At 40.9% G+C, this 72,089-nt stretch overlaps 1 protein-coding gene and 1 non-coding gene across 2 annotated transcripts; both read right to left on the reverse strand.

Moving 5' to 3' along the window:
• Nucleotides 1-5,311: 5,311 nt before the first annotated feature.
• Nucleotides 5,312-5,418, reverse strand: LOC141603690 (small nucleolar RNA R71). The gene has a single exon (XR_012525549.1). It is a non-coding gene; the product is annotated as a small nucleolar RNA R71 (small nucleolar RNA).
• A 47,458-nt stretch (nt 5,419-52,876) lies between these two features.
• On the reverse strand, nt 52,877-53,848 carry LOC141601187 (uncharacterized). Its single transcript, XM_074421453.1, has one exon. The coding sequence runs from the start codon at nt 53,846-53,848 to the stop codon at nt 52,877-52,879; it is 972 nt and encodes a 323-aa protein (XP_074277554.1).
• Between the last annotated feature and the right edge of the window lie 18,241 nt (nt 53,849-72,089).

Here is a 72,089-nt window from a genome sequence, read left to right on the forward strand (position 1 = left end):
GAATTGACGCATCCATATAGCTTCCTTTCTTTCACGCTACGAAGCGGCATAGTACTCGGATTGTAGTAGAATGCTACAACTTCTGTTTGGAACTTTTCCGGTGACCGCAAAGCACCATTAAGAGTAAAGACGAATCCAGTCGAGATTTTGAATCATCTCGATCCGTTTGGAAGCTAGCATCTGCGTAACCGATTGCACATAGCTTAGTATCTCCTCCATAAGTCAATGCCCAATCCTTAGTTCTCCGTAGGTACTTAAGGATGTTTTTAACAGCCATCCAGTGTGTTTCACCTGGATTTCTTTGGTACCGACTCGTCATACTTAATGCATATGCCACGTCTGGACGTGTGCATATCATGGCATACATGATTGATCCTATGGCTGATGCATAAGGAATGCGACTCATGCGTTCGACCCCTTCCGATGTCTTGGGTGACTGAGACTTGCTCAAATGCATCCCAGAAGTCATTGGAAGGTTCCCCTTCTTGAAGTTGGTCATGTTGAACCTTTCAAGAATCTTATCTAAATAAGACTTCTGACTCAGTGATAACATCCGTCGTGATCTATCTCGATAGATACGGATTCCCAATATGCATTGTGCCTCACCCAGATCTTTCATCTGGAAATGATTCTTCAACCATCCTTTTACCGAAGATAAGAGAGGAATGTCATTCCCAATCAAGAGTATGTCATCGACATACAATATCAAGAAAACAATCTTGCTCCCACTTGACTTGACATATAAGCATGGTTCCTCGACCGATCGAGTGAAACCATACTCTTTTATCACCTGGTCGAAGCGATGATTCCAACTCCGAGAAGCTTGCTTAAGTCCATAAATGGAACGTTTAAGCTTGCAAACTTTCTTAGGATTTTCAGGATCTATGAAACCTTCGGGTTGTACCATGTACAATTCCTCCTCCAAATAACCGTTTAAGAAGGCGGTTTTCACATCCATCTGCCAAATTTCATAGTCATGAAAAGCGACAATCGCTAAGATTATCCGAATGGAACGCATTATAACTACGGGTGCAAAGATTTCATCAGAATGCAATCCGTGCACTTGAGTGAAACCTTTTGCCACTAGTCGTGCCTTATAGGTATCTAGTTGCCCTTCTACAGAATGCTTTATTTTGTAAAACCATTTGCACTGAAGAGGTCGTACTTTGTTAGGTAAATCAACAAGATCCCATACGTCATTCTCATATATGGAGTCCATCTCGGATTGCATGGCTTCAAGCCATAGCTTAGAGTCGGAACAGGTCATGGCACCTTTATAGGTAGCGGGTTCATTACTCTCTAGGAGCAAAACGTCATTTTCCTCGACCATACCAATATATCTGTCTGGAGGATTAGAGACTCTACCCGACCTCCTAGGTTCCTGAGGAATATTAACCGTATCATAAGTTGAAGGAACATCTTCCTCCATCTGTTCCTCGGTTGTTGGTTCCTTAATCTCCGACAGCTCGAAGGTTCTATTACTCGACTTATTCTCGAGAAACTCTTTCTCTAAGAACTTTGCACAAGCCGCAACAAAAACTTGATGTTCGGTAGGCGAATAGAAGTAATGACCAAATACTCCTTTTGGATAACCAATAAAGTATGTCTTGACCGATCGCGGGCCGAGCTTATCCTCGTGTCTCCACTTGACATAAGCCTCGCAGCCCCAAACCCGAATAAAGGACAAGTTAGGGACCGTTCCCTTCCATATCTCATACGGAGTCTTGTCGACAGCTTTAGACGGACTTCGGTTAAGTATAAGAGCAGCTGACAAAAGAGCAAAACCCCATAATGAATCAGGCACTAACGTGTGACTCATCATGGATCGAACCATATCAAGTAGTGTTCGATTTCTCCGTTCGGACACACCATTTAATTGAGGTGTTCCAGGTGGAGTTAACTGTAAAACTATTCCACAGTCTTTAAGGTGTTGATCAAACTCATTTGAAAGATATTCGCCACCACGATCTGAACGGAGTGCTTTAACCTTTCTTCCCAGTTGGTTCTCAACCTTATTCTGGTATTCCTTGAATTTTTCAAAAGACTCACTTTTATGCTTCATTAAGTAGACATATCCGTATCTACTCAAATCATCCGTGAAAGTGATAAAATATTTATAGCCGTCTCTTGAGGTGATTGACATAGGTCCACATACATCCGTATGTATGAGTCCTAATAGGTCATTAGCGCGCATTCCAACACCTTTGAAGGAAATTCGAGTCATTTTGCCGATAAGACATGATTCACACGTGCCAAATGATGTGAAATCAAATGTGGAGATAGTCCCATTCTCAATGAGTTTCTTTACACGTTTTTCATTTATGTGTCCCATTCGACAATGCCATAGATAAGTTTGATATTTGTCACCAACCTTTAATTTCTTATTATTCACATGTAATATATCTGTGGTTTGATCTAAGATATAAATTCCATTCATGAAAACTGCTTTGCCATAAACCATTTCATTAAAAGAGAAAATACAACTATTGTCCTTTATTGAAAATGAAAAACCGTCTTTATCAAGTACGGAAAAAAAATAATATTCTTAGATAAATGGGTACATAGTAACAGATTATATAAATATAACTCAAAACCACTCGGGAGCTGGATTACGTATGTTGCCATTGAGACTGCAGCAACTCTTGCTCCATTCCCGACTCGTAGGTCCACATCACCCTTTGCGAGGGGTGTGATGTTTTTAGGCCCCGCAAATGATTACGAGATGAGAACCACAGCCAAGTATCAAGTACCCAAGTTCCGAAACTTGCATGGTTAATCTCAATCATATGAATATAAGATGACATACCAACAGGAGTGACGCGGCCTGATTTTATGTCCTCACGGTACACGGGACAGTTCCTCCTCCAATGCCCAGTCTTGTGACAATGGTTGCACTCAACGTTACCGCCCTTGCTCTTTGCCTTACCTTGTGAGACACTAGTCTCACCCGGCCCACTCTTACCGTTTCCTGACTTCTTAAACTTTGGCTTTCCTACAGTTCGGTCGCCGTGAGCTTTGCCCTTACCCTTATTCTTGTTGGAAATCATGAGAAAATATTGCTTCATGCTCCCACTCAATTTCAAATCTGATGCGTGTCTTTTATATGATGTTTTACATCCTATTTTCCACGCATTTCAGAGCTCATTTGGGTAGTTTAAGCTACCATTTCCCCTATTTCCGTCTACTTTCGTGTTTTTGTACATTATTGCAGAAATGTGAAGAATTCAACGGAAATTGAGCTAAATCCGTCCCCGAGTATCCTGCATTGCATTTTTACGTGGAGTATTCACTTAAGGAACGAGCTTGGTGCGCATTTCAAGGCCCGAAAGGTAAATCCACGAGATTATAGAAGTCAAGTGTCAGCTACCTCGGTCGATCGACCACTACCTTCAGTCGACCGACCAAATCACGGGCTCCATAAGCTACTGTACACTGCTAGTCAGTCGATCGACCACCATGCTCAGTCTATCGACCACATCGCTGCTTCAGACGAGAATTAAAAGATCGAGGAACTTGAAGCCCATTATGTTTAGGTTTTGGAAATAAAAGTTACGTTGGTTTGCTATATAACGTAACCTAGAACAGGAGATTATTCATCCAGTTTTTACTAGTTCTTTAGCCAGTTTCCCAACATTCAATAATTAGGGTTTTCAATACTATTTCGTACAATTACTCTCGCATTCGGTTTCTGGATCTCTTGCTACAATTCCAATCGGTATTCTTCTGCTAATAATTCAGTTTGCTTTATTATTGCTTGTAGGATAGAATTGCTAGTTAGTTTCCCAAAACCGATTCATCGTTTTATGTTAATTGTTTGTTCTACTATTTCAAGCATGAATTCTTCTGTCTATTTTATTAGTTTTATTGTTGTTATCGTCCTTAGTATGAGTAGCTAAATAGTTTGTGCTAGGATGTAGGAGAATTATAGTATAGGCGGCAATATAATGAACACGGCCTGATTCGCGTGTTGGTCGATAGACCGCCATGCCTGGTCGATCGACTGACCACGTGAGGTTTTATTTTCATTTTAATTGTTTTAATTCTTTATTTGACGAATCGAGTGCACACGACTAGTTGAATGTTTAGGATATGACTAACCCATTAGATCGAGAGATAGGGACAATTGTTAGATCACCAATTAAAATGACTAAACTATGCTGAGATCGAAAGATAGGTAAAGTTTAGACCGTAAATCACTTTTCAGGACGAAAGTTAGTATTAGTGATATTAGGGACCTATAGCGAGATCGAAAGATGCTATTTGTTAAGAGTGGACCGAGATGACCTCTTTATTTCCCGCCTCATGTGTTTGATTTAGACCTGTTTAGTATGCTGCCGCCGAAACTATAACGAACTGACCATCCTAGTACCCCTTCTCTATCTATTTTAACTGTTTATTTAGTTTATTGTCTTTATCTGCTATTAGTATAGACCAAATCAAATCAACCCCCATTATCGTTACCTTAGACTAAATTAGACAATTAGAAATTACATTCGCCTCCTTGTGGTTCGACCCTGTTACCACTAGCCTAGGTTAGTTTTAATAGGAAATTATAAATTTTATTTTTGGTGCTCACAACGACGGGTGTCAAATTTTGGCGCCGTTGCCGGGGAGGCAATTGTTCTAATTTTTAGTTGTTTTTATTTAGTCTTTCTTTAGTTTAAGGGACTTCCGTTCCTTAAACTTTTCTTATATTCTTTTTGTAGTTTCTTCTTATGCGCAGGTCACAGGGTGGTGAACTAGTACCATTCAATCCTGAGATCGAGAAATCCGTGCGCGAGTTGAGACGATCACAAAGGGTATTACCGACAGAGGAAGAGTTGAGTACTCTGTCAAGCTACTACGAGAACGCTCTGTTCGAAGAAGATCCACCTACATATCCTGCTTCAATATCTTCAGCTGAGACAGTCACTTCTCCAGAAATTCCAGTCATGGCTGAAGAAGCAACCATTGCCAGTCACTCAGAGTCGACAGCTGCGAATCTCTACAAAGGATTCGAACTACCTGGGGAGGCGAGGAAATTCGTGCCGAAGCCTTCCTATATTAACCTGGTTGAGAGAAACCAGTTAGGGGAGCTACAAATGAAGATACAGTTAAGCATATGGAGATTTTTATTGATTATTCTTTGTTCTATACCCCCGCCGGCCGGTGTGACCCAAGACCAGATCAAGGAGACCATGTTCATTTTCTCTCTTGATGCTTTGCAAGAGAGTGGTATAGAGATCCGGACCGAGCCGCTCATGGGATCACCGACTGGAATTCCTTAGCCCTGACATTCTACAAAAAGTACTTCTCTGCCTCGAAGACTAAGGCCATTAGAGCTCAGATCACGAGCTTTAAACAGAGGCCTGATGAGAACTTTCATGAAGCATGGGTCCGTTTCAAGAAACCGGTGCGAACCATACCGCACCATGGGTTCGAAAAATGGAGTCTTTGCAATCGTTCTATAATGGGTCGTATGACGATCGAGAGGGCTATTTTGGATCTGCAGCCCAATGGCCGATTTCTTTGAGAACATGGGAGAGACTAAGGAGTGGAAGATCATTGATGATTTGGCCACTCATAAGGCTGAATATGGGAATTCGAGAGGAAACCAGGAGGAGAGTGCTTTGAATCTTCTCTGTTGTTGCCGCACTAGAAGCTCTCACCGCAAGGTTTGACAAATATGAGTTGGGAGGAGCCTCTAAAGGAGGGATGTACCATGTTAACTTATTTGTTTGAGACGGTCCTTTCGTGTCGTAGAAGATGTGGAGCCGAGGGGCATGTCTCGAGTATTGTTCTATCCCCTTTGAGTCTTGTGCCGCCTTTCAACACTATAGGCAGACAAACACGTACTATGAGCCGAATGTCCACCCCAACTTGAGGTGGAGTAGCCAGAATGTCCCGAATCCGACTCAACCTCCACAACAAAGAAGAAAAAGCAAGCTTATGTGCCCCCTTCACAAACAACCATATCAAAAACCTCCCTAGCCGCAAAGCAACAATCCCAAAATTCCGAGTTCACCGAGTTGAAGAACTTATTACTGAAGGAGTCACAAGCTAGAGAGGCCGGGATGAAGATGCTAGAGAGCCAAATTGCTCAATTGTCTAGCAAGAGTACCACTCGAGCTCCGGGACACTTACCGACTCAAACCGACCGTAAAGAGACCCTAAATGCCATAACTTTGAGGAGTGGGTCTACCCTGGAGGGACCTGCTATGGTCGAGGATGCCACTGCAAAAGATGAGGCAAAACCGAGTCAAAACAAAGCTGGAACGAGCAAAGGAAAGAAAAAGGCGTCTACCAGGTATATCGGTCGATCGACCGACATACCTTGGCGATCGATCGATCGAAGTGCGAGTTCTGAAGCTTGGTCTGTTCGACTCAGTCGATCGACTGACATCAGTGGTTGATCGACTGAGATCGCTGCTGATAGCGAGATTTTTTGTCCTCCGATGCCCGACAACTTGAGGGATCATTTGTTTCGGGGCACGACAGTCCCGAAAATATTGGGAAAGACCCGAATCTTGCGACGGGTCGATCCCGGCTCAAGTACGACCCGATGTCGATCAATGGTACACATTTGAGACGGTCTGAAGAGGGTTCAAGCTTCAACAAGGAGAAAGTAGTGGACTTCCAGCCTAAGTCCACGGATACCGGCATGCGCGATTTAGAGGAGAGGGCTAACCTACTTCTTACAGCCCCATACCCGGAAAGACTAGTGCCGACGAAGGAACAGGTATCTTTCAATAAATTTGAAAAAGTTATTCGTAGCTTGAATGTACAACTGCCTTTCCTTGAGTTAGTTAATCAAGTGCCTGCCTATACTAAATTCATGAAACAACTCTGTCTAAGAAAAAGTCACTCGAAAATGTGCATCTTTGTCGCATTAACCAAAGAGTCATGCTCTTATTTGTCTCACACTGCACCTCACAAGCTAGAAGACCCGGGTAGTTTTTCTGTTCCTTGCAATATAGGTACCTTCTCTATTGAGAAGGCATTATGTGACTTAGGAGCTCGTATAAGTGTAATACCCTTGAGTCTTGCTAGGAAGATCAAATTGACTAGGTTCGCAGTGACAGACATGACAGTACAGATGGCTGACCGATCTGCGGTCCAGCCAGTAGGAGTCTTAGAGGACATCCCCGTGCAAATAGGGAAGTTCTTCTTCCCTGTTGACTTCGTCGTACTTGACATGCCCGAGGATGCCCATATTCCCATTATTTTGGGTAGGCCATTTTCGCACACCTTTGGTGCGTCATAGATGTTGGTTCGGGTACCTTGACTTTTAAAGTAGGGAAACATTCTATTGTCTTTGCCCAACCTGCTAAGAAAAAGGACCCCATGTGGCCTGTGACTTGTAATACGGTTTCTGACAAGAAATCGTACTTTGTGCTTCCTGATATGCCTATCTCTATTCCTGTTGTAACCCCTCCGCCCCAGATTGGGAGCAAATTGGAGGAAGATTTGCCTATTTCTGATATTGCAGGAGCTGGTTTGGGGAAGGAAGAGCCGCAAGTTACTCCAGCAGCAAAGAAGCCAATCATCTCACGATGCGGTCTTGGTTGCCTCAGCTATGGCACTGATGAGGAAGTTGATGACGAGCCGGTCAAGGCAAGGGAGTCCGACTTGGACTTTGATGAGAAAGAAGAGGTCATTGACTGGGGAGATGATGAAAGTGTTGATCCGTTGAGCCATACGGATGTGGAAGCTAAGAAGGGTGCAACTGATAAGATAAGCACAGTTGAGGCTACCTCTAGTAGCCAGAAGCCGACGAAGTGGGCCATACCGTGGCCGTTCTTGATCAACTACTAGTTGATCACATGTTTTACAAACATTTTATTTGCTTTTGTTAGACACTTTTTATTGCTTTTGTGTGCGCGAAACTTCGCTTTTTATTTTGCTTGTTTAGGACTTTATGCGCTTTAGACTTTACTTTGGGTTTTGCGCAATTTTGGGCGCGTATTATTGTGCATTTGCAGGTTTTTAGACCTCATCAGCTCAAGTAATTGAGCAAATACGAAGAAATAAGAAGTTACAGCAGTATCTTCAGTCGATCGACTGGCAACATTGGTCGATCGACTGCGTTGCAGTTTCCAGGAGCTACTGTTCCTTTCACCTCTGTCGATCGACTGAGTGATATGGTCGATCGACTGACCTGCACTGCTGTACCTATTTACGACCTCTCTCCTGCTATGTTTGGTCGATTTGCGGAATTAAGGGAGTTTTCTACTCCACTTTATCTTCCGTCACTATTTATTTCTTCTATTTTTCTCAATTTTGCACATAATACCGCTTCATCATTGCTTTCTCGGTTTTATGCGTGGTATTTGTTTGTCTTTTCAGGTATCTTTGGTAGCACTGCTGGCTACTGAAACCTCCTAGCTCACGCTGGTTTGGGGAGGTTTCCTTTGCTGCGCTTAAAGTCTTGTGAGTTCCCGATTTCCACTTCATGTTTTTATTTATTTATTTCATTTTACGCAAATTCCCGTTTCTCTTTTCTTCATTACATGATTTTGCACAATGGGGACATTGTGCGATTTGGTTTGGGGAAGGGTTTTGCGTCGCATATCATTTGCTTGTATTCACGTTTACATTCTGTTTTGCATTGTTTATTTCGTTTCATATATATACCAAAAATTCAAAAAAATTGAAAAATTTCAAAAAAAAATTTCAAATAAAATGCACGTTTATTTTAGCATATAGGTCGAGTCGGAATGGTAGTATTTCAATGATGACATAGCATTTGCAGCTGTTTTGCCTAAGCCTTGCCTAATTAACATGTTATTAGTAGAATCATATATGCATAGTCTACGAGTTTTCGTTAAATTTCTTGCTGGACTTGAGACTTGACTTTGAAAATTGGCAACCTACTTCATATTTCTGAGATTTAGAACCTATAACTGGTGACATTTATGACCAGTTTATCTAGGAATGCGAGTAGTACTCCTTATGAGACATGTTACATAAATTTGCATAAATATAAATTTAATCTGCTTAATACCTGTATGCATTCGGTTTGTGGTTTGTTGACACATGTGTTAGAGGTTTCCCTTTATTCATTTTACCCATGAGCTCCACATTGCCAAAAATATCCTTTTTGTCCCATTACTACATCCTACATTTAGCCTGTTCTTTGTCAAGCTAGTAGTCTATGTTCTTGGGATTGTTACTTCGTTTTTGGCAGCATTTGCTCTTATTTGAGATTTAGTTGGAAAGATGAAATGAAGGAGGAAAGAAGTTGAAAGGAAAGAAAAAGAAAAAAAAAGAAAAAAATGATTCGAAAAAAAGAAAAAAAAAAGAGAGTTCTGTACTGTTCATAGCAGTCGATCGACTGCCAGTTCTGGTCGATCGACTGGAGTTCGAAAGAAAGAAAAAAGAAGAAATCAATTCGCATAATTCAAGCCTTTATCTTATGGCAATTTTTGCTCCCATGTATTATTCATATCTTATGGGGAGTTAGTTGATCACTTTTTTACCTAGAGATTGTGAGATTTGTGCTTGCTATAGCACCGTTTCGTTGATTTTGAGCAAGAAGTTGGATGTTGCTATATGGTTCCGTTTTGGTACTAGCTTGATCACCTGTACCTCCACTTTTCCATAAAATGTTTTGCCTCTTCTTACCCATACCTCACATATCCCATATATACCTCGGCATGTGTCTTGGTCATTTGTTTGGTTGGAATGCATATGTACGGTCATAGAGATTACTTTCATATTATATTGCAGGCATGTTTTTATAAGTCGTAGTTAGGTGAGAGTCTGTACAAAATGAATTCTTTCTATCCTCTTATAAATTCACCTGTGCTTATGAGTGATTTGAGCGACCCGTGAGAGTCCGATTTGATAAGTCTCTATGGATGACGGTTCAGCAATTTTCTAACGACTTCATAACTCGTTTGCATGATTCATACGCTAATTGATTGTTAGTTATTGCATTAAATTGGTTTAGGCTTTACATGTTGTAATTCGCTCTGAGATTGAACTCGTTCCATTAGGTCATTAGATCGAGTCTAGTTCTTGCTTGGGGACAAGCAAGGGTTTGGTTTGGGGAAGTTTGATGCGTGTCTTTTATATGATGTTTTACATCCTATTTTCCACGCATTTCAGAGCTCATTTGTGTAGTTTAAGCTACCATTTCCCCTATTTCCGTCTACTTTCGTGTTTTTGTACATTATTGCAGAAATGTGAAGAATTCAACGGAAATTGAGCTAAATCCGTCCCCGAGTATCCTGCGTTGCATTTTGACGTGGAGTATTCACTTAAGGAACGAGCTTGGTGCGCATTTCAAGGCCCGAAAGGTAAATCCACGAGATTATAGAAGAAGTCAAGTGTCGCTACCTCGGTCGATCGACCACTACCTTGATCGATCGACCAAATCACGGGCTCGAAGCTATCAGACATCGCTAGTCGGTCGATCGACCACCATGCTCGGTCGATCGACCACATCGCTCGCTTCAGACGAGAATTAAAAGATCGAGGAACTTGAAGCCCATTATGTTTAGGTTTTGGAAATAAAAGTTACGTTGGTTTGCTATATAACGTAACCTAGAACAGGAGATTATTCATCCAGTTTTTACTAGTTCTTTAGCCAGTTTCCCAACATTCAATAATTAGGGTTTTCAATACTATTTCGTACAATTACTCTCGCATTCGGTTTTTGGATCTCTTGCTACAATTCCAATCGGTATTCTTCTGCTAATAATTCAGTTTGCTTTATTATTGCTTGTAGGATAGAATTGCTAGTTAGTTTCCCAAAACCGATTCATCGTTTTATGTTAATTGTTTGTTCTACTATTTCAAGCATGAATTCTTCTGTCTATTTTATTAGTTTTATTGTTGTTATCGTCTTTAGTATGAGTAGCTAAATAGTTTATGCTAGGATGTAGGGGAATTATAGTATAGGCGGTAATATAATGAACACGGCCTGATTCGCGTGTTGGTCGATAGACCGCCATGCCTGGTCGATCGACTGACCACGTGAGGTTTTATTTTCATTTTAATTGTTTTAATTCTTTATTCGACGAATCGAGTGCACACGACTAGTTGAATGTTTAGGATATGACTGACCCATTAGATCGAGAGATAGGGACAGTTGTTAGATCACCAATTAAAATGACTAAACTATGCTGAGATCGAAAGATGGGTAAAGTTTAGACCGTAAATCACTTTTCAGGATGAAAGTTAGTATTAGTGATATTAGGGACCTATAGCGAGATCGAAAGATGCTATTTGTTAAGAGTGGACCGAGAGGAACTCTTTATTTCCCGCCTCATGTGTTTGATTTAGACCTGTTTAGTATGTTGCTGCCAAAACTATAACGAACTGACCATCCTAGTACCCCTTCTCTATCTGTTTTAACTGTTTATTTAGTTTATTGTCTTTATCTGCTATTAGTATAGACCAAATCAAATCAACCCCCATTTTCGTTACCTTTGACTAAATTAGACAATTAGAAATTACACTCGCCTCCTTGTGGTTCGACCCTGTTACCACTAGCCTAGGTTAGTTTTAATAGGAAATTATAAATTTTGTTTTTGGTGCTCACAACGACGGGTATCAATATCCTTCTCGGTCTGTACGAGTAGTGAGTGTAGCTCATGAGGACTTTTCTTCATGTCATTCATGTAGTAATTTGCCCTGAAAAGGGCAAAACCATCATAAAGTGAATGAAGCATACGGTCAATGACTATGCTCTCACTGATTTTGCAATCAAGTGCCTCCAGTTTCTCGACATTCTCAATCATGTCAAGAATGTGTGGGCTAACCGGTTGGCCCTTCTGGAGTTTCGCCTCAAAGAAGCGACAGGTATGCTCATAAGTAACGATTCTCGGTGCTTTTGAGAACTCATTAGTGAGCGTGGTGAAAATATTGTTTGCACCTTGGGCAATGAAGCGTCTTTGCAAATTGGTTTCCATTGCAAAAATGAGTACGTTCTTTATCGCACCCGCTTCCATGACGAAGTCACTATAAGCAAGTGACTCGTTAGCTCTTGCATTGGGGCCTGGGTTTGGCGGTATTGGCTCAATCAAGTACTTGAGCTTACCGTCAGCAAAGGCAGCATTCCGTAATGATGCCTCCCTGTCCGCAAAGTTGGATCTGTCATTCTTCAGTCGTGTGGACTGATTCATGTGGTCCATGAAAGTTTTGAGCCAGGACTCGCGTGCAAGTGTGGCACTTGGCATAGGGATATCAGCATTTCCAGCCATTTGTTGTAAGCAGTATTATCAATATAAAACGAATTCTACACTGCGAAAAGAAGAAGAAAAACATAATAAGCATACTCATCGTTATGATTTAAGTCTAATGCAAAACTGTTATAATGCGAAGACTCAAGCATTTATACAACTGACCTCCCTCAAGAATTATATAAATGATCCCAAGACTCAATTATCTGTAAATTGATAAGCAAACCTCTTGCCTAATTCTACTTTTAGAATTCTTGGTTGATAAATTTCTGTAAATTTTATCTATAGTCCATCATAATCTCGAGAAACTCTTCGGATTATAATGTTGAGGTAAAATAAGTCAACACAAACTACTTACCCAACGTAGAAGGGGTTATATGGAGAGTAAGGTCCTATATACCTACCGACGAAGAAGGGATTCATAGTTGTTTGGCCTATAAAGACTAGTCTCAATTTTAGTTTTAGAGGAAGATCCCATCAACTTTATTTTAATACATTTTAAGTGAACTAATATCTAGCATGCGAGAATGAATAAACTAAGATGATGGCTTAAAATTGTGTGACATCTTTATATCCATGATAACTAACATCCAAACTATATGAGTCAATTTTCATGCATATAGGTAAGTGGTTTGGTTTAGGCGGAATATGATGCACTAACAATCATGCGAAGAAAAGCAACAAGTATGGAAAAACGTAAAACAAAAACAAAGTCCTAGGGTGGCCTATCTACCAAAATGAACATAAATACAACTTTGGAATCCTTCCTAGGACCCGAGAAGCTTGTCTTGATGTTCCATCTTGGTCCATGTAGCGGGAGTGAGCAATCCAATCTCCATCTTTAGTCTTCTCAAAATTACAATTAATAAATTACAAAATAAACCTATTTACATTCTAATTTCAAAAACATAATACTAAAGAAAACCAAAGGAGATTCGAGATCTCAAAATTACATCAAGATTATGTTTCCATCATTACAAAAACATAATCAACTAAGGCCACACTAGGTAATACCAAATTACAACCGATTGCAAAAAAATACGTAAATAAACCATTCAACAATTCATACAACTAAATAAAATGTATCAACAATAAATTAATCATTCAAGACATAATTCCTTAATTATGTAGAGTAATTTATCCAAACCACCTATTTTAAAATGATCCAAATTATGTGACAATTCCTCAATTACTCACAATAATTCCAATCTTAATACACATTAACTTGTAATATGAATTAATCTAACATCATTTTAAACCACTTTAAAATAATTGGGTATCTAAAATTTGTGAACTTTTTCACAACAAACAATCATACATTATAGATATAATGTATAATAATTATTGGCCAAAACAAAAAAAAAAACGAATTTTTTTTATAGGTCTCAGCATTCTGCCCTAAAAATTCGAAAAACAGTTTTTTTTTTTTTTTTTTTTTTTTTTTTTTTTTTGTCTCTCTCGAAAAGAACCACTTTTATGTGAACAAATTTGTTTAATGTTGCTACTATAACAAAATTGACATAATCATCAATGTTTAATTTAAACATAGATCCAAACTAGATGATTCAATTTAACCTCTTAAAATGAATATCTAAATTATGATTAAATCGATTATCTGAATATTTGATTCATCACAATTGATTTGAACATTATTAAATGAATGAATCGTGATTCTTAAACAACAATTTAACACCATGTATGCCAAAACTATATAGCAAAAACAAATGAACATCATTTATAAAAACAATTTCCATTTACATTTCAATTTAATTCTTATTAAATCAAAACATCTACAAATTTATCATATTATCATCTTAACATATTAAAACAACAATATCAATAAATCAAAATGGAAACAAGGCATCAAAAACAAAAACAAAAACATCTCGGCAAAAAATTGATGCGGCCGAATTTTTGTTTTTGTTTTGTTTTAATCCTTTTATGAAAATGATATAAAATAATTTCGTGGCCTATGCTCTGATACAACTTGTGGGAAACATCGGTATATTTCATCAAGAAAATTCGGATTATAACGAAATTATGAAATATGAAATTACGAGTCATAAACGAAATGCATAAACAAAAGAATAGAGATTAGAATTAACCTCCGGTCCTAGCAAATTGGCCTAAGATTAAATATCGAGATCGATAATCTCCTTATCGTTGCACCCAAAATGCTCCGAGAAATGCCTTTTTCTTGCTAGAAAGAGAACCCTAATTCCTAATAATTTTTAGGATTTTTGTTATGAGAGTATAGGAAAAAAAACCAAGAGGGAAAAATGATCCTCCCCTCTCTCCTATATAACCGTCCAAAAGGAGAAAAAGAGGGGAAGATATTTTTCTTATTTTTTTTCTCCCCTTTTTCGTGTAACAACCAAACAAAATAAGGAGAAAATCTTCTTATTTTAGGTTGTTATCATATTGTATAAAACGTGTATCATTATCAATTGTCATTTATGTCGTCACGTATTAATAAGTCCACACACAACAGTTTGTAGCCGATTTATTAATACCGGTCTGTGATCATTTATTATAACAATTTCGTATAATATATACATTAACTATAAATATCGCATATTTATAATTTGCTAATTAAATATAACCGTTTATGTTTAATTACGAATTAACATCTTAATTCGTTTAAGCTAACATTATATACATTAATTAAATATAACAGTTTATATTCAATTTACGAATTAACAATAAATCGTCTCAGCTGATATTATTTAATTGTATTAAATAATCGACTCATCATCACATTGACTAACTTTTTAGTCAAATACATGGACTAACCTTTTAGTCATATAAGGCATCAATGTGATTATATTTTCATATAATCACATCTCTCAAACACATCCTTTAGGTGTGACTTTTAGGGACCAGTTGATCACCGCCATCAGTATGATAATAACGTCAAACTACTAGCAAGCCAACCGTTATTAGTAAACGTTAATCAACTGATAAAATACTAAGTATACCCTGTGAACCTATAAGAGATTTGTACACGTTATCACACTAACTGTGGAGGACACTAGCTCCAACAGACGCAAATTATTCTCCCTCTATCAGTTCGAGTACAAGCTCGTGGCGATCAAAGAGGAAGGTCCGAGATGCTGAAAGGACCTCCTCCAGTCAGAAGCCCTCTTGTGGGCTATTGAAGTGTTTTGGACGATGAGCGGGGAATGCCCCGTTGTATTAATTTGTAATTTTGAATTTCCGTTAGACTTTTTAATTGCGTTTTAGATATTTAGACAGTAGCTTAGTTAGTTTTAGCGAAAACCGAATATAGACTGCCTTTTTTTGTGATTTGGTATTTGCGGGAAGTGTTTTTGCGTGTTTCTATGCAGGTTTGGGGAAGATATATCGCATTGGAACGTGTGCAATAGGAAAACACCTCGATAGAGTACTTTTTGTACTCGATCGAGAGGATGGCCCAGCAAAAGAACTTGATCAAGTTGTTTCAGCCACTCGATCGAAGTGTGAAAATAAAGGAGTTCTCGATCGAGGGAAAATGTGTTCGATCGAGTAGAATGGATGCCAGAGTCCTCGATCGAGTATTTTCAAATCACTTGATCGAGTGAATATGATTATAACACGCAGGAAGTCGTCCTTCCCTCTTCTATTTTCATTCTATTTTTCATTCTCTTTCTTTTATGCGATAAGTGCTTTAGAAAACCCCCAAATTCTTCCATTAATCTTCCTATTACCAAATCAATCACTCACTTTGCATTCCTTGTTTTAATATCAACATTTCCCCCATATTTTCACATTCAATCTCGTCTTTGATGCTTTCAATTTGGGAAATAAGGGTTTGCTCGGGTTTTATTCAAATCCGACTATTTTTCTTGCGATTTTTGTCTATTCTTTGCATATTGTTGTGGGCATTCAATCAAGTAAGTGATTTCTTCCCTTTTATTGTTGATTAATTGTTGTTTCGACCTAATTTGAGGCATTAGGGTTCGAATTTTTTCGAAAATTCGTGATGATTTAGGGGAATTCGTGTTTAATTGATTAGTTTTTGCCCTTACTTGATTGATTATGATGGATAGTAACACAATGCCGTCGACTAGTTCGACTGTTGCTCCATCCCTGACTGAGACGGTGGTCCCTGCTGCTGCCACCGTCGTTTCTGCTGTTTCTACTGCTGCTGCCACTACTGTTACTGCTGGTACCGTTCCCACTACGGTGACGACCCCTACTGCGTCGTGACTGGCGTTCACAGCTGCCTACAGGGCTGCCCTAGTACCCCGCCCAGTCACTACTGGACTGGCTTCTTCTTCGGGTACTGGAAGGCGTGGACGGGGTCAAGGACGAGGCACTCTTGCTGCTGGACGTGCTACGTTCCGTGCTGATAAGTCCTTGGACCCACATCCCGACTACCCAGAGGTACGTTTTGTTAACTCTATTCATCGTACCCGGTTTTTCGACTTAGAGAGCTGTGACTTTGCGTCTACTAAATTTTTGTGTCGGAAATCCGTTGAGAAGTTGGGTATTTACGAGCCTGTAGTCGAGATTTTAAACAGGGCGGGGATGACTGGATTGACCACTATGAGTGCCGTGACCTATAAGGAGCTGACCCTTGAGTTTTTCAGCTCCTTCACTTTTTCTGCTGCTGCCTACGCCACTGACCCAGACTGCTCATGTGTTTCTTTCCGGTTGTTTAACCAGACTACGACCTGGACCCTAGCTGAGTTTGGTAGTAGGCTAGGATTGTCTTCCCACGGTGAGTCGGACCCTCCTAGGAAGGTCCTACGTATACTTTGGAGGACCTTGGCACATACACCCTTTGAGGAGCGCAGACTCGCTCATGTCCACCTCCCTCTGGCCCGTTACTTTTTGCATCTCATTGGTGGGACGATTTTCGGCCGAAGAACCCAACAACATTAATAATATTAAGTTGTCGATTCTCGGGGGCTATCTAAACATTTATAGCGAGGGCCCCTTTGTTCTTAACATCGCCTATCTGACTGCTCAGTATTTTAACACTGTTGGGAAGAAGAAGTTGGGCACCATTGTCTGTGGTGGCATAGCCACCTACCTTGCCCGTTCTATCTTCCCTGTCTTCCCTTGTGACCTGGCACATGTAGATACTGATAGGTACCTAGATCTCTCTGCCATGTTGGCAATGTTTTGGCTAGCTTCTGACCAGCGGACTTGGAAGATTTGTGGTTCCTTGTCCGTGGTCCTACCTTCCACCGACCTACCCCGTCTTGTCCCTTTGACCACTGCTAGGAGTATATTGCCTCCACCTTTGACCTTCTACCACCTTCCACTACTTCTGCTGCTAAGAAGCGGAAGAGACCTGAGACTGGACAGGGATCCACACAGACCGAGGCTGGGCAGTCTTCCACGCCCACGCCTACACCGATCCCAATTCCCACTTCTTCTATTACACAGCTGGTCTACCCGGCTAATTTTATTCCTCCTCCACTCTTTTGAGGCGTCCGAGGTCATTGACGAAGGGCGTCGTGACAGTTTTCTTCTCGAGTTGCTTACCAGGCAGGCTCGTATGGAGCGGGACATTGCACTTACTTTGTTCCCTCTGTACGAGTATCACATGAGACGAGGACGCCCCGTTCCTGAGGGCTGTACACACCCTTGTTTCTACCGGTACCCGGCGGAGGGGTAGCCACAACTAGCCAGCGAGACGGACACAGCTGAGGAGGAAGAGAGAGTCCGAGCTGAGGAGGGGAGGAGGAGGGAGCAGGAGCGGGATCCCGACTGCACGGTGGTGGGAGAGGAGGAGGACACTACTGACGAGTAGCTACTGGTCTACTCACTTCCCCAGTTTTCTAGCTGGTTTGGGGAAGTTCGTCATTTTGTATGTATTTCTTGCTCTTTTCTTTATTTTTGTCTCCTTTTTATTTATTGTTTTACATTCATTTATTGATTGTATATATCCCTTTCCCATTATATATCTGCTGGTGTATGCTGGAGGATAACGAGGGCGTATTCCGTTTTGGTTTAGGGAGGGTATTGCATCTTTTGAGTCTGCATCTTGCATTTGTTTTTGCATTCACGTTTACTTTTCTGCTTGCATTTGTATTTATTTCAAAAAAATTCATCAAAAATCCAAAAAAATTAGAAAAATTCAAAAATTCAAAAAATATTCACGTTTCACTTTGCATATAGGTTGAGTCGGAACGGTATATTTCCATGATGAAATTGCACTTTAACTTGTCTTATCACTTAAGCCTTGCATCTAATTAGCAGTTATTAGTTTAGTCATGCGCATATCTACGAGTTAATGTTGAAAATATAGCTGACTGTGTAGACTTGACCTGATAAATTGGCAACCTACTTTACAATTTATGAGTTATTAGAGCCTTATAACTGGTGTCATTCATGACCAGTTCATGTAGGAATTGAGAGTAGTACTCCTTGCATAACATGTTCATCACTTTTGTACTTTTATGAAATTCAATTGCTTGTCGCTTGCATACATTCGGGTTTATGGTCGGTGTCACATGCAGGGAGGTGCTTACAATTTCCCCCTTTCTTTCATTTTCACCCATTTAGCTCCAGATTAGCAAAAAATAGCCTTTTGACCAATTAGCTACACCCAAATTAAACCTGCCTGTCAATCTAGTTTAGTGTAATTTTTGTGGTATATTTTTATTGCTGCTAGTTGGTTTGTTCTCATTTATATGGAGTTGGTAGAAAAGAAAGAAACGTGGGCAGGAAAATGAGAAAAAAATGGAAAAGGATGAAAAATACAAAAAAAAAATGAAGAAAAAAATGAAAAAAAACGTGAAAAGAGAAAAAAAGAAAAGAAAAAGAAAAAGAAAAAAAGAGAATTTGAAATAGAAATTAAACCGTATTAAAAAAGGGAATTTTGTGACGGTATACTCCTCCACTCTTATTTGTATCTTTTTGAGGAGATTGTGTATTGGATAGTGAGTTTTGTGCCAAAGAAGGGCACTTGTGTTTGATTTTTAGACAACTGAGAACTGGATAGTCGTAAATGGTCTTGTTTAGATGCTAGCTTGACGCTTTACATGCACATTTCCATAATCTGTTTTTCCTTTTCTTACATGTAACCTCTCTCCCATATCTTTTGTAAGCCCTCGGTTGTGACGGACATTGTTGGTTGGAATGTGTGTATGGTACTTGAATCGTCTATCATTTTTGTTGCATGCATGTTATATAGGTCGCAATTTAGGTGAGTGACTGTCTTCTCCTTCTCTCTTACAAATATACTTTCACCCTTTGCTTCATGAGAGAAGAGTGACCCGCGAGAGTCCGATTTTGATGGTCTTGGAAGGTCGATAGGTCAGCTTATTTATAGACATCATACAACTCGTTTGCGTATTGACTGCTGTAGCTGTAGCTGTTAATTTTTGATTGCATTAAATGGTTTAAGTGGACAAGTTATAGCTAGCTCTGAGTTTTCATATCCATTCCATTAGTTTGCATTTAGTTTACTCGAGGACGAGTAAAGGTTCGGTTTGGGGAGATTTGATACGTGTAATTTATGTTGACTTTTTAGCCTCTTACTGCACGCATTTCTATGCCATTTGTATCGCTTTGTATTGCAAAATGCCCCGAATTGGCTACTTTGGTTTGTTTTGTCTTAATTGCAGAAATGGACCTAAAAATAGTGGAATCGCATCTTATTCGTCCCATTTAGCATGCATTGTAAGGAGACGGAGACTTAGAGCGGAAGTCGTACCTCTGGATGCGTGAAGGAAGGTCATATGAAGCTGACATGATGAGTTTGGTGCTGATCTCAGTAGAAAGTACTCGATCGAGATGTTCTGGAGTTCGATCGAGTGGTTTGGCAGAAACTGAAGGTCGATCGAGTGATTGTTATGCTCGATCGAAATGTGCTTTTATGGGAATACTCGATCGAGAGCCTAAAGTGTTCGATCGAGAATTTTTGCTGAAGAAGTCCTCGATCGAGTGGTCTAAAAGTACTCGATCGAGTGATTAGCTAGATTACATGGGTTTTACTAATCCGTGATAGGTTTATTTATGTTAATTTCGACTCCCCTATATAAGGGAGTCGTAATTAGGTCATAAGGGACATCTTGGATACTCTTAATCACTTCTGAACTTTTCTTAATCACTGCTTAATCTCTTAGCTTCTCTTAATTACCGTGGATTGTTCTTTACGCCGGATTCTTTGGATTGTAAACTTTCCTCTCTCTTTAATCTTAATTCATTGTTTACTTTCATTAATTGTTCTCTTAATTTTAGTTTATGCTTATTCATCATTCCCTTACTATGTCTTTAATTAGTATGCTTTTTGTTATTATTGTTGATTGCATTAAGAACATGAGTAGCTAATCTTCTTATGTTAGGATTAGGGGATCCATGGTAGTGTTGAGACGATGTAGTAAATAAACTAGGTAATTTACATGTGAGAATATGTCATCATAGCAATATAACTGTAACATATTTAGTTGAGTGCACGCTTCTAAATAACATTAATTCGGTTAACTTTGTTCCTGGATCAGAAGATTGGAATAAACAGACCTGCTATGAACAGTAGACTACCCAAATGAAGACGAAACTTAAGTTAGTGGAAATCTAGGGTGGATAGCGGACCGGAAGGACCTTTCCCTTGCCCTTCTCACAGTATATTGTCTAGGCTATTTATAACTGAGTCGATAAATTACCATGGTGAACCAAAATCTTGACATACTCTCTTTTATCTGATCACTTATCGATCATTTTCTTGCCTTATTGCTCTTGCTTTAATTCTCTTGCCCCTTAACTTTTAGTAGTTTAGAAAACCAAATTTAAAACCCCCATTTGTGACTTAGATAGACGGACTTACAGATAGATACCTTGCCTCCCTGTGGAGATCGACCCTACTTATCACTAGCTCCTCTTAGTTATATCTAGGTATTATTTTTGGTACATAACGACCGTATCAACCTTTCCTTGGCATATGGGGGTGTTAAATATAATACACGGTTTTCTGGATTTCCGGGTGCCGGAACAAAAATGTCTATACATCATACGAACAGTTCGTCGTGACAGATAAAGCAGGTACACAAATATTGAAAAGCAACAGAGGACATTTGAAGGTGCCGAACGTGATGAAAATCAAGTACTCCTTAAAATAGATGAATACTTCTTATTTAGGGTTGAAAAGCATATACAGTAACTCATGAAGCGACCCCAGGCTCGTGGTAGAAAAACTGGTAGGAAAAGAAACATGACCTGATACGATCCCCTAAGCGGCTTATATTTAAGTGTATAAATTATAATACACATTTTTCGGGATTTTCTTGTCCTGGGACAAAAGCGTCCGTAAATCATCCGAACGGTTCCTCGGGTATGATAAAGCAGCCACACAAATTTTTAGAAGCAAGATAGGACATTTGAGGGTGCTCGTACGCGATAAACGAATTTCGGTCGAAAATCAGTTACTTCCATAAAAATAGATCAATATTTCTTATTCAGGGCTATAAATCAAATACGGTAACTCATGAAACGACCTCAGACACTTGGTCGGAAAACTGGTAGAAAATGAAACATAACCCGGTACGAACTCACGAAAAAGGGCTCAATTTTAGGTGTATATTAACACGATTTTCGAGATTGTAGGGTCCCGGAACAAAAACGTTAGTAAATTATACATACGGTTCATCGGGTCAAATAAAGCAGCCACACAAATTTTCAAAAGAAAGATAAGACATTTTAGTGTGCCGATACCTGATAAACGAGTCTCGGACGAAAATCGGTTACTCCTAAAACAAGATGAAAAATTGTTATTTAGGTCTGATACCGAGTACATTAACTCATGAATCGATTCCAAACTCATGGTAGAAAAACTGATAGGAAAAGACTCGGTACGACCTCTGAAACGGCTCAAATTTAAGTGTATAATACACAGATTTCGGGATTTCAGGGTCCCAAAACAAAAATGTATGTAAATCATATGAACGGTTCATCGGATCCGGTAAAGCAGCCACACAAATTTAAAGAAGAAATAGAGGACGTCTGAGTGTGTCGGTATGCGATAAACTAGTCTCGTACGAAATTCGGGTACTACCTAAAAATAGATGATAACTTGTTATTTAGGCTAAAAATCGATTACAGTAACTCATGAAATGACCCCAGACACGTGGTGGAAAATCTGAGAGGAGAAGAAAAAAGAACCAGTACGACCTCGCAAAAGGCTCAAATTTAAGTGTATATTACACGGTTTTTCAGGATTTCAGCATCCCGGAACAAAAATGTATGTAAAGCGTACGTACGGTTAATCGGATCAGCTAAAGCAGCCACACAAATTTAAAGAAGAAACAAAGGAAGTTTGATTGTGCCGGTATGCGATAAACTAGTCTTGGACGAAAATCGGGTACTCCTTAAAAATAGATGATAACTTGTTATTTAGTGCTGAAAATTGAATACAGTAACTTATGAAAAGACTCCAAACACGTGGTGGAAAAAATGGGAGGAGAATAAACATGACCCCGTACGAGCTCCCAAACGTCTCAAATTTAATTGTATAATACACGGTTTCCGGGTCCCGGAACAAAAATTTATATAAATTATTACGGACGATTCTTGGGGTCTGATAAAACAGTCACACAAATTTAAAGAAGAATCTGTAACACCCCATTCTTACCCGGCCAGGGTAATTGGGATATGTCACCTTCTTAGTTTCGGGAGGCAGTGAATCAGAACTACAACTAAGTAACATTTTAAATAAATATCATGTTTAGTGGATTGCAAAAGAATAAATGAATAATACAAGTGAGATATATACATGACTACTACTACCTCTACACCACCTACCATACGACTAAGCAACTCGACTCTAACTCCGTATCTCGGCCCGCTATCCCGCCAGCTATCAATTGCAAACCTGTACTCAAACTGCTCCTTATATGATCAGAAATATCATATGGATCAACACAAGCTACCCCAGAAATTGGTGATAATTTACAAACAACCAATACACGTTAGTTTCAATAATATAAATCTTTAAAACATGACACAAGTGTATAAACATGCGACAGAGCATGGTATGCACAAGACACGACTCCCCATTCATGACACCTCCGTAACCGCCTCACCGGTACTAGGGACACACTTACGGTACCAACAACCGGTGACGGCACCGCAGCACCGCCTACGAAATAGACAGACTGCAGTCAGTAAAAAAGGTACTCAGGACACACCCGTGGTACCGAGCCTGATGTATCACTTTTATATATACTTTTATAGCTCCCTTTATACCATTTTACATACCGTTTCGTGCCTATTATACCTTTTATATGCTTTATTTCAATGAATTGTCGATACTGCCGCTATTTTATGTTTTGATGCAGAAATGACTCGTTATGAGTATGATCAAGCTAAGATTAGCATGGCGGAGACGGCATAGTAGAATACACGAAGCATGGCACGGGAAACGAGGAAGCACGAAGACTAGAAGTGAAAGAAGAGAAGAAACCGTCTGTGAAGCAAGTTCCTCGATCGAGTCACCACTGGCTCGATCGAGCAGCTGTCCTCGATCGAGTCACCTCTGGCTCGATCGAGGATCCTCTCTGGTAGACTTATTTCCGGAATTTCCTAAAACGATTATCTTTTGTTATAAATTAGAAACTCGTGTTTTATTGTTGGACTGCGTTTTATTTTACTTGGATACTGCTGGAAAACTCTCTTAGAACCCTAATCTTTCCCTTGTATGGTACTAATCTTTCTTCACCAATTAATCATTGATCGTTTTATGTTCATTAATTATTGTTTTATGCTTTTAATCATACTTTCATTCTTAATCATCGTTGTTGTTATTATAATTATGAGTAGCTAATTCCCTCATCTAGGATGAAGGGGATCTAGGTTAATTAAAAGGGAAAATCGATTAATTGCTATTGATATCATCTAAGTTGTTGTTTTATTATTGTACTTCTTCTAGTTAATCAACTTGAGGCATGAGTTATTAATTAGTGTAGAAAATTGATCCTATCGCCGACCGGGTTAGAATTAATATAGGCTGCGATAATCAAATAGATTGTATCTAATTATAGCGACCGCATGTTAGAATCGATCTAAAGGGCATAATTGAGTCGACCGATCTTATGACCTTAAACAACTTGATAGATTTAGCAATTGATTGATAATCCCCGACTGATTGACCTAGTGAACCGTAAATCCTAGACTTTTAATAATATCGTTAAAACCTTCTTTTAATTACTTGCAATTAGTTTACTAGAATCAAAACAAACAAACCCCCCCAGAAATCGGTTACTTCTAGACAGCTTAAATACTTACAGACTTAGCTTTTACCGCCTCCCTGTGGATTCGATACCTGTCTTACTGCTAGCTAATCTTGTTAGTTCTGAGATAGATTTACTTTGGTTTCGTAATACGACTTTAGCCACATCAAATTTGGCGCGTTGTTTCCGGGAGGCAACAATTGTTTAGTCATTGTTTTTGTTTATTTTGTCTTTTTGTCTCGTGGAACCAGTTCCTTGAGACCGTTCTTACACTTTTCTTGTTAGTTCCGTTTATGCCTGTGTCTAATAAGTCGAGATTATTCCTTTTGATCCTGAACCGAGAAGACTTTTCGCTCTGCAGACGGAAATTTAATCAAGAAGTGGGTCAAGTAGAAGACTTCAGTATACTTGATGTCGAAACGGCGAGCTCCGCTGAGTCAGCCGATCGGTCCTACGAAGAAGAGGAGGACGAAATTCTTATTCCTGAAATTCCAGTTACTACTGATATTCCCAAAACTACCATCATGCCTACTTTAGCCAGTCACTCTGAGCCGACCTTAGCTTCTATCCCACAAGGATTCAAGCTGCCCACTACTACCAATGGAACATTCGAGATTCGGCCATCTTATATCAATTTGGTGGAACGAAATATGTTTGGAGGGACATTCTTTGAGGATCTTGCGACGCATATGGAGAAATTTGTCACCTCTGCTTTGTTCTATTCCATTAACATTTGGAGTGACACAAGATCAGTGAAGCGGGTGCTATTTCCTTTTCTCTCCGAAAGATGGAGTCGCTTGAGTGGTTGAGAGATATGGATATGGATACTGAGGGAGTTATAGACTGGAATTCCTTGGCCCTTGCTTTCTACAAGAGGTACTTCCCACCTCAAAAGACTAATGCTTTGAGGAATCAAATTACTAGTTTCAAGCAAGGACCATCAAGATTTGAACGAAGCTTGGACTCGCTTCAAGCGTTTGGTTCGATCGTTCCCATCATGGTTTCCCAAAGTGGTTCCTTTGAACCCAGTTTTACAACGGGTTGTTTGACGATCATCGTGCCCTTTTGGATTCATCTGCTAATGGGAGGTTTCAGGATAACACCAATGACGGTGACGCGTGGAAGTTGATTGATCAGATTGCTACCCATACCGCCAGGTATAGAAATCCTAGGGGAAGCAAGCGAGGTACTGGAGTTGATAGTGCTTTGGCGGCACAGCTGGAGACTATTTATGCCTATATTACTGAGATAAAGACTATGCAATCACTGGGTAGCAAAGAGAGAGTTCATGCTATGAGTCAGCAAGTAGAGGAGACTTGTGCTAGATGCGGTTTGGATGGTCACGGTGCAACTGATTGTATGAGCACATTGGAGCAGGTTAATGCCTTTCAGGCTTACAGACAAGGTGCACAAGGCACACCTTTCTCCAACTTTTACAATGAAAGAACGAAGGAACATCCGTTCCTTCAATGGTCCAGCCAGAATGTGCAAAATCCGCAGCAATCACAACCACAAAAGAATACTTATATCCCTCCCAACAATCATGGTAGTCAACCACAAGGGGGATATCAAAGACAAAATCAAGGAGGACAGCATTTTAACAATCAATATCAGCAGCCTCCTCAGCAAACTCCTCAACAAACTCCCCAACAAGCTCCGAATAATGATATGGGGAGAGTCGCAACCTTTGCACCAAACTTTGACGATGCAATGAAGCGAGACGGCTCAAATTTCTGAGCTAATTGCCCATAACAAGATGCTAGATACTCAAGTGGCTCAGATGGCACTTCAAAACCCATCAAAACAGGCCATAGGTCTTCCTCCTCAAGGTAAACAAGCTCATGAGCAAGCTAATGTTATCCAGCTGAGGAGCGGTACTTCTTACGTGAATCCCGACTTACAAAGCCTTGAGAAAGATGTGCCCATTATTGTTGATGAGGTCCCTTATATGCATCCCAAAGGATTGGGTAATTTGGAGCTTAGTGATGATGAGAAAGAACCTGACGAAGTTAAAAACGAGTGACGATAAAAGTAAAAAGACGAAGGAGCTGAACCGCAAAGGTTCTCGATCGAGTCGAGGCGACTCGATCGAGGATCCAGCCAGCTCGATCGAGTCACCCCTGGCTCGATCGAGGAACCAAAATCGGCGGTGACGGTGTTTCAAAAGTTGTTTCTAAGGACAAGCAAGCCGAGCCCATAACCATTTCACTACCTTTTCCTCATCGACAACAAAAATCCAAGTGGATAAGCGGTTTGGTAAGTTTATGGAGGTCGTGAAGAATCTACGAGGTAAGTGTCCCTTTTCTTGAATTAATTACTCAAGTGCCGCTTATGCGAAATTCATGAAGGAGATTTTGACAAGGAAGAGGTCCTTTGACGCGGTGGAAACTATTGCTTACACTCAGAAGTGCAGTGCCATGTTGCCAATTAACTCACCACCTAAATTAAAGGATCCAGGAAGTTTTTCTATCCCTTGTCATATCGGTTATCTTTCTATTAGTAAAGCTCTTTGTGATTTAGGAGCTAGCGTCGGCGTTATGCCTTATTCTATTTGTAAGAAATTAAATATGGGTCCGTTGTGATTACTAATATGACACTACAGATGGCCGATAAAACTGTTAAGCACCCATTGGGGGTGTTAGAGGATGTTCCCGTTCGTATTGGGAAGTTTTTCATCCCCGTTGATTTCGTTTTCATGGATATGGCTGAAGACAACCAAATCCCTATCATCTTGGGCAGACCGTTCTTACATACTTTGGGGGCGGTCATAGATGTTAGGCAAGGGAGATTGACCTTAGCTGTGGGGGATGATACGATTATTTTTAACTTAGAAAAAGCATTGAAAACCCCCATGATAGAAGAGACTTGTCATAGTATAGATGTTGTTGATTTTACTATTGATGAGTGTCTTCCTATGTGTTTGGACAGAGATCCTCTGGAGATTGCCTTTGTCACGGATCCAGCTGATCAGACGAGTTCATGGAGTCCAAAAGTTCATCAGATTGAGAGGCTTCTAACTAGAGAGGAATGCCCACATCAGAAGGTATACAGTTTGGGTGTCACACCTAAGGTAACTGAGGTAAAGAAACCTGAATTAGAACCTCTTCCCTCTCATCTCAAATATGAATTTCTTGATGAATGCAAAATGAACCCAGTGATCGTCAATGCTAGCCTAACTGAAGGTCAACTATCTGCTTTGTTGACTGTTTTGAGAACTCATAAAAAAGCAATTGGGTATAGCATTGATGATCTCAAAGGTATTAGTCCTGATTTTTGCGTGCACCGAATTCATTTGGAAGAAGGCCACAAGCCTAGTACATAAGGTCAGAGACGACTAAATCCTCCAATGCAGGGGGTGGTAAGAAAAGAGGTACAAAAATTACTTGATGCTGGTATAATTTTCTCTATTTCTGATTCTAAATGGGTCAGTCCTGTCCAAGTTGTACCTAAGAAGGGAGGTACTACAGTAGTAAAGAATGATAAGAATGATTTGATTGCCACTAGACTTGTTACAGGGTGGAGGATGTGCATTGACTATAGGAAGTTGAACACGACCACTAAAAAGGACAATTTCCCACTTCCTTACATTGACCAAATGTTAGAGGGATTAGCATGTCATAGTTATTTCTGTTACCTAGATGGCTACTCCGGTTTCTTTCAGATACCCATTCATCCTGAGGATCAGGAAAAGACCACTTTCACTTGTCCGTATGGTGTATTTGCTTATAGAGGATGCCCTTTGGTTTATGTAACGCTCCTGCTACCTTTCAGCGTTGTATGATGGCCATATTTTCTGATTACATAGAGTCTATTATGGAAGTCTTTATGGATGATTTCAGTGTATATGGTACTGATTTTTATATTTGCTTGAGAAACTTGACTAAGGTTTTGCAGCGTTGTGAGGAGAGTAATCTTGTTCTCAACTGGGAGAAGTGCCACTTCATGGTTACTGAAGGGGTGGTACTCGGTCATTTGGTGTCAAGTAAGGGTATTCAAGTGTACAAGGCTAAGGTTGAGGTAATTGAGCAACTCCCGTACCCGGTTAATGTTAAAAGTGTGCGTAGTTTTCTTGGTCATGCAGGGTTCTATTGCCGCTTTATTAAGGATTTTTCCAAAATTGCTCAACCTCTAGCTCAGCTTCTTCATAAAGATGCTCCTTTTGTGTTTACTGACAAGTGTATTCAAGCCTTTGACAGGATCAAACAAGCTCTTATCTCAGCTCCCATAATCCGATCGCCGGATTGGAGCCTTCCTTTTGAGATTATGTGCGATGCCAGTGACTATGCAGTTGGAGCTGTTTTAGGGCAGCGAAAGGACAAGGTGTTACATGCCATTTACTATGCAAGCAAGACTCTCGATGATGCCCAAATCAACTATGCTACTACAGAGAAGGAGCTTCTTGCAGTTGTCTATTCTTTAGACAAATTTAGAGCTTATCTTGTTGGTTCTAAAGTTATTGTTCACACTGACCATGCAGCTTTAAAGTATCTTTTAACCAAACAAGAAGCTAAACCTAGACTTATTAGATGGATTTTATTGTTACAATAATTTGATTTAGAAATCCGTGATAAGTCTGGTGCTGAAAATGTTGTTGCAGATCATTTGTTCAGATTGCGATTTTCAGGAAGAGAGAATTTGCCCATTGATGACTCTTTTCCAGATGACCAGCTGTTAGCTGTAGCTGCAAATACTCCATGGTTTGCAGATTATGCCAATTATTTGGTAGGAGGTATGCTTCCTCCTGATCTTTCTTATCGCGAGAAGAAGAGGTTTTTGCATGACGTGAAGCGATATTTCGGGGACGACCCATATCTGTTCGGGAGTGCGCAGACGGCGGTATCTACAGACGATGTATTCCGAGAGGGTGAGGTACGTGACATCCTTTCTCATTGTCACTCTTCTTCTTATGGAGGTCATCATGGTCCTTCTAGGACATTTGCTAAGGTAATGCAATCGGGTTTTTATTGGCCTACTATCTTGAAGGATGCTACTACTTTTGTCCGTTCTTGTGATGCATGTCAAAGGACGGACAATATCTCGCAAAGGCATGAGATGCCTCATACTGGAATCTCCGAAGTAGAGATTTTTGACGTTTGGGGCATTGATTACCAAGGGCCGTTCCCTACATCTTTTGGGAACCAATACATATTAGTAGCTGTAGATTATGTTTCTAAATGGGTGGAGGCAATTGTCACCCCCACTTGTAATGCTAAATCTGTTGTTAAGATGTTTCAGAAGGTTATCTTTCCACGGTTCGGAGTGCCTCGTGCAGTGATCAGTGATGGAGGCAAGCATTTCAATGAGCATCATCTTAATTCTCTCTTGAAGAAATATGGCGTTACACACCATATATAAAGAATTGTCGATACTGCCGCTATTTCAATATGCTTTATTTCAATGAATTGTCGATACTGCCGCTATTTTGTGTTTTGATGCAGAAATGACTCGTTATGAGTATGATCAAGCTAAGATTAGCATGGCGGAGACGTCATAGTAGAATACACGAAGCATGGCACGGGAAACGAGGAAGCACGAAGACTAGAAGTGAAAGAAGAGAAGAAACCGTCTGTGAAGCAAGTTCCTCGATCGAGTCACCACTGGCTCGATCGAGCAGCTGTCCTCGATCGAGTCACCTCTGGCTCGATCGAGGATCCTCTCTGGCATACTTATTTCCGGAATTTCCTAAAACGATTATCTTTTGTTATAAATTAGAAACTCGTGTTTTATTGTTGGACTGCGTTTTATTTTACTTGGATACTGCTGGAAAACTCTCTTAGAACCCTAATCTTTCCCTTGTATGGTACTAATCTTTCTTCATCAATTAATCATTGATCGTTTTATGTCCATTAATTATTGTTTTATGCTTTTAATCATGCTTTCATTCTTAATCATCGTTGTTGTTATTATAATTATGAGTAGCTAATTCCCTCATCTAGGATGAAGGGGATCTAGGTTAATTAAAAGGGAAAATCGATTAATTGCTATTGATATCATCTAAGTTGTTGTTTGATTATTGTACTTCTTCTAGTTAATCAACTTGAGGCCTGGGTTATTAATTAGTGTAGCAAATTGATCCTATCGCCGACCGGGTTAGAATTAATATAGGCTGCAATAATCAAATAGATTGTATCTAATTATAGCGACCGCATGTTAGAATCGATCTAAAGGGCATAATTGAGTCGACCGATCTTATGACCTTAAACAACTTGATAGATTTAGCAATTGATTGATAATCCCCGACTGATTGACCTAGTGAACCGTAAATCCTAGACTTTTAATAATATCGTTAAAACCTTCTTTTAATTACTTGCAATTAGTTTATAGAATCAAAACAAACAAACCCCTCAGAAATCGGTTACTTCTAGACAACTTAAATACTTACAGACTTAGCTTTTACCGCCTCCCTGTGGATTCGATACCTGTCTTACTGCTAGCTATTCTTGTTAGTTCTGAGATAGATTTACTTTGGTTTGGTAATACGACTTTAGCCACATCAGAGCCCGGGCACTAACCGGACTCCTGTCAGGCATCGTGACACCACACGAGCTCCTCCATAACTCAAGCAATTAACATGTACATCCCTCTTGTAGCGGGAAGCTTTAAGAGGTGACCCAAGCGTAAGACGGCCTCCCAACCGCCTTACGTCTCCTCAACAACAACCACATCTCAACCATATCCTCCAACATATACGATAAACACAATGAATGCAATGTGCAATATAATATGCCAATATACGATTCATCATGAGACACACTCCCATTATACCATGAATGCCAAATCCTCAAACATCCCGACCCTTTGAGTCGCCATAATCCGATATCATGCTAATATGCATATCCGGCAACAACATACGACTCAAAACGATCTCAATATCATAATATGATGCAAACCGACTTATACCATGAAGAGACGAATAAATAACACCCAAACAAGCATTCATATTACTAAACCGAGTAGGAAAATCCTTCCTCTTAGCATACTCCATAAGCAAACCATGACAAGCAAGATTCCGTCTCAAAAAATCATCTTATCCTACATAAATTACATAATAACTATCACAATATATCCTTAATACTCTTACTATGTAAAACCTATTGTTATTACTAACTAATTACTTATATTACTCATAATAATCACTAATTAGTGAACCCAACAAAACCCCCCAAAAGTCAGAGTTCAAAGTTAGATAAAGAGAAAAGTGAGATTCCAACTTACAAGGGTAGATCAGGAAATTGGTGGAGGTACCATCTTTATATCCAATCTCACATGCCATGGGAGAGGTTTAGGAAGAGTTTTAGAGAGAAGGGAGATGATTTGGAGTTGAAGAGAGAGAAAAGGAAATGAATTAGGGTTAGGTGAAATGGGATCCCGTCATAGGTTATATCGCCCTCTGACAAGCGGCAATCGTTCGAGTGGCGAGTCCATCTGGCCGAATGCCAGTACTCGATCGAGTTACACCTACTCGGTCCCCTGCATACTCACTAGGTCTAGAATAAGTTCTACTCGGTCAACTACTCAGCCATACCTCAGTCACGAGTAGCCTCTCGTCTAGTCTAAGGTCCTCTCACACATTCCAAAATTACTTTATAAGTCTCCAAATATACGGGTATTACAGAAAAAGAGGACGTTTGAGTATGCCGGTATGCGATAAACTAGTCTCGGACGAAAATCGGGTACTTCATAAATTTAGATAATAACTTGCTATTTATGATCCCGGTACAGAAATGTCCGTATGAATTACGGACGGTTCCTCAAGTCAGATAAAGCGGCCATAAATCTTTTGAGAAGTAACAGAGGACTTTTTAGGGTGTCGGTACGAGAGAAACGAGTCTCGGACGAAAATCGATTACTCCTTAAAAACAGATGAATACTTGTTATTTAGAGCTGATATCGAGTATAGTAACTCATGAATCGATTCAAGTAACGTGGTATCAAAACTGGTAGAAAAAGGAACATAACCCGGTACAACCTCCCAAACGGCTCAAATTTAATTTTATAATACACCGTTTTCGGGATTTTAGGGTCCCGGAACAAAAATGTCTATAAATAATACGGACGGTTCCTCGAGTATGGTAAAGCAGCCACAAAAATTTAAAGAAAAAATAGAGGACATTTGAGGGTGCTGATGCGTGTATTTTATATAAGGTTTTTACCTCATTTTTACACGCATTTCTATACTATTTACGTGGCATCTAGCTACAAATACCCCCGAATAGTCTACTTTGGTTCGTTTTATGTAAATTGCAGGAATAAACCAAAGAGGAGCTAAATCGAGCCTAAACTTGTAATACCCGCCCTTTTAGAGACCCTTTGACCAGCGTTGACTGACCTTGGGAGCGGTTATAGTCCTTAGATGTGCGTGCCAAGTTACTTTGGGTTGCGAGTTATGCGTGGTACTCGATAGAGTAGAGGCTACTCGATCGAGTAGCTCGGATGCTCGATCGAGTAGGAGACACTCGATCGAGTATGTGGGACACTCGATCGAGTAACGGGTTTTCAGCGAGGGTTTTTAATCGCATTTTGTTAAATCCGCAAACCATTTCCGCCTCATTTTTTCAATCTTTTAGTCGCCTCTTTCCCTTCCCTTCACCATAAAACCTCCATGGAAGCCTTTGAAGGTTCTTGTGCCTTAGGAGAGCGTAACTTGAGTCGGGTAGCGGTCTTTTGCCAGGTTTCTCCTGATAGGTATGTCGTCATCATCACCCGTATCCGTATCTTTCAGTTAGGGTTTGCTTGGTAGTGATAGTTGATTGTGTTATGGTTATAGGTGTTGCTTGATTGCTGGATATGTCGTATGTTGGCATGGAATGGTTGCAGTTGCTTAAAGGTAGGTTCGCCTACTCAGTTTCTGTGGATAGTCTAGTGTGTCGATTGTCGTATTCGTATTGTGACGGTTGTTGGTTGTGATTGCTGGTTAATGGTTGTGATTGTTTGTCTCTGGTTCTCGAGATGCATTCTCGGCTGAGTGAAGTCACTTGCGGGAGTGGCTTCACGCCCTAGTTTCGCCTTCTGTGGACCCGCCACAAGAGGGATGTGCACATTAATGGGACATGGTTATCGCTCGGTATGATGAGCGGGGATTTGGTGGGTACGGCTGCGGTCCCCCATTGGCAGGGCTGGTCCAGTGGACATTCGGTGACGGAGATTGATTGGAGTGGGTGTGATTGTGTGTGTGACTGATTGTGCTGGTTATGTTGATAGATATCGTGGGTTTTGTCATGTCTTATCACATTACTGACCTTATGTGGTTGTCTTGTTTATTTATGTGTCTGCCGTGATCCCTTATGGTGAGCAGTCTATCTTAGCAGGTGTTGATGTCGTTGATAGCTGGAGTCCGGGCAAGGATGAGTCTTCACGAGCTTTGATAGTAATAGAGTGTAGCCACTGAATTGTACCTTTGTTTTGTTAAGTTGGTTGTATCGCTTGTAATATAACTATAAATGTTCTTTTATCGACATTTGATCATTACTTACCTCGGGCAACCGAGATGGTAACACCCTTATATACTAAGGAAGGCCTAGTTAAGGCTCCTCTGAATATGGGGGTGTTACAAAGTGGTATCAGAGCGACGATTTTGGAACCTGTAACATATGAACTTAATGAACGCAGCGAGTCTAATAAAATGAACCTGGTGTATGTGTGATGGGAGCCCCAGCAGATGCTAGATTTTGGGTGAGTAGGCGCCCTCATTACAGTTTATTTTTGTCGTTTTAATGTAGTAATAGGACTGTAATACCCACTATCAACAGGCCGGGGGGCGTTGATTATCAAAATCCTTTTTGTAATAAAACATGTTAACAAATTAATTAAAGCTTTTCATATTACTTAACGTCCACCATTTTTATTAACATTTTTTCCTATTTAATTCATTTTTTTAAATAAATATGGTAATGAATTGATTAAAAATCTTCATAATACTTAACACCCACTAAATTAATTAAACGTTTTTCCTATTTAATTAATTTTTGTAATATAATATGTTAATAAATTAATTAAAACTCTTTATATTACTTAACACCCATAATTTCATTAACATTTTTCCCTATTAAATTCACCTCTTGAGTTTCTCGGAAATTATTTATCTAATTTAATAATACGGCAAAATGAGTTTAAAATAAATTAAAAGATGGGAATTAATGGTTGTGTGATGGCTATAAAACCTATAATACCTAGAATAGTTTCTATTCACTTTATTTATTTATAATCAATTCCCCATGAGTTTCTAAGTTGTGGATTATATTTTATGGTTTAATTTATTTATTTGATTATAATGAATATATTAAGTATTGTTGTTGTTGTTGTTGATCTTGGCCCCATGGCACTTAAGCCAGTCACAGGGTATGGGAATGTGGAGTCCGTGTGTATGAATGTAATGTGTATGTTGATTGTGTTGGAACTACCTGTTGTTGAGTCTTTGTTGGAGTTAGTAGGGGTGTGATAGTCGCATTTGGGTCGTGCAAGGTGAAGTTTGGGTAGAATTAGTGAGTAAATGTGGTGATAATGAGTAACGAAAAAGTTTTGTTTAATAGAAATGCGTGAAAGTGCGGAAGTATATGCTGTAATATGAAAGATGAACGTGTTGGTGCTTACTTTAAGTTGCTAGTAATAGCGAACTTATAAGAGTGTATGATTCCTACCGTAGCTATAATGATGATAGTTAAAGAAGTGTTGAGTTATAATATGAGAAATAGCATATAGTATTACGTATATGCATTGTTTAATGGTTGAAACTTTCCGCTGCGTGATGATCGATTTATGTAGAATAATTTGCTTATATTGGAATTGGAACATGACAGGCCTTAATTTGCTATGTAGACTATGCATTTATATGAAATATGAAAGAATGATTTATCGTTAATTATATGTTTCATGATGAGGTGAACATGAGTTTGGTAGTAATGTGGTAAGATAAGTTTAAGTATGGTATGATGACGTGATTATGCTTATGAATGACTCGGTAGCAGGTAAACCGAGTTGGGTAGATTTGTTGTAGCATAATGTGACATAAACCTTATTTGCTGAGAAGGTATGATGCGCTTGAGTAGTAATGGTAATACATGAATGAGTGTGATGACTAGTGACGAATTCCGAACATGGTTTGGAATCGACACGCAATGTTGTTTTTGCAGGAATCTTCAATTTAATTCGTATTTCTGACCGAGTACTCGACCTTATTTGACCAAGTGCAAGTGCTTACTAGACCGAGTAGACCTCACTCGATCTAGTTAGGAAGCTATGACGTCGGGATATGGAAATTCTCTGCAGATACTCGACGAAATAGCACCTACTCGATCGAGTAAAGGGCACTCGATGGAGTACCCCAGGCACTCGATCGAGTAGGCTACAGTACAGAGCCTCTTACGGGTTTCTTAAAACCCTTATTTCATCTTATTCTTTCTTTCTTCTTTATTTCGAACCCTAAGCTCTTATATCCCTCAAAAGCTCTCATAATCTTGTAGTGTGGTTATTGGATTGGGTTGTTTTCTTGGTTTAATTGCATTCTTTTACTTTCCTATTTAATCAAGGTTTGATTTTCTTCCCTATTTACATGTTTTATCACTTTGAACTTGTTAGAATGGTAGGATTAACTGAAAATTTCGATTCATATGTACGAATCAATGCTTTTAATTGCTTGTAATAGTTGTAATGTGGTTTATATGTTTCCCTTCCATGATTATTGATGATTAATTGCTCCAAAAATTGAATAGAAATTTCCAAATTGGGGCCGAAATTTTCTAGGGTTACAAAATCAAAAATTTATTTTGGTTGTTTTACATTGATTAGATGATGGAATTGAGTACTACATGTTGTATATACAATGTTGAAAGTTGAATTTTGGCGATTTTCACCCTAAAAGTTGCCTTAAAACTCCGTCTTAAAAGTGCCCCAAATTGAAATTCGTTTTCTATATTTTAAATTTATTGTTGGATATGAATGTATATGTCAGGATTAAACTTTGATAGGGTAATGGTGATGTTAATTGTTGATGAATATGTCAATTTGTTTCAGTTGTAGAGACCGTCTGACTAGTCTAGTTGAGTTAATTGCTTCTAATGTTGAAGGTTGATGATGATATGTTTTATATTACTTTTTATGAGCATGTACGAATATCTCACATGTCATTAAGTATGTATATAGAGTAGCATTTGAATCATGCTAGGATGTCAGAATTGGTTGAGTAAACCATGTTTACCATGCTAAGCTTTTCACAACTATAGAGATTGTCTGAGTTACTGAAATTATATATCAAATTGGGAACTTGTTGGTGAAAATGTGTACCTAGCTTCGTATTCAAAGTTCAATTGTATGAATTATGTGCTTTACATACCTATGCAAGTTTGTTTAAACCATATGCTGAAACAGATGCCAAGACTGAACTTAGGGACCCGTCAGAGTAAGCAGGGGAGGGTTACACAACCCGAGGTTGGGGAAGGGAGTGGACCCGTGGTACCCGCGGTACCGGAGTACTCTTCGGTAGTGTTTGTAGATTTTAAACAGAGAAAGCGTTTTGTGGTTTTGCAAAAACGCAAGATGAGGCCAACTCGGTGTATGGATACTACACTTTTGGAGGATTTGAGAATAGAGACGGATGTCCGTCACATATTTAAGACTTTGGGATTTACGGGGTTGTACCGGCTGAGGAAATATTCCTACCCTTTTCTTACCTTGGAATTTATGAGCTCCTTTAGTTATGACCCAGCTGCCCAAGCCGTTGAGTTTCGGTTGATGAACACAAGTTACTTGCTGACCATGGACCTTTTCGCTTCTCACCTTGTGTTGGCCAAGCCTCCCAAGGATTCCATCACTGATATTCCTTCTGAGTGCGGTGTGTGCCACCTAATGCCTTGTCTTACCGGAAAGCCAGCTCCCACCTCAAGCAACATGTTGATTAATGATGTTCAACATGTTACCTTGAGGATCTTTCTCCGTTCTTTGTCAAACCTCCTGTATGAGAAGCCGGATATGAGCAAGCTGAACAATCATAAGGTGTTGCTTCTGATGTCTTACTTGAACCCGGAGCGGGCCGAGAAGGTGGTCTTTAATGCTCCTGCCATGGTCTGCACTAGCCTTGCTCTGATGGCTACTGCCACTTCCCGGTACTTGAGCTGTGGTGCTATCGCCACTCGGATAGCTGAAAAGCTAGCCTCCTTTGAGGCTTCTTCGGAGTATGTGCCTCTGGCTACACCGGTGCCTACGATGGACCGTGACTACTATCTCGACCTGAAAAGGTTGAGGACTTTAGCTGACGGTAGCCTAGCCTGGAGAGTGTGGGGGATGAGTTGGATGGGGATCCCGGCTTCTGAGCACCTTCCACCGACCGAGCCGTTAGAGCCGGTGATGATAGTTGTTGACTCCGATGAGGAGGAGGAGGATGATGATGTACCCCCACAGTTGCAGACCTACCTCATTGATGACACGATCCTCCAGGTGATGCCCGAGCCGAAGAAGGGAGAGAGTGCAGCCGTAGCGGAGGAGAGACCCAGGTTGGGGAGAGGACCTCGCAGAGTGAGGGAGAGGATAGCTGAGACTAGACCACGGCCGGCAGCACCACCGCAGCAGCGCCCTTTTCCTTGCTACCCCTACCTCGATACCCCGGAGACGCGATCGAGCTACTTAGCAGAGAGAGTGTCATCTACCTTGACACTCCGGAACATGCATGAGATGACGTACACTCAGGGAATTGGGACCGAGGGACCACATCCGGTATGGTGGAGTGGAGTTGGGGACTATAGTGGGGTTTTCCAATCTTACGGGGTGGATCAGTCTGCTTGGGGGACACCGCAGTCCTTTGGCTTTGGCGGCTTGATCCCATGGTACGTGAGTCCTGGAGCTGGAGCGGGCGTTGATGCGGGTATTAGGTCATCGGGAGCGGGCACATCGGGAGGCGATGGTGGCGGAGATGAGGTGATGGAGGAGGAGCAGCAACAACAGCGGCAGGAGTGATACTCCTATTCTTTACCTTTGTGTTCGGTTGATGGTAGTCGTCGTTAGATTATGGTAGTCGTTGGTTGTTAGAACTTTTATCTTGGATTTGTATGGTTGGCCATAAGGCCGGATTTACTAGCTTGACTTTATTGCAGGATTTTGGAAGTCGGGAAGTCATCCCGACTCATGTTATGTGACGATTATATATATACATGTGGGTTATGACAGGTGTTTCCAAGGTATTTGACCTGTAGGTACTCGACAGAGTACCCCATACTCGGTTAAGTAGCTGCACGAGTGAAAGAAATGAAGCATTCTGATCTCAGGGCTACTCGATCGAGTAGCCAAGACACTCGATCGAGTAGCGGGCACTCGAATGAGTACCACTACATACTCGATTGAGTAGCACTGTTACAGGAACTTTTGAAAAATTAAAATTGTTTAATTGTTATATAATTGCATGTTTGATGTTTAACATGGTTATTAATGAGTAGTAACATGTTCGGACCGTACATTTCATATGTTGGAAGTCGTGCTTGGTTTTAAAGGCATATTTGCAGCAAATAGTGGAGTTGTAATTATTCTTATTGCATTCGGTTTACATCCGTTTTGTCTACAAGTTATATTTCACCGAATTCTATTTATACAAATTCAAATGATATGCTTATACATGCTTGACGGTGACTAGTTGTTCAAATATGGTAGTATATATCTTTATGTTTGACTGGTTGTACGAGTAATATGAGTAATGTCAACAATGAATACTATGGTTTTGATTTGTGTCACGACGCAAGTAATAGGTAACCTATGGAGTGATTTTGTGGTGAAATTCGGGGACGAAGTTCCTTTTAGAGGGGAAGAGTAATGTCGCAAAATAAAAAGGCTGATTCTGAAATTATGTTGTTGTTCGTTTATAATGTTTTATTGTTTGTTTACAAAGTTTTCTATTACTTTGGTCACATTGCTTGTATGAAGTTGTAATTGGTAACCTTAGTCCGTTGAGTAATTCATGAGTCGAAGTGAAATTTGATAGTCTTGGTGCCATGTGTTGTAATAGAATCGCGTTGTTGAGTAACATGGTGGTATAGTCATGCTGCATGTTGATATGAGACATGTTTCGTGTTGATGGTCATTACTAGTGAATAGGGTAATCTCATAATATGATGGGTAATCGTTGATTTTGCTGGTTCGTGTTGCGAGGTTGGTGTTTTACATGATAGCTTGTAAGGGTCGATCTGTGTGGCGTGTTAGACAATTGATGATGATGACAAGGGGGAGGGTATGTTCGGGGAGTAGCGATCTAGGTCGGAGGGATATCGTTTTTGCCTTGTTTCCGTGCCGTGTGTTGTGCGATAGGTGAGTTGAACTTCGGGGAAGAAGTTCTTTTAAGGGGGGAAGACTGTAATACCCGCCCTTTTAGAGACCCTTTGACCAGCGTTGACTGACCTTGGGAGCGGTTATAGTCCTTAGATGTGCGTGCCAAGTTACTTTGGGTTGTGAGTTATGCGTGGTACTCGATAGAGTAGAGGCTACTCGATCGAGTAGCTCGGATGCTCGATCGAGTAGGAGACACTCGATCGAGTATGTGGGACACTCGATCGAGTAACGGGTTTTCAGCGAGGGTTTTTAATCGCGTTTTATTAAATCCGCAAACCATTTCCGCCTCATTTTTTCAATCCTTTAGTCGCCTCTTTCCCTTCCCTTTACCATAAAACCTTCATGGAAGCCTTTGAAGGTTCTTGTGCCTTAGGAGAGCGTAACTTGAGTCGGGTAGCGGTCTTTTGCCAGGTTTCTCCTGATAGGTATGTCGTCATCATCACCCGTATTTGTATCTTTCAGTTAGGGTTTGCTTGGTAGTGATAGTTGATTGTGTTATGGTTATAGGTGTTGCTTAATTGCAGGATATGTCGTATGTTGGCATGGAATGGTTGCAGTTGCTTAAAGGTAGGTTCGCCTACTCAGTTTCTGTGGATAGTCTTGTGTGTCGATTGTCGTATTCGTATTATGACGGTTGTTGGTTGTGATTGATGGTTAATGGTTGTGATTGTTTGTCTCTGGTTCTCGAGATGCGTTCTCGGCTGAGTAGAGTCACTTGCGGGAGTGGCTTCACGCCCTAGTTTCGCCCTTCGTGGAACCCGCCACGGAAGGGGATGTGCACATTAATGGGACAGGGTTATCGCTCGGTATGATGAGCGGGGATTTGGTGGGTAGGACTGCGGTCCCCCACTGGCAGGGCTGGTGCAGTGGACAGTCGGTGACGGAGATTGATTGGAGTGGGTGTGATTGTGAGTGTGACTGATTGTGCTGGTTATGTTGATAGATATCGTGGGTTTTGTCATGTCTTATCTCAGTACTGACCTTGTGTGGTTGTCTTGTTTGTTTATGTGTCTGCCGTGATCCCTTATGGTGAGCAGTCTGTCTTAGCAGGTGTTGATGTCGTTGATAGCTGGAGTCCGGGCAAGGATGAGTCTTCACGAGCTTTGATAGTAATAGAGTGTAGCCATTGAGTTGTACCTTTGTTTTGTTAAGTTGGTTGTATCGCTTGTAATATAACTATAAATGTTCTTTTATCGACATTTGATCATTACTTACCTCGGGCAACCGAGATGGTAACGCCCTTATATACTAAGGAAGGCCTAGTTCAGGCTCCTCTGAATATGGGGGTGTTACAAAACTCATCCCATTTGCATGCATTTATGGAGAATAAGGACCGGAGCTTGGAATCTATCACTTTGAAGACGCGTGAGCTGGTTTCGGAAGGTGTCTTAATGCCTAATCATGCTGAAATAGCTCGATCGACTACTTTTCTAGTCAATCGAATGCTTTATTTACTGAAGGTTACTCGATCGAGCAGTCCCAGTATCCAATCGAGAAGGCATACAAGGAGTTACTCGATCGAGTGGTTTATTTCTACTCGATCGAAGGGTTTGTCGCTTATTTGCTCGATCGAGTGGTTTATTTCCATTCGATCGAGTGGTTTGTCCTGGAATTGAGTTTTTCCGCCTAATTTCGTATGGGCTTTTGTAATTAAACTATGGATTAGGTTTAAGGGGGGAATTTCGTATGCTACTAAATACAGTAGACTGCGTAACTCTTCCCTATCAACTTTTACTCTATCATTTCCGACGGTTTCTTCTTTCTACTCTTCATTTTTACCCTATTCCACTCAGATTCTCAATTTGTAATCGGTATTATTTCTCCTTTTGTTTCTTAATTGCAATTATCATTTTGTTTCTATCTTTCTCTCATTGCTTTTATTACTGTTTATTCGATCCTTCATTTTCATTATCATTATGTTTAATTCTTATTATCTATATATTATTATTGTTGATTCGGTAGTAATGTGTAGCTAATTCCCTTTTGCTAAGGCTATGGGGTCCATGATTATGAAGGATTAGTAATTGCCATATTAGGTTAATGCTTGTGTAATCTTTGTTGTTAATCGCTACAGTTAATTATTTCTGTCTACTTGAGTCGACGCAATTAGACATTTTTATTGTAGTAAACCTTGACCTGGACCGGAAGGTTGGAAAGGGTGAGACTAGTAGCGAACATTAGGGCACTGTAGTGAGGGCGGAAGCTAAGCTATTTGTGCTTTAGGGCAAATTGAGACCGGAAGGTGATATTCACTGCTCCTTAGACCATACTTGTATTGACCTGAGACCTAGATTGCTAGACTGAATGATCATAGTGAACCGACTGTCTTAGCTGCTTTCTTTATCTGCTTAATCCTTTTTCTCTCACTTTTTCTTCTTTTTCCTTCTCATTAGTTTATAACAACCCAATTAAAACCCCCCAATTTGGTTACCGTGACGAACTTAGACAAAGCTGACATTTTCTCATCTCCCTGTAGAGATCGACCCGACTTCCCTAGCTATATTAGTTAGAGCCAGTTGGTTATTTTTGATAGGTATACGACTGCCCTGTCAAATTTTGGCGCCGTTGCCGGGGAGGTGACGCAATTTTGTTGCTTTATTTGAGTTTGTCTATCGTCTCAAGGAATTTATTCCTTGAGGCTGATCTTATTTTTGCAAAGTTTTAATTAGTTTTGCAGGTATTCTATTCTATAAGAGAACATCGTCACACCTGCTCTGCTTTGTAAACTCTATCTGCCAGAATGCCGAATATAACCAGCCATTCAGAGCCTAATGTGGATTCCCTTCCAAAAGGTTTCTTGCTACCCACTACTGAGTCGGGAACCTTTGGAATCCACCCATCCTACATACAGCTGGTCGAGAGAAACCTTTTAGGGGGTACCGAAGAAGATCCATGCGGGTATATAGAGTTTCTGAGTATTGCTCTACCATTCCTCTTCTTCTTTGGGGTAACACAGGACAAAGTGAATGGAGTTGTCTTTCCCTTTTCTTTAGCTGATAATGCCCGGGAATGGGTGAGGGATTTAGATAGGGAAGCAGCCGGTGTAACCGACTGGAGTTCTCTTGCTTTGGCCTTTTACAGGCGATATTTCCCACCTCAGCGCACCAATTCTTTGAGAGCTCAGATTACTTCCTTTGAACAATTGCCCACTGAAGACTTGGATGGGGCGTGGGCGAGGTTTAAGAAGCTCGTCCGTTCTGTGCCTCACCATGGTTTCAAGCGTTGGTTCCTTTGTATTCAGTTCCACAACGGATTATATCGAAACCATAGAGCTATTCTTGATAGTGTAGCTAAGGGGAGATTCACTAAAAATGTGGAAGATGATCAAGGGTGGCGTCTTATTGAGGAGATAGCCATCCATGTTGCCGAATATGGAAATCCCCGAGGAAGTGGAAAAGTTAATGAGTTGGTAGCAGCTGCAGTGGAAAGTCCTAGCAAAAGTCTAGGTAATGTGGAGATTACGGAAGCTATAGGTGAGAGTGCACAGGTTTGTTCAATTACTGAGCATGTGGAGATATACGGTAGATGCGGCATGGAGGGGCATGACCCTATTGATTGTCTGGCGAGCATAGAGCACGTCCTTGCTTATCAGAAATACAAGAAAGGAGTTCCCTTTTCTCAATTATATGAAGAAATGAAGAATGTTTCTACTCCTTCTACGCCAGCGCCGCAGCCGGTCTCTCCTTCTGCAAATGAGGAAATTGCCGAACTGAAATCCTTGATGTTGAACTTAACACAACAGTTTGGGGAGAAATGTAGCAAGGATGAAACTATCATTGTGGAATTAAGAGAACAAATCGCACAATTGACACTCGCGAAAGACCAAGCCAACCATCTACCGACATCCGACTCAGTTAATGCAACGAATCTCCAAGGTGGCCTTGCTCATGTGGGGACAAAAATACCAGAAGACGGGGTTGTGACAGCTGATAATACCCCGGATGATGATTTGGATGAGTTTCTGGATGAAATCCTTGCTGCGTGCTGTCCAGATACTCGATCGAGTGAAATAATCCATCCTATCACTCGATCGAATGATAATTGTGGTCGATCGAGTAGTGCCCAATTCATAGATGCTCGATCTATTGATATTCTTACTCGATCGAGTGAAAAATTTGAAGGAATCACTCGATCGAGTGAACAAAGTGGTCGATCGAGTAAGCCTGAAAAACAAATCACTCGATCGAGTGAAGAAGATAGTCGATCGAATAAAAGCCAAGATAAAACCACTCGATCGAGTGAGGAAAGTACTCGATCGAGTGCCAGAATCAGCGGAGACTCTACTTTAATATCTAATTCCGCTACCGTGTCATCTTCCCCTGCTGTGGAGACGTCACGCACTGATAAAGGTAAAGAGAAAGTCGCGGGCCCACTCATTGCTACCAGGGTACCCTTTCTAAGTCGTCTGAAGGACGCGAAGGTCGAGCGACAGTACGGTAAGTTCGTGGACATTGTGAAGAACCTCCAGGTAACTGTCCCTTTTACTGAACTTGTCAGCCAGGTACCTACTTACGCTAAATTCATGAAAGATATTGTGACGCGTAAGAGAGAGATAAGTGAATTTGAGACCGTTTCATTTATGGAAGAGTCTAGCAATTTACTTTTAAATAAGGCTCCACCTAAAATGAAAGATCCGGGTAGCTTCTCTATTACCTGTGTTATAGGCAATGTGGTTATTGATAAGGCTCTTTGTGATTTAGGAGCCAGTGTCAGTGTCATGCCCCTGTCTATTTGCAAGAAATTGAATATGGGTCATCTTAAATTGACTAATGTTACCCTACAGATGGCTGATAGATCTGTTAGGAGACCCTTGGGTGTCTTAGAGGACGTGCCTGTGAAAATAGGCAAGTTCTTTATACTAGTAGACTTCATTGTTTTAGATATAGCTGAGGACACCCGGACCCCAATTATATTAGGAAGACCTTTCCTTTGTACAGCTGGGGCCATTATTGATGTCAAACAAGGGCGTTTGACTCTTGCAGTAGGGGATGACGCGATCACTTTCAGTCTGCCTAGCACTTTGGCTCGACCAATGATAGAGGATACATGTTACTTTGTTGATATTGTTGACGAGTCTATTTATGACTTCTGGTCGGGTTCTTTTATGAAGGACCCACTAGAAGCTCTTATGCTTTTGGATGAGTGTGCAGATAACCCAGATGACGATGATGCTATGTTGGATTTGCTTATAGATGATTTAGATGAGCGTGAACTCACCGACGCTGAGGGAGAGCAAGTGGAACAGATGATTAGTACCCTTTGCTCCATTGAGGTAAAGGTACCTGAGCGTAACCCTCTTCCCTCTCATCTAAAATATGTTTTCTTAGATGATACTGAGCGATATCCAGTCATCGTCAGTGCTAAACTTGATAATGATCAGCTGACTTCTTTGTTAGCTGTCCTTAAGAAAAACAGGAAAGCTTTGGGTTATTCTTTGGACGATATCAAGGGGATTAGTCCTGATATTTGTATGCACAAGATAGAGTTGGAGGAAGATCACAAACCTTGCAGACAGGTCGTCTTGCAATTTGAACGAGAAGATGCAAGATGTTGTGATGGTGAGGTAATGAAGTGCTAGATGCGGGTATTATCTATTCTGTTGGTCATTCTAAATGGGTGAGTCAGTGCGGGTGGTCCCTAAGAAAGGAGGGACTACCGTGGTTAGGAATGACAAGAATGAGTTAATACCCACTCGAGTAGTGATTGGTTGGCGGATGTGTATAGATTATAGACAATTGAATGAATCGCCACCAAGAAAGATCACTTTCCCCTTCCTTTTATTAATCAAATGGTAGAAAGGTTAGCTTCTCATAAGTTTTTCCGCTATTTAGACGGGTATTCCGGGTTCTTTCAGATCCCTATTCACCCGCACGATCAAGCTAAGACTACATTTACTTGTCCTCAGGGCGTGTTTACTTATCGCAGGATGCCTTTTGGTTTATGTAACGCCCCTGCCACCTTTCAAAGGCGCATGATGGGGATATTTTCAGAGTATATCGAGTCTATTATGGAAGTTTTCATGGACGATTTCAGCGTTTATGGAAGTGATTTTTCTAACTGTCTGTCTAACCTTGATAAAGTGTTGCAGCGCTGCATCGAGGTTAATCTCGTGCTCAACTGGAAGAAGTGCCATTTCATGGTCAACGAGGGAGTTGTGTTAGGGCACTTAGTTTCTGATAGGGGAATAGAAGTCGATAAAGCAAAAGTGGAAGTGATTCAGCAATTACCTCCTCCGGTTTATCAAGGATTTCTCAAAAATTGCTAAACCACTTACACAGCTGCTACTTAAGGATGCCCCTTTTGTATTTACTGATGAGTGTCTTTCTGCTTTTAACAAAGTTAAAGCAGGCTTTGGTCTCTGCGCCGATCATATAGCCTCCCGACTGGGACTTGCCGTGAGATAATGTGTGATGCCAGTGACTATACAGTAGGAGCAGTGCTAGGCCAACGGAAAGACAAAGCCTTAAATGCAATCTACTATGCGAGCCGAACTCTGGATGAGGCTCAAGTGTAGTACACTACCACTGAAAAAGAGCTGCTAGCTGTAGTTTATGCCTTAGAGAAATTTTGTTCTTATTTGGTTGGGTAAGAAGTTACTGTTTTTACTGACCATGTAGCTTTGAGGCATCTCCTTGCTAAGAAGGAGGTTAAACCACGGCTATTGAGATGGATACTCCTTCTTCAAGAGTTTGATTTGCAGATTAAGGAGAAGAAGGGAGCCGAGAACGTTGAGAAACTGTTCGATCGACCACTATTCCTCTCGATCGAACTGTTTTTGATGCCCACTCTACTCGATCGACCACTATTTCTCTTGATCGAGTGGTTTTGACTTGGATTCACTTCCTGTGACGATATTCGGGCTATTTAGCGACCTCCCACGTTGCCGGTTTGGTTTGGGGAGGTCCCTTATTCGCGCAATCTTGTGAGCTTTCCGTATTTACTCTCTTTCTCTTTCAGTTTGCATTTCCTTTCCATGTTTTTGTACAATGAGGGCATTGTATGGTTTGGTTTGGGGAGGTTATGCATCCATATTTGTGTCTGCATCTTGTTTTTATTTGCATTTCTGTTATCACGTTTAATTTCCGTATGCATTGTTGTTTATTTTTCATATAAAATTTAAAATTCCATAAAAATTTAAAAAATTGAAGATGAGCGGGGCTTAGGTGGGAAAGGCTGCAGTCCCCCACTGGTAGTGTGGACTACCTGTTGCGATGGATATTCTGGCAGGACTTTACCTTCGGGTAGTCAGATGAGTGATGGGGGGATTGGAAGTGGTGTTGGGTTTGTGTATGTTGTACCTTATGTTTTGTGTTGTTCTTCAGTTACTGACCTTGTGTGGTGTTGTCTGTGTTTCTTTATTGTGTTGTGTCTGCCGTGATCCATTATGGTGAGCAGTCAGCCTTAGCAGGTGTTGATATGTGGAGCTTAGCTGGGTGCTTTAGAGGGACGAGTCTATCACGAGTCATGGGATGGATAGTATCACTATAGTTGATAGTCATTGTCACCAGTTGTACCTTTTCTTTTTGAGTTTAATTTGTAATAACCATAACTTTTAAATTTCACGTTTATTTTTGCATATAGGTTGAGTCGGAACGGTATATTTCCGTGATGAAATTGCACTTTAACTTGTCTTTTTACTTGAGCCTTGCACTTTATTGACAGTTATTAGCTGAGTCTTGCGCATATCTACAAGTTTCTGTTCAAATATAGCTGACTGTTTAGACTTGACCTGATAAATTGGCAAACTACTTGATAAATTCTGAGTTTTAGAGCCCATAACTGGTGACATTCATGACTAGTTTGCATAGGAATTGAGAGTAGTACTCCTTGCATAACATGTTCATCATTATTGCACATTCATGAAATTCGATTACTTGTCAAATGCATACATACGGGTTTGTGGTCGGTGTCACATGCAGGGAAGCGCTTGCGATTTTCCCCTTTTCTTATATTTTTCACCCATTTAGCTCTACTTAAGCCAAATCTTGCCTTTTTTACCCACTAGTTACATCCCAAACTGAGCCTGCCTAGTCAAGCTAGTTTAGCATGTCTTTTGTGGTATATTTTTCCGTCTGTAGTTTGGCCCGTGTGTATATGATTGGAGTTGGTGAAAATTGAAGGAAAGGAGAATGAGAATGAAAAAAAAAGGAACTGAAAAAATGAGAAAAACGTGAATGAAAAAAAAAGAAAAAAAATTTGAAAAAAGTTGAAGTTCACGTGAAACAGAAAGAAGAAAAGAAAGAAAAAAGAAAAAAAATTGGATTGAGTTGTATGAATAAAAGAGACCGACTGTGTTTATCTCTATCTTGTGACGGTCTTACTCCTCTGTTTTATCTATATCATTTTGAGGATATTGTGTATTGGGTAGTGAGTTTTGTGCCAAAGAAGGGCACTTGTGTTTATTTTACAGTCAGTTGAGATTCGGATGGTCTTATATGGCCTTGTTTATGAACTAGCTTGACGCTTTACCTTCACATTTCCATAATTTGTTTTGCCTTTTCTCACCTGAACCTCACTTTCCCATATCATTTGTAAGCCCTCAGCTACGACGGACATTGTTGGCTGGAATGTATGTGTAGTACTTGAATCACCTATCATTTTTGTTGCATGCATGTTATGTAGGTCGCAGTCTAGGTGAGTGACTATTTTCTCTTTCTCTGTTATACATATATTTTCACCCTTTGCTTCATGAGAGAAGAGTGACCACGTGAGAGTCCAATTTTGTTGGTCTTGCAGGGTTGATAGGGCAGCTTAATTTATGGACATCTTATAATTCGTTTGCGTAATAACCATTGTAGCTGTAACTGTTGATTTTAGCTTGCAATAAATTGGTTTAAGTGGGCATTTGTAGCTACCTCTGAGTTATCTTTTCCATTCCATTAGTTTGCATTTAGTTTACTCGAGGACGAGTAAAGGTTTGGTTTGGGGAGATTTGATACGTGCATTTTATATAGTCTTTTTAGGCCTTTTCATGCACGTATTTCCATAATTTTATCGTAGTTTATGCTACGAAATGCCCCGAATATGCTACTTTAGTTTGTTTTGTCTTATTTGCAGAAATGAACCAGAAAGTAGTGAAATCAAGCCTTTTACCGTCCGTTTAGCATGCATTTGGAGGAAGAGTGAATTTCACATAGGTAACAGCAAGGACTACTAGTCATGAGTGACGACGATAACTACTTCGATAGCGTGATGACTCGATTCCCTTCCATGTCCCGCAAACAATCAAGACTAGTTGTACCTGCTAAACCATATGCTCACCATCCCCGAATGGAACACCACAGTTTTAAAAACACAACACGGGGTCAGTTCACTGAATAATAAAGATAAGCAGAGGATAAAATGATAAAAGCAACAGATCCACAATCATCTCCATCTCACCATTACATCTCATAACTAACCACACACTTAAGTGTGTAGTCCAGCCAGATTAATGCCGCAACAGATAATCCTCACCGCCAGTGGGGGACCGCAGCCTTGCCCACATAAGCCCCACTCATCACACGAGCGACAACCATGTTCATAAATGTGTACATTATGGACAACACCCACGGGATCTACGTCCGCGGGATCCACATGGGAATTATCGACTCGAGGTTCCTTCGAATCGAATTAAGACAAATTAGAGTCGCCACCAAGTTTTATGGGAACTTGGAACCATTCAAGTCAACTTTACACCTTTCATCGAAAAGCATAAAGCCAATCGACTACGAGTGATTAAAGATAAAGACTTGTACCCTATATCACTCTATTTGAATGACTCTCGTAATCCAATGGTATTTAGACGGATCCACAAACCATAGATCTTGAGTAAGGGGTGAGGGTACGTGTTAGGAAGCCCATAAGGACACCTAACCCCGCCCGTCGATGGCGGCCTCGACTAAGTCGAGTATTAAATTTCAAACAAGGTCATAGATACTACGATATATGATATGCAAACATCGTTTTAAAACCCTAACATGTGACAACAATTTCTATGTCGTTTAATGCATGAATTAAACTAACTTTGTCAAAGTTGTTTTAGCATATGAAGTTCATTTAGCTATTCTAGCAAGAAAACAAACAAAGAGAGAAAGGAAAGAGATATTCTTACTCTTTAGCATAAGAAAGATTAACAAACATTAGTAGTTATATTACAAACAATTGCAACAAAACCAAACAAACAACAAACGACATGCACGACCAAAAACACGACAAAGGCCGAAACAACATCAACATGGCACGCAATTCAAGATGCCATACACGGCAGGTCACGGTCCCAAGTGGGTCATACAAGGCCTAATCTAGGTCAAGTCGGGTTTCATTCAAGTGATATGCAATAATCTAAAGCACATGATGTGGAACAAAGCAAACAACTTAATTGATTATTTCATAAACAATGGGCATATGATTAGAACAAACAAAGAGACTAAATCTTATACTAAAACAGCCCTTATAAGTCATGATTCTCATATCATTCATGGCACAAATCGAGTCATCAAATAAGCACGACGATACTTGATTAAACATGTTAATAGTTTTTTTTTTTTGAAACCCAAAAAGGGTAAAAATATCATTAACCAGTCAACCCATCACCAACTTCCAGCAAGTCACCGATCCATACAATTTTCCCTACTTCTGAAATGGCATGCGCTAAAACATGTGCTGCCTTATTAAACTTACGACTAATATGAGACCATCTAATTGCTCTAGACGAAGAACAAATGTCTAAAATATCATCTATTACAATAGAAAATGAACTACGACCCGTCTTCTTCTGCTGCAACGCTTCAATAACCTCCAAGCAATCGCTCTCCACTATGACCGACTCATGGCCTGCAACAACAGCCTCTTCAAGACCATCCAAAATCGCCACCGCCTCCGCCATCCGAGGTTCCCAAACTTCCTTTCCACAGATCGACAGTCCCCAAAGAACCTCCCCTTCCTCGTTCCTGCACACCCCCACAACTCCCACGCCTATCCCTTCTTTAACACCAGCATCGACGTTTAGTTTCACCCAACCCGGCTCCGGTGTTTGCCAGCCGCTTATCCCCACGTTCTCCCTTCTTTTATCCTGTCTTTCCTCCTCTGTTGACCCCTGCATTCTTCCACCCTCTGTTTCCTCCATGACACTTACCACACGCCTTACAATATTCCTCCCCGCCGCTTCCTCCCCTTCAAAAATCACACGGTTGCGCGCCTCCCAAACAGCCCAGCATCCCACCATCATCAACTCCCTCCCACGCCCATCCAACTCCCTCCATCGCCCCTCCACCCAATCCCTAATACCCATGTGTTCATCGTCCTCCATCGGTCCCACCTGCAAAGACTCCCATACCTCCCCAGCAACCCGACAGTCCTTGAATAAGTGAAGGCATGACTCCGCATGACTTCGACACAAAGGGCACATAATATCCTTACTACCACCCCTAGCCGAGAGATTCACCTTGGTAGCTATCGCATCATTACACATTTGCCAGAAAAATAACTTGATTCGGGGTCAAACTTGAGCTTGCCAAAGTTTATTCCACAACCACTTCTCCTTTATCCATGTCGATGTCTCCTCCAAGCTAAAATCACTACCTTCCAACAATCTATATGCCGACTTCACGGTGTAATCTCCATTCTTCTCCACACACCAGAACCACGAGTCCTCCCGTTGCCTCCTCCCCAACCTAATATTCCTAATTCGTTCCCTCTCAAACGGCAAAAACAACTCAGCCATCTTTGCCTCATCCCACCCCTCACCATCTTCACACATCAACTCCGCCACTTTCATGGTTTCAGCACCTATCCTGCACGGAGACACTACCCTTCCTGTTTGTGTCGTGGGAATCCACGCATCTCGCCAGACAAGCGTACTCATACCATCGCCTATCCTCTTTCGAATACCCATCGCAACAACTTACCTTGCCCCCACAATACTCCTCCATGTATAGCTCGGGTTATGCCCCATTCCCGCTTCCAAAAAGGACCCTTCCGGATAATACTTACTCTTCATTAAACGGGCCCATAAGCAATCCGGCGAAGTAATGAGCCTCCATGCTTGCTTGCGTAAAAGTGCTTGGTTTGATTTGTAGAAGTCTTTAAACCCCATACCCCCAAGACCCTTCGGTCGACATAGCTTTTTCCATGCCACCCATGTTATCATCCTCTTACCCTCCTCTTTCCCCCACCATAACCGCGACACAAGCTTCCTCAAATCGTCACAAAACGAGGCCGGAAGTTTAAAAATACTCATAACATAAGTAGGGAGTGCATTGGGAACTGCGTTTATAAGAACCTCCCTACCCGCCCTTGACAAGTACTTCCCACGCCACCCTTGTAACCTTTTTTGAAGCTTATCTCGTATAATCTCCGTAATGGGCCGCTTATACCTACCCACAACAGTTGGTAGACCCAAATAACGAGCTTGTACATCAACCACCTGCACTCCTAAACAACTCGCCACCCTCCCCTTCCTCTCCTCCGTCACCCCCTTGCTAAAAGAGACCGTTGTTTTGTCGAGGTTCACAAGTTGTCCTGATGCATTTTCATAAGCACGGAGAATAATGGATACCTGCTCTGCTTCGGCCTCTGAGGCTCTCAAGAAAAATATACTGTCATCTGTGAAAAGAAGGTGAGATATCATCGGTGCTTGACTCGAAATTTTGATGCCACGAAGGGTGGAATTTACAATCGCCCTCCGCATCATATTTGACAAAACTTCAGCACATAAAATAAATAGATACGGAGATAGGGGATCCCCTTGACGCAACCCCCTCTTCGGTTGAAACACTTCCGTCTGCTTTCCATTAATCAGAACCGAAGAAGAAACCGTGGTCACACAGTTCATGACCCGGTTCACCCAAGCATCCTCAAACCCCATACATCGCATAACAGCTTCCAAGAAATCCCATTCCACTCGGTCATAGGCTTTCACCATATCTAACTTCATAGCCATGTGTCCCTCTACACTCCTCGTCGTCTTCATGTAGTGAAAGAGCTCGAAGGCTATAAGGACGTTATCCGTGATCAGGCGTCCCGGTGTAAATGCACTTTGATTTTCCGAGACGATATCTCCCAGGAACTGCTTCAACCTGTTAGCTAGAATTTTCGATATGAGCTTATAAACAACATTACACAAACTAATAGGTCGAAAATATCGAATTTTGTCCGGAGCCTTTTTCTTCGGGATTAGAACGATATGAGTGTGATTCAGTCCATCTGGCATAGGCTGCCCCGCGAGAAAACCAAGCATTGTGCTCGTCACCACAACGGACCCACAACATGCCAATAGGTATGATAAAATAGTCCATTCATTCCATCCGGTCCGGAGGCCTTCAAAGGGTGTATTTGATTCAAAGCCTCCAACACCTCCTCTTCTCTATACGCCCTCCGTAACATGGTGTTCATGTCGTCTGTCACTCTACCCTCCATGCCCATCAACACCTCCCTAAACTCCCTAGCTGGTGAAGCTTGGAACAGGTCAACAAAATATGCCGTGGCCACCTGTGAGACCACCTCATTCCCCACTCGTACAGTTCCCTCATCATCCACCAATTTGGCAATATGATTTTTCGCTTTACGCTGCCCTGCTTGTCGATGGAAATAACTAGTATTACGGTCCCCCTCTTTAAGCCACTGTGCTCTAGATCTCTGTCTCCAAAACTGCTCCTCTTGACGACACAAATCAGCTACTTCTCGTACAAGTTTCCGCCTCTTATGAACTTCCTCCACCGTCCTCCCCCCCGAGTTCAACCGAGCAATTTGCCTTCTTTTATTATCAATAGCCTTCATAATTTTCCGAATGCTAATTTTCTTCCAAGATTGTAATTCCGTCGCACAAGCATCCAGCACATCCATAATGTCCTCCCCTCCTCGATTGACCCCTCTAATAACCGCAGCTTCGCATCCCTCCTTCCCTATCCAAACTTGCTCAAACCTAAATTTTTGTGATGCCTGCCCCCCTCCCCCTGTCCTACGATCCAAATAGAGCTTGAGTGGTGCATGATCAGACCACTCACGCTCTAGTTGTTTCAATCTGGCATACAAAAATCGTTCTCGCCACTCTTCCGTACACATAGCACGGTCAATTCTGCTCTGCCTATTTGCTTCTCCCGCTTGTCCATTATGCCATGTAAACTCATACCCCTCGAAAGGGAAATCAAATAGATTACAATCCTCGACTGCCTCTCTAAAGTTGTTCATCTGCCACTGTGCCTTAGTACCTCCCTTCATCTCATTTGCAAACAGAATCTCATTAAAGTCCCCAATGCACACTCAAGGCCGTGTCGATTGTCGCCCCAAGATGCGTAACAAGTCCCAAGAAAGGTGCATATCCATCACTGAAGGCCATCCGTAAAACCCCGTCACTCTCCAATCCCCAGCCTCCTCCTTAACAACGAAGTCTATATAATGTACAGAAGCCGACACAAACTCGCAATCTATCTCCTTTTTCCACCAAAATGCAAGACCTCCGGACCTGCCCACACTATCAACCTCCATGCCCGTATACCCTTCGAATTTTGCGCGGACAGTCCTCATTTCACGACCACTTAGTTTCGTCTCGCAAAGAAACACCATGGCCGGGGCCTCCCGCCTAATCAAATGGCGGAGTGCACCAACTGCATCGGGGTGGCCCAATCCCCGGCTGTTTAAACTCAAAAGACTCATTGAGCCCGGCGGGGTTGAGCTCCCTCAACCTCCGCCTCAGGTATCATGACGCCCCCGTCAGTGTAGCATTTTGTTTTCTTCGCACTCGCGCCCTCCCCGTCCCTACTTCTAACTCTCTTCTCCCCCACCTTCAACGGCTCCCCTGATGCTCCTCCCTCCACACCGTGTCTCTCCATACGCACCCATTTCTTTGTCTTTCCCACACCTCCACCCTTCCCGCAATCCCTCTTTTGCACAGGCATCTCACTACATAAGAGTTGCTCTCCCTCCCTCACACCTCCCCCATCAGTCTCCATAGGCGCCTCCTCCCATCCCCCATAGCTGATTTGAACACCCCCCCCACTGCTGCATCCTTTTGACTTTCCCCTTTCCCCGCTTTTCCTCTTCCCTTCTGCTCCTTTCCTCCTCCCTCCCTTCCAATTGAACAGCCTTCACACTCTGCTCGTGCCTCCCCCTTTCACCCTGCATCTGTACCTCCACATCCCTAGTCTCACTCTCCCCATAGTGCTCCATCTCGCCATCTTTTGCCCCACTCCCCTGCACCCCTTTCTTCTTTGCCCTAAAAACAACTGCAATATTCTGTAGCTTCTCAATCATTTTAGTTATAGCTTCATCATTCTCCCGTCTCCCTTCATTTTCAAACACAGAACTCAGTGGCCGCATTGCCTTTCCCACCTCCACTCTGGCTGTCTTTGTAATCTTCCATGGTGATGCTCTAAGCCATTCCCCAAACCGTAATTCGTCCTCTTCATATGGGCCATCGTCACAATCTTTTTCCCCATGCCCCAAAACCCCACACCCATAGCAATATGTGGGTAGTCTTTCATACTTTACCTCGAAATGCACCACCACCCCCGACTGCATTTTGATTGGGATGTTTGCCTTCAGCGGACTGCGCACATCATGCAGAATTCTTATCCTCACTACCCTATCCATTTCTGGATTTGGTCCTACTTCCATCCCAACATAAGTTCCCAGTAGCGCCCCCATCTTCTTAGCATTCATTTCACTCCGTCTTCCCGATATTGGTAAGTCATAAACCCTTGCCCATGACGGAACATGATAAAAAGGAGTATCAGTGATCTTACCCGACATGTTAGGCTCATTGAAACACCATATGAATTTGTCGAAATGCTAAGGTTGGTTCTCGAGCACCTTCTCCTTATCACGCGTCGTTCCAAATCGAAATACGAACGTCTTTTCTTTCGCATCGACAATGTTTCCAATGATAGGTTTGTTAGGGTTCCATAAATTGATCATTGTATCTACAGCCGCTCTCACATTGATAGATTTTTGAGCCCAAATCTTCCCTACCAGCATTAGCTCCCCTTTCGCTGCCTCTTCTTCAGACCCCTCATCCCATTCAAATGCAAGAGAATCCCCACTTCTCTGCACTTCCTTCCCATTTCTCGACGTCGACGCCATCCCCAAGCAGCCTCCCTTCTATCCACAGACCGAAAAAACAGAGAAAAACAAGAAGAAAAAGCCTAATCTCACGTATGGGAACGTGAGATAAGCCTCGAAACGGAGGAGAATCACCAAGAAAAACCCTAGACAGAGCCCTAGGAGAAACCCCTTTTTAGCTACCTAATTTGTCTCTTTCCCCGTTTGACAGTTCTAATAACATGTTAATAGTTTTAATTATATCATAATCAAAACAAACAAATCTAAACATGCAAATCTAACATGTGAATCATATCAATCGTACATAAAATTAGACTAATTCTAGCCTGGGGAAAACGTGATACACGAGCCAAGCACACGACATTCATATATAAACGAATCAACACAAACAATTCTAATTCATGTGATTTAAAACAAATCCAATTAATTAAATCTAATCAATTAAATTAACATGTGAACAAATCATATGAATCAAAATTAAAGCAACCATTCTAGTCATAAATCTCGACACATGTGATTATCACGAACAAACTTCTAATTTTGATATAATTATTTCATAATTACTAACAAACATGTTAATGATCAACAAATATCATGCTCACAAACAAATTAACATGCTTAAATAATCAAAGACATAAACTTGAACAAATTAAGACAAGTGTAGTTCATAAATTCAATCATCATGCTCAAATCAATCTAATTTAAACAAGATTAAATCAATTAAATCAATTAAACATTTTAAATTCGTCAAGCGATAAACATAGAATAATTCTTATCCTAACAGAAGACAAATCCAACACACAAAGGCCATCCATCGGCACATCCACAATACTAATCCCGTTCTCCTTCATTCAACAACAACAAGATACAATAAACTTCGTTTATTAACACAAATCAATTGATTTAGTTATGTCCGAATCCGAATACGAGGATATGTAAATGAGAGGGGGAAACGACCGACCAATCTAGCGGCTTTCTTTCCCCAACTAAAGTCAACGCGGGTATTCAAATTGGCACTTTAACTCATACTCGTATCTATACTAATTATTTCATAATTAACAATTTATACGATAATAATACGATGTAATAAACATAATTAAAAGACGGAATTAAAAGGGAGAAAGTAGAGATTTTTATGCACCCTCAACCTAAATGTATCTTTGACACCGTCTTGGGTCCTAATCGATCGTAGATTTTATCTCGAGGTGCCGTCGTCGACGAAGCAACAAGTAACAATACGTTTTTTTATAAACCTGGACAACAACTTTCAAACTGCAATTTCTCACTCGTTTCTCGATGAAAATTAGATTTGAAAAATGTTTTGAAAACTAGAATTATATTAGAACTTAGATATTAAAACAAACCACGCTCTTTATGAGGTATTGGGCATGAAAAACGAGCACAAACAGAACTGAACAGACAAGAAAAGCCGCGAAAACAGAGTGTATGACACTCTGTTTTTCGAGGGGATTCGTGTGCTCTCAAAGTCAATTTGGCTCGTGAATATTTGTCTAAGATGTATATGGATTTTATATGGTTAATTAGGAGCAAGAAACTCGAGTTTTAATGGAGATTTGAAGGGAGAACAAATGGTATTTCAAGAGTTCTAAGAGACACAAACTGTTTCTCAGTTTGGTTGTCTCGGTTTTGTCGAGAGTTTTGAGAGGCAACTGGGGTTTCTTTGGCTCGTGTGTTGTGATGGAATGTTAGTAGGATATGTGAAGAGCTTATAGGAATGGATATAAAGTAGAGGGAAGGTATTTATAGTGAGTTAAAGTAGGGTTTAAGAGAGGAGAGGCAGACGGGTCTCCGTTTGCATAGCTGCTGTCCAGCAGCTATTTCATGGGGTTTTAGGGTTTGTATGAGGGATTTACTTGGTGTTTAAGCTAGGATAATATGGGTAGGATACTAGGATAAGAGTTAGGGTTAATAGGCACGGGTTTAGGTGGTGTTTGGAGCGGGTTTTGGACTCAGGTTTGAGCACGCAAAACAGGGGGGGTGAACTCGTGTTATTTGCGGGCTGTTTGTGAATTGTTTGGGGTGGTTTTGTGGAAGGGTTTCGTGGTGGGCTAGGTGCTGGGTTGTTGTGGGTAATGTGGAGCATGGGTTGGTGGTGATGGGTTGCAGGTTTGGACCAAGTTTGAGTCGATTTAGAAGGGCTTTCGATAGGCTATGCAAACACGGGTAAGGGAAGGAGTTGGGCTGTGTTGGGGGCTGTTTGGGACGAGATTTGGACGTGGGTATGGGGGGTTCGAACTAGGGTTGGATGAGTAAAAGCCTAGGTTGGTTGGTATACTCGAGATTCGTGCCAATTCGTAAAGAAAACGGGCTCAAAAACCGAGCTACAATCGAGCTCCAAAACGTGTGATTAAAACGAGTTTTCAACTTTCGAAATCGATTTTTCAAATCAAATAACACATTAAAATAAATGATTTTTCAAATCAAATACACTCATAAAATGATTTTTCAAATCAAATATTTATTCTATTTTCAATAAAATAAACTTGAGAAAATAAATTCAAAATTAATGAATTAAAACTTTTAATTTAAACATCATTTAAATTAAAAAAGAATTAAAACGTTTAAATTAAATATCATTAATAAAACGCTTCATCGATGATGCCCATTCTACATCGTAAAACGAACCCAAATAATGACAATACCATCTAGTGAATACATGTCGTCCTATCATCATCGGGTGTTTGTCGGATTTTCTATAAATTCCAATATCGACGGATACGGGTATCTACACACATCCCCTCTTCTGGCGGGTTCCACAAAAGGGCGAATCAAGGGCGTGAAGCCACTCCCGCAAGTGACTCCACTTAGCCGAGGACGCACCTCGCAAACATCATCAATCCATCACCACTCCCATACTCCATAACCCAATCAACCAACAATATTAAGCATATTAATTAAATCACAACAACGCATCTTAAGTCAATTATACAATCAACTGAGTAGGGAAACCCTACCTTTTCCGCTATTCCATGAAAGTGCATCTAACAACTAGTCAGGCAAGACTCCGAGGTGTATCCTACACATAGTAACCATATCCTATTACTAGACTACCCAAAAACCTACTGAAAGAAGACGACGAAACACAAACTCACTTTAGGACGCGGACCGAAGTCGACAACGATGACATCCCGACTCGATGACTCCAAGCATGAACCATCCCCCTTCTTGGGTTAATGTCTAGGCTAAGTGAGAGAGTAGAAAGATGGGTGACAGGTGGGAGAGAAAGAGAGAGAGATTAGGGTTAGAAAGAGAAAGGAACCGTCAAAGATGAAATAAGGTTTACGATCTCGCGTTTTATATTAACGCGTTAACATACGTGATACTCGGTCGAGTATAGACATACTCGGCCGAGTAAGCCCTACTCGGTCGAGTATTCTCACTACTCGGCCGAGTAACCCTTATTAGGTCGAGTAACCAGTAATGTAGGTCTCCTAACCTCTCTCATATCCCTTGTTACGGGTCTCCTCTGGTCAAACGGTCGGTCAACGGGTCCTTAAACAGGGCGGGTATTATAGTCTTCCCCCCTTAAAAAGGAACTTCGTCCCCGAAGTTCGTCCCACACCTCCCAACATGACAAGACAACGCACCTAAGGAAAGACCTATCACTCCCACGACGACGAACACCAAAAGTTTAATACGTATGTGACACTAGGTTATAAACATCTTTTGGCATAGTTTTGTTAACCACAGAATCACTATACTATTATTGTATACAACCACTAAGTTAACTACGTAACAAAGTTGATATTGTAATCCCATTGAGAGAATTGGTGGGGCTTTAGTTACAAATGCTGATATTCAACCAATGTTACAAAATGTTCAGGGGTGTGACCTATATGAATTGAAGGGATGTGGTTCTTATTACACTTGGAACAATAAACATGAAGTAGATGGAAAAGTGTACAGCAAAATTGATAGGGTGTTTCATAATGAGGAATGGCTAGCTACTTTCCCAACTAGTTATGCCAATTTCTTACCTGAGGGGTTATTTGACCATTGACCTTGTCTTATGCAATTTGAGGAGACTAGGGAGGTAAAGCTCCTTTTAAATACTTTAACATGTGGTCCATGTCTGAAGAATTTATGGATACTGACATATTATAACAAGGGGTTGGGAAAAGAATGTCCAGGGGACACCTATGTTTCAGGTTGTCTCTAAGCTCAAGGGCATGAAGAAAGAACTGGGGTGTCTGAATGTTGACCAATTCAATGATATTGAAAACCTAACCAAAATTACTGAGTTGTCCTTACAACATTTCCAGACTAAACTAAAAGATGAGCCTCTAAATGAGGATCTTTGCCATGCTGAGAAAGCTTGCTCTAAGGAGCTTGAGTTTTTATTAAAAGCTAGAATTGAGTTTCTGAAGCAAAAATCTAAGGAAGCTTGGTTAAAAGAGGGGGATGACAATACCTCCTTCTTTCATGCTAGTATTAAAAAGAGAAGAGCTCATAACAAGGTGTATCAAGTGAGGGACTTGAGGGGTAAGCTGTGCACCCAGTATGATGACATTAAAGCAGTCTTTGAGGAGTATTACTTGTCACTTTTGGGTACCTCAAAGCCAGTTGTTCATGTTAAGGTAAATGTGGTGAGGCAAAGCAATTGTTTGAATGAATCCCATTCTGAGAGATTAATGGCTCCTGTTACTGCTGCTGAAATCAAGGATGCAATGTTTGCTATGCCTGGTACTAAAGCACCTGGCCCTGATGGTTTCAGCAGTCAATTTTTCAAAGAAAGTTGGACCATTGTGGGCCAGGAGGTGACTGAGGCCATCCAGTCTGTCTTCAAGAGTGGTAAACTGCTGAAGCAGTGCAATAAAACTATTATAACTTTGGTACCCAAGACTGCTCTACCTGACAATGTGTTGCAGTTCAGGCCAATTGCCTGCTACAACACTATCTACAAGTGTATATCAAAAGTTATTTGCAATAGACTGAGTGCCATTCTACCTGATGTAATTAGCCCTTCCCAAAGTGCTTTCATCAAAGGTAGAGATATAGTTGGGAATCTTTTGATCTGCCAAGACCTGATCAGATTATACAAAAGAAAATCATGCTCCCCCAGAATGTTGATGAAATTGGATATGCAAAAAGCATACGATTCCATTGAATGGTCATTTGTGGAAGAAATGCTGAGAGCTATGGGTTTTCCAGAAAAGATGGTGCTTCTAATTATGCAATGTGTAAGCACACCTTCTTACTTAATTGCTCTAAATGGTGAGGTGTTTGGATTTTTTAAGGGGCAAAGGGGCCTTAGACAGGGGTACCCCCTCTCCCCTCTCCTCTTTACCCTTTGCTTGTTCAGAAACATGAAAAGTTCAGGCTTCACCCATTATGCAAAAGGATTGGGATTTCTCATTTGTGTTTTGCAGATGACTTGATCCTGTTCTGTAAAGGTGATAGAGCATCAATTGAATTACTGGTGAATGCCTTTAACTTTTTCTCCAAAGCTTCAGGCCTTCAGCTGAATAGAGGCAAATCAAACATCTATTATAATGGTGTAGATGAAGGGTTGGTGAAGGAAGTTAAGGGAGCTACTGGCATGTGTAGGGGTACTGTTCCATTTAGATATCTTGGAGTTAGTGTTTCTCCCAAGAGACTCTTAGTAATGGACTGCAACTATTTAGTGGACAAAGTTGTTGATAGGATACGGGGTTTGGGTTCCAAACAACTTTCATATGCTGGGAGGGTGGTCATTGGGTTCGTATTTTTATCCCCCAAAAAACGGTGATCAAGCATATTGAAGCCATTTGTAGGGATTACCTTTGGCATGGCAGGGAAGCTGGTAGCAGACCTGCCATGGTGGCTTGGGATAAGATTTGCAGAGCTAAGAAAAAAGGGGGTTTAGGCATAAAGAATCTTCATTTATGGAATTGTGCTACCATAGCTAAATACGTTTGGTGGATTAAGCAGAAGGAAGATCACCTATGGGTGAAGTGGGTCCATGCCATCTATATAAAAGGTGAAGTTTGGAAAGATTATGAACCCCCCTCAAGTACTAGCTGGGCATGGCGCAAAGTATGTCAAATTAAGAACTTAATGAAGGATTGCATTTGGTCTCAGAATGTCACATACTCCATCAGTCTTGGGTACAATTGGCTGCTTCCTGAAACTGACAATGTGGCTTGGCATTCATGGCATCTTAACAGATGGGTGTTGCCAAAACACAGATTCACTGGCTGATTAATTGCTCAACAGAGGCTCCTCACGCAAGACAGATTGATGAACATGGGTATCACGCAACAAAACAAGTGCTACTTGTGTGGACTTCTGCCAGAAGACCACGAGCACCTTTTCTTCATATGTGTCTACTGATGCCTGTCGTTGTGTGCACCAAAAATAATATTTATAATACCTATTAAAACTAACAGAAGTTAGTGGTAACAGGGTCGAACCACAGAGAGGTGAGGGAGTTTATAATTGCTTTCAATTTTAGTCAAAGGGTAACAATGAGGGGGATTCTGATATGATTAATAGCTAAACTAAATGCGAATAAAAATAAATAGGACAATAAAAATAAGCAATAAAATAAAATAAAAAATGTGAACAAATAATGAAAAGGAGCTAGGATGGTCGGGTCACTACAGCTACGATGTCACATAAGTCTAGGTAAATCTCGAAATACAGTCGTCGGGTGATGGGTATGACAAGTCCTCTCGGTCCAAGTCAACTAATAGCCCCTCTCGGTCTATGCTATTAGTCCCTAGGTGTCACTAATGCTAACTTTCGTTCTTGATTAGTAATCCTAATGCCTAAATCACTTACCTTTCAGTGTAGCAATTTAGCCGTCTTAAGTCGTTAATTTAAGTCCTTCCCTATCTTTCGATCTACAGGTTGGTCAAAACTAAGCATCTAACAAGTCTCCGCTAGGTCTCATTGATAAATATTGCACTTAACGATTCAAACGAAGCAAATCAGACACGAAGATGGTCGATCGACTAGCTACCACAGTCGACCGACCACCCGACTCAGTCGACCGACCAGCTACCCCAGTCGGTCAACCAAGCCCTAATCCGAGGGTCACCTATTCGTATGCCATCTTCGCTAAGTTCGCCTACATCCTAGCAATGGTGATTTGGCTACACATACTAACAACGATATCAACAATATAATTTGCGATTAAAGGAATAGATTCATAATTAAACTAGAAGAACAATTAAATTGCATAAAACGTTAAAGACGGTTTCGGGACGTCTACACTAGCAATTCTAAACTAAAAGGCAAATAAAGTGAACTGTAAATTAAAAGGAATAATACCGAAATACCAAAGCAGAAGAAGATCCGAAGCACAGCTCTATTGAAAAATAAAGAATGAAGAACAATCTAATGTATTGAATTATTATTTGTAAGCTAATGATAACCTAATGGAAAACTGAATGAATCAATACAGAAGAGGAGTATTACGTTATATAGCAAAGTCACGTAATACTCTTCCAAAACCTAATTACATATGGGCTTGAATCACGTCTTTTAATTTCCGTCAATCAGCTCAAGTGGTCTACCGACCATTATCCATGGTCGATCGACCAAAGGTCGGGATTATAGAGGCTTCTGACTTGATTACAAAACTCGTGCTGCAGCGTTCTTGGTCGACCGACCATAGTTCCCAGTCGATCGACCAAAGGTCAGGGTGCAGCAATGCATTCTGACGAATTCTGCAGCGCACGCCGATCTTAAAACAGCTGCCATTTCTTTGTTACTTATCGGAATAAAGCGATTCTTGCGGCGTTGGAAAGCTAATAGGATAAGCTTTCACCTCCAATTATAATCACTTGATTATCAGATCTAAAGCTCGAGATATAGCCATTTTAAACAGGCTGTAATATCGTGAAGTGCTTCTTTGCTTGTTAAACTCGTACGCACCCATGCTTTTGCTATCTTTAGGCCTTGAGACGCGCACCAAGCTCATTCCTCAAGCTTTCCCTTCATGTCGAATGCTATGCTAAACACTTAGCGACGGATTTGGCTCATTTTCCGCTGAAATCTTCACATTCCTACAAAATCACACGAAAAGGAAGAAATACACGAAACAAGGGAAATAGTAGCATAAACTACTCAATTGAGCTCTGAAATGCGTGTGAAATGAGGTGCAAAACATCATATATTAGACACGCATCAAACTTCCCCAAACCAAACCCTTGCTTGTCGCCAAGCAAGAACTAGACTCGATCTTAGGACCTAATGGAACGAGTTAAATCTCAGAGCGAAATGTAACAAGTAAAGCCTAAACCAATTTAATGCTACAAATCAACAATCAATTAGTAATATGAATCATGCAAACGAGTTATGTAGTCGTTAAAAACTGATGAACCGTCAACTATAGAGACTTATCAATTCGGACTCTCACGGGTCGCTCATAACACTTAATGAAACACGGGTGAGTATATGTAAAAGATAGAAAGAAGTAAATATGTAATTAATCTCTCCTAACTACGACCTATGAAAACATGCCTGCAGTCTAATATGAAAGTAATCTCTACAACCGTACATACGCATTCCAACCAAACAAATGACCATGACACATGCCGAGGTAAATATGGATATGTGAGGTAAAGGATAAGAAGGGGCTAAAATGAATTTGGATATGAGGAGTAATAAGCCAAGCTAGTACTACAATCCAAACTATAAACGAATCCCAACTTCAAACTCAATGTAAATGATACAATATGGTGCCAATTTGAAGCACAAAACTCACAACCTCCATAAAATTCAACTCCCCAAAGAATATAAATGATAACATGGGAGTGAAGATCACCAAATCATAATAATTGAAACATGTGATTTTTTTTTCGAACTGCAATAACGTGGTCGACCGACCATAGGGGACGATCGGTCGACCGAATGTCGGGTCTGAAATAATTTTTCGTCTCTTTTTTTTTGGGTTTTTCTCATTTGTACCCTTGTATTTATTCGTTTTCTCATTTATACCCCTACCTTTTTGTTATTCCCAGCCGTACCCCTGTACTATCCTACCCACTCCCAGACGTAACCCTAATAATTTTTCTGTTAACTTTGTCCGTTTACATGACTATCATCTCTTCCTTGATCCATACCAAGTTATCAACATACATTTAAATACAAAATCTACCATCTCCAACTCCCACTGTCAAAATCACCATATTCACCATGAACCTCCATACCCCAAACTCATCAACCACCAAGCACTCCCATAGAAACACCATATATTCATCATCATCGAGCACACACTCAAACCACCGTCACCCTCGCACCTCACCCACCTTTAACCACCGTCACCCACTTTTTTCAACATTTCGACGAAACCGCTGTGACAGACAGGCAGCGGCTTCTGCTGGTTGTTTGAACATGCACCTCGGTGCAAGCTAGAGTTGATTGAACAAGTTGATGGCAAGGTCTAGTTGCTTAACAATCTTCACTAAGATCACCAGGTTTATCACTGCTAGATAGAATTTAGTTCAATTTGATGCACCTATCCAATTATCCATCCGAGAATAATTAACTTAGAGATGGTCATCACCGTTAACATACTAGCAAAGCCCCAATTGCTCGTTTTTTGCTGCAAGCTTAACTACTCTCAAATGTTGGTTCACAAAACAAAATCATGATTAATCAACAAGTATAAATCAACTAGAACGAAGCTACTCCGTAATAAATTGTAAGGTACAACATGGATTTGACAAAGAAAAGGGGTACCACTTCAGTCATGATACTCTGTTTTTCTCCGTTGCGGCAAACGTTTGTTAATATAGTGCGAGTTCTATAGGGATCAGTAATTTCTGGAATTTATGTCAAGCTCTGATCCGGTAATGAGATTATAGTAGGAAAGTTTCGGGAAATTTCATAACGGTTGTTCCGGCGTCGTAATTGCCAAGTTTCAGATGAAACTTAGGCCTTTGCAAATATTCGGAATTAAAGCTTCTCCATCAACATGTATGGTTGCAACCTATAATTAATGACCACCGGGCAACCACCGTACCATCTCGTTATTCTGCCATAACACACTCCTCGCTCAACCATGAAGCATAAGTGAAGGGTTGTTATGTAGGCCGAGATAAGGAAGAAGATAATGGGATTGAGTTAAGAGATCAGGGTTTAGAATTGAGATTGGGCAGGAGATGAAGACTGAGGAGATATGTTATGAGTTATGACAAAATAAAAAAGTAAAAAGGTGAACTAACAGAATTTTAGACGGAAGAACTAACAGAATTTTAGACGGAATTGACTAGTAAGGTTATTTTTACAATAAATATGAAAGTAGAGGGGTATGGCTGGGGATATGAAAAAAGCGGGGGTACAAGTGAGAAAGTGAAGAAACATGAGGGTACAAATGAGAAAATCCCTTTTTTTTTTTGCTTTTTTCTTATTCTGTTTTTCTCTTTTTTTTTTTCTTTTCAATTCTTTTCTTCCCACATTTCCCCAGCAACACAATTGAGCATATGACCAAATTTGCAATAAAAACATTCCCACTGTAGGGAAATATCCGTAAAATTCCCTTAAATTTTAGGACTATAACGTAAATTAACATGTGATTAATTGTCATAAACGAAAAATACAAGAGAAACGATAAAGAATAAGAATCAACCTCGGAGAGAAGCCGTCTCCTTTTGTTCATATGGTTCGGCCGTGGGTTTTACAAGGGGAGTGAGTGGGCTTTCCACTTTCTGCTCATTTAACTCGTGGTCCGACTCGAATCGCTAAAATGTATATGACGGGTTTTCAATTATAAATCGTCATCCGTTATCGGTTATTAAAATATCAACTAGTAACATGACTCAGTCGATATATTAATACTTGTCCGACAATGACAATATTGTATAATTAATTAATTCAATATACATTAATTAAATATAATCGTTTATATTCAATTTATGAATTAACTGCTTAATTCACTTTAGCCATTATTATTTAATCCGTATTAAATAATTATATCAACATCGCGTTCGACTAATTATTAGTCAATAACTCCGACTAACTGCTTAGTCATATTAGGCATCAACATGACTGTATTTTCATACCGTCACATCTCTCAAACGTATCCTATAGGTGTGACTTTTAGAGACCAGTTGATCACCGCCATCTGTATGACAATAACGTCAAACTTATCTAGCAAGCCAACCGTTATTGATAAACGTGGACCAACTGATAATAATACAAAAGTATACCCTTTGATCCTTTTAGAGATTTATATGTCATTGCACTAATCGTGGAGGACACAGCCCCAACAAACTCCCACTTGTCCGTACAAGTGTACGTGCAATAACGTTATCCGCACTAACTGGAGGACACCGGCTCCAACAAACTCCCACTTGTCCGTACAAGTGTATGTGCGATAACCGATTCTCATATCCATTTAAAATTTCTCCCACTCAATGTAAAACAATTTGCAGATCCCTATCCGCAAAGGTCGTATTTTACAATCGATCTGTATCAAGAGTGGTTTCCCAGACTAGAGAGTAACTTAACCGATAAAACGATTCGTATTCGAGCATGGCCATGCATTTCGATTCTGACTCCTCGAGTGGCCCCGAGAAATATCGAGTACCGATAAAGGCTGAATATTCCCTTCAACTCGACTCCTGCCGATCTAAGCACAACATGAAATGACCCAGAAAAAATCTACTTGGCCCCCTGATTTGGATGACCGTGAGAAAGAAACTAAAGTCACCCAAAATCTGCCTTAATCTCAAGAGACAGTCGATAGTCAAAAGAATCGACTCTTAGGATCACCATGGAGGTCCTATCCACGACCCGGCACCGAATGTTATAAAACATTTAGGACTCCACGTCGTTGTCACAATTGTGTCCTACGAGATATGCGTATAACTCGCCTCTGTGATTGGTCAGTCAACCGTTTGACTTATGGCTCGTTGAACCCACCATCAACCAACGTCACAAAATAATTGCCGAGTTATCACTCACGTGGGCAATTAAAAATATAATGTTTGTTCGAGTTCACTTTGTGGTGTTCAAAATTGTCGTACAAATCCACATGAAAAACAAAATATATAAATATCAAAACGATGATGTCGTATAGAGTACACAAGAAAATGAATCTAATCCATAAAAGAGTACTACAACTCGGAACACGTTTAATTCCCATGGAATTAACATGCCCTTCATGCTTATCTTGTCGTAATGGTTTAGTGAGAGGATCTGCTATATTATCATCTCTAGCAATCTTTTCTATCACTACTTCCTTTTGCTCCACGTAATCTCGGATTAGATGAGCTTTCCGTTGTACATGTCTAGACTTGTTGCTAGACTTAGGCTCCTTAGCCTTGAAGATGGCACCTCTATTGTCGCAATAGATGGTGATCGGGTCATTCGAACTAGGCACTACTGAGAGTCCTTGTAAGAATTGACGCATCCATATCGCTTCCTTTGCGCCTTCGACGCGGCATAGTACTCCGACTCGGTCGTAGAATCTACTTGTAACACTTTGTTTGGAACTCTTCCAGTGATCATCGCGCCATTAAGAGTAAAAACGAATCCAGATCGAGATTTCGAGTCATCTCGATCCGTTTGGAAGCTAGAATCGCATAACTAGGTTGCGCATAGCTTTTGTTCGCCTCCATAAGTGAATGCCCAATCTTTAGTCCTCCGTAGGTACTTAAGAATGTTCTTGATAGCCATCCAATGTGATTCACCTGGATCTTTGTTGGAATCGACTTGTCATACTCAATGCATATGCCACGCCCGGACGTGTGCATATCATGGCATACATGATTGATCCTATAGCCGAAGCATAAGGAATCTGGGTCATGCGCTCTTTCTCTTCCGGTGTCTCTGGTGCCTGAGACTTGCTCAAATGCACCCCGGGAGCCATAGGAAGAAACCCCTTTTGGAGTTAGTCATGCTGAATCTCTCTAGTATCTTGTCTATATAAGACTCCTGACCGAGAGATAACATCCGACGTGATCTATCTCGATAGATACGGATGCCCAAAATTCTTTGTGCCTCACCCGGATCTTTCATCTGGAAATGGTTCTTCAACCATACTTTTACCGGAGTTAAGAGAGGTATGTCATTCCCAATCAGGAGTATGTCATCAACATACAATATTAGGAAGACAATCTTGCTCCCACTCGACTTGATATATAGACATGGTTCCTCGACCGATCGAGTAAATCCATTTTCTTTTATCACTTGGTCGAAACGATGATTCCAGCTCCGAGAAGCTTGCTTAAGTCCATAAATGGAACGCTTAAGCTTGCACACTTTCTTAGGATGTTGAGGATCGATGAAACCTTCGGGTTGTACCATGTACAACTCTTCCTCCAAATAACCGTTTAAGAAGGCGGTTTTCACATCCATCCGCCAAATTTCATAGTCATGAAAAGCGGCAATCGCTAAGATAATCCGAATGGAACGCAACATGACTACGGGTGCAAAAATTTCATCGTAGTGCAAACCTGGCACTTGGGTGAAACCTTTAGCAACTAGTCGTGCTTTATAGATATCTTGTTGACCTTCCACATAATGCTTTATCTTGTAAAGCCATTTGCATTGAAGGGGACGAACCTTAGCAGGCAAGCCAACAAGATCCCATACGTTGTTCTCATACATGGAGTCCATCTCGGATTGCATGGCCTCAAGCCATAGCTTTGAGTCGGAACTAGTCATGGCACCTTTATAGGTTGCGGGTTCACTACTCGTTAAGAGTAGAATGTCATCTATGTCAAGTTCCTCGACCATACCAATGTATCTGTCCGGAGGAATAGAGACCCTTCCCGACCTCCTAGGTTCCTCAGCAATATTCACCGCAGCCAGGATTGAAGGAACTGGTTCCTCCAATGGTTGCTCGGTATTTGGTTCTGGAATCTCCGACAGCTCGAAGGTTCTATTACTCTTCGCATTCTCGAGAAATTCCTTCTCTAAGAATGTCTCACTAGCCGCAACAAATACACGTTGTTCGGTTGGCGAATAGAAGTAATGACCAAATGTTCCTTTAGGATAACCTATAAAGTATGTCTTGACCGATCGCGGGCCGAGCTTATCCTCGTGTCTCCACTTGACATAAGCCTCGCAGCCCCAAACCCGTATAAAGGACAAGTTAGGGACCGTTCCCTTCCATAGTTCATATGGAGTCTTGTCAACAGCTTTAGACGGACTTCGGTTAAGTATTAGAGCAGCTGACAGAAGAGCATAACCCCACAATGAGTCAGGCAATACGGTGTGACTCATCATGGATCGAACCATATCTAGTAGTGTTCGATTTCTCCGTTCGGACACACCATTCAATTGAGGTGTTCCAGGTGGAGTTAACTGTAAGGCAATCCCACAGTCCTTAAGGTGTTGATCAAACTCGTGTGAAAGATACTCGCCACCACGGTCTGATCGTAGTGTTTTAATCTTTCTACCCAGTTGGTTCTGTACCCGATTCTGGTATTCTTTGAATTTCTCAAAGGACTCACTTTTATGCTTCATTAAGTAGACATAGCCATATCTACTTAAATCGTCCGTGAAAGTGATAAAATACCTATAGCCTTCTCGTGCGGTGATTGACATAGGTCCACATACTATGTATGAGTCCTAATAGGTCAGCAGCGCGCTTTCCAACACCTTGGAAGGAAATTCGAGTCATCTTGCCAATGAGACATGATTCACACGTGCCAAATGATTGAAAATCAAAGGGCGAGATAGCTCCATTCTGTATGAGCTGTTTAACGCGTTTCTCATTAATGTGTCCCATACGGCAGTGCCATAGATACGTTTGATCTTTGTCACCAACCTTTAGCTTCTTATTCATTACGTGCAATATTTAGGTGGTCTGATCTAAAACATAAATTTCATTCATGGAGACTGCCTTGCCATAAATCATATCGTGTAATGAGAAAATGCAAGTATTATTCTCTATTACAAATGAAAAACCAAGTTTGTCAAGTGCAGAAACTGAAATAATGTTTTTGGAAAGACTGGGTACATAATAGCAGTTATATAAAAATAACTCAAATCCGCTAGGAAGCTGGATCACGTATGTTCCCCTCGAGACGACAACCACTCGTGCTCCATTCCCGACACGCAGGTCCACCTCACCCTTTACGAGGGGTTCGATGTTTTGAGCCCCGCACATGATTACACAGATGAGAACCACAACCAAGTATCTAGTACCCAAGTTCCGTAACTTGCGTGGTTAATCTCAATCATATGAATAAAAGAAGAAGAAGAAGACATACCAACAGGATTAACGCGACCTGCTTTTATGTCCTCATGGTATACAGGACATGTACGCCTCCAATGCCCAGTCTTGTGGCAATGGTGGCATTCCATGTTACCGGTCTTGCTCTTTGTCGCCCCTGATGAGGTGCTCGACTCACCAGGCCCACTCTTACCTGATCCCGACTTCTTAAACTTCGGTTTACCTACTGCTAGGTCTGGCTGAACTTTGCCCTTACCCTTGCCCTTGTTTGACACAACGAGAACATCCTGTTTCAGGCTCCCACTAAACTTCATGTCCTTCTCGGTCTGTACGAGAAGGGAGTGTAGTGCATGAGGACTTTTCTTCAAATCATTCATATAGTAATTGGCTATCGTGGAGTGAATGAAGCATGCGGTCAATCACTATGTTCTCGCTGATTTTACAATCAAGCGCCTCCAGTTTCTCGACATTCTCAATCATGCTGAGAATGTGTGGGCTAACCGGTTGGCCCTTCTGGAGTTTCGCCTCAAATAAGCGACATGTGTGCTTATAGGTCACGATTCTCGGTGCTTTTGAGAATTCCTTAGTGAGCGTGGTGAAAATCTTGTTTGCACCTTGGGCTATGAAGCGTTTCTGCAAATTGGGTTCCATTGCAAAAATGAGTACGTTCTTTATCGCACCCGCTTACATGGCGAAATCGTTATACTTCTCGATCTCGTTAATTCCAGCCGTGGGGCCTGGGTTTAGCGGGATGGGCTCAATCGATATTTGAGCTTCCCGTCGCAATGGCAAGCATTCCGTAATGCCGCCTCCCGATCCGCGAAGTTTGATCCATCATTCTTGATCGAGTAGACCGATTCATCCGATCCATGAAGATCCGAAGCCAGGACTCACGGTCCAATGTGACACTTGACATTGGGTCGTCAGCACGGCCAGCCATTATGTTATTAGCAGTTTAAATGATCGTGGTTTACACTGAAAAAGAAGGGAAAAACAAAACGAAATAAGCAACTCATCGAGGTGATTTAAGTCTATTTAAAATTCATTTTAGCGTGTAGACTCAATGCACTTGCATAATTGATCTCCCTCAAGAATAATACAAGTGATCCCAAGACTCAATTTCCGTAAATTGATAAGCCAACTGTTTAGCTAGTTCTACCGTTAGAACTCTTGGTCGATAGATTTCCGTAAATCCTATCTATAGTCCACCATAATCACAGGATCGTACGAGTGACCATAGTGTTGAGATAAAATAGGTCAATCAGT

This window comes from Silene latifolia, chromosome 9 (genome assembly GCF_048544455.1).
Source record: "Silene latifolia isolate original U9 population chromosome 9, ASM4854445v1, whole genome shotgun sequence".
NCBI classification, from domain to species: domain Eukaryota; kingdom Viridiplantae; phylum Streptophyta; class Magnoliopsida; order Caryophyllales; family Caryophyllaceae; genus Silene; species Silene latifolia.

Coding starts and splice junctions, on each gene's coding strand:
- LOC141601187 (XM_074421453.1), bottom strand. CDS start 53,848: ATGAAGGGAGGTACTAAGGCACAGTGGCAGATGAACAACTTTAGAGAG.